General features: G+C 50.9%; 18 protein-coding genes across 18 annotated transcripts; 13 read left to right on the top strand and 5 right to left on the bottom strand.

Annotated features, from left to right (window-relative positions):
• Positions 1–8,166: 8,166 nt before the first annotated feature.
• On the top strand, positions 8,167–9,482 carry BDZ83DRAFT_757435 (uncharacterized protein; the record flags this gene model as incomplete). The annotated part of the gene is made up of 3 exons (XM_060514897.1): positions 8,167–8,385; positions 8,438–8,946; positions 8,999–9,482. 3 exons carry the CDS (start codon positions 8,167–8,169, stop codon positions 9,480–9,482), a joined length of 1,212 nt encoding a protein of 403 aa, XP_060358965.1.
• Positions 9,483–13,920: 4,438 nt separating this feature from the next.
• Positions 13,921–14,484, top strand: BDZ83DRAFT_656958 (uncharacterized protein; the record flags this gene model as incomplete). The annotated part of the gene is given in 2 exon segments (XM_060510921.1): positions 13,921–14,139; positions 14,155–14,484. 2 exon segments carry the CDS (start codon positions 13,921–13,923, stop codon positions 14,482–14,484), a joined length of 549 nt encoding a protein of 182 aa, XP_060358964.1.
• A 3,080-nt stretch (positions 14,485–17,564) lies between these two features.
• On the top strand, positions 17,565–18,257 carry BDZ83DRAFT_656957 (uncharacterized protein; the record flags this gene model as incomplete). The annotated part of the gene is made up of 1 exon (XM_060510920.1): positions 17,565–18,257. One exon carries the CDS (start codon positions 17,565–17,567, stop codon positions 18,255–18,257), a length of 693 nt encoding a protein of 230 aa, XP_060358963.1.
• A 1,380-nt stretch (positions 18,258–19,637) lies between these two features.
• On the top strand, positions 19,638–20,711 carry BDZ83DRAFT_656956 (uncharacterized protein; the record flags this gene model as incomplete). Its single annotated transcript, XM_060510919.1, has 2 exons — positions 19,638–20,150; positions 20,184–20,711. 2 exons carry the CDS (start codon positions 19,638–19,640, stop codon positions 20,709–20,711), a joined length of 1,041 nt encoding a protein of 346 aa, XP_060358962.1.
• Positions 20,712–24,349: 3,638 nt separating this feature from the next.
• BDZ83DRAFT_591095 (aquaporin-1) lies at positions 24,350–25,327 on the top strand (the record flags this gene model as incomplete). Its single annotated transcript, XM_060506399.1, has 2 exons — positions 24,350–24,682; positions 24,752–25,327. The coding sequence occupies 2 exons, from the start codon at positions 24,350–24,352 to the stop codon at positions 25,325–25,327; spliced, it is 909 nt and encodes a 302-aa protein (XP_060358961.1).
• Positions 25,328–25,713: 386 nt separating this feature from the next.
• Positions 25,714–27,554, top strand: BDZ83DRAFT_591087 (P-loop containing nucleoside triphosphate hydrolase protein; the record flags this gene model as incomplete). The annotated part of the gene is made up of 4 exons (XM_060506398.1): positions 25,714–25,892; positions 25,958–26,773; positions 26,876–27,253; positions 27,329–27,554. Coding segments are annotated over 4 exons (1,599 nt in total), but the record flags the coding sequence as incomplete, so codon positions are not given.
• Positions 27,555–28,843: 1,289 nt separating this feature from the next.
• On the bottom strand, positions 28,844–30,027 carry BDZ83DRAFT_640119 (uncharacterized protein). The gene has a single exon (XM_060509470.1). It carries the CDS (start codon positions 29,610–29,612, stop codon positions 29,085–29,087), a length of 528 nt encoding a protein of 175 aa, XP_060358959.1. The 5' UTR covers positions 29,613–30,027; the 3' UTR covers positions 28,844–29,084.
• Positions 30,028–31,136: 1,109 nt separating this feature from the next.
• On the top strand, positions 31,137–33,679 carry BDZ83DRAFT_640114 (uncharacterized protein). The gene has a single exon (XM_060509469.1). The coding sequence runs from the start codon at positions 31,478–31,480 to the stop codon at positions 33,533–33,535; it is 2,058 nt and encodes a 685-aa protein (XP_060358958.1). The 5' UTR covers positions 31,137–31,477; the 3' UTR covers positions 33,536–33,679.
• Positions 33,680–34,087: 408 nt separating this feature from the next.
• BDZ83DRAFT_735262 (uncharacterized protein) lies at positions 34,088–36,724 on the top strand. The gene is made up of 2 exons (XM_060512964.1): positions 34,088–34,379; positions 34,463–36,724. Exons 1-2 carry the CDS (start codon positions 34,293–34,295, stop codon positions 36,503–36,505), a joined length of 2,130 nt encoding a protein of 709 aa, XP_060358957.1. The 5' UTR covers positions 34,088–34,292; the 3' UTR covers positions 36,506–36,724.
• Positions 36,725–37,491: 767 nt separating this feature from the next.
• On the top strand, positions 37,492–38,424 carry BDZ83DRAFT_757426 (uncharacterized protein; the record flags this gene model as incomplete). The annotated part of the gene is made up of 2 exons (XM_060514896.1): positions 37,492–38,146; positions 38,210–38,424. 2 exons carry the CDS (start codon positions 37,492–37,494, stop codon positions 38,422–38,424), a joined length of 870 nt encoding a protein of 289 aa, XP_060358956.1.
• A 1,138-nt stretch (positions 38,425–39,562) lies between these two features.
• Positions 39,563–40,347, top strand: BDZ83DRAFT_656949 (uncharacterized protein; the record flags this gene model as incomplete). The annotated part of the gene is made up of 2 exons (XM_060510918.1): positions 39,563–39,949; positions 40,015–40,347. 2 exons carry the CDS (start codon positions 39,563–39,565, stop codon positions 40,345–40,347), a joined length of 720 nt encoding a protein of 239 aa, XP_060358955.1.
• Positions 40,348–44,979: 4,632 nt separating this feature from the next.
• On the bottom strand, positions 44,980–45,677 carry BDZ83DRAFT_711080 (uncharacterized protein). Its single transcript, XM_060511596.1, has 3 exons — positions 45,547–45,677; positions 45,403–45,468; positions 44,980–45,308 (listed from the first exon to the last, which is right to left on the bottom strand). Exons 1-3 carry the CDS (start codon positions 45,617–45,619, stop codon positions 45,214–45,216), a joined length of 234 nt encoding a protein of 77 aa, XP_060358954.1. The 5' UTR covers positions 45,620–45,677; the 3' UTR covers positions 44,980–45,213.
• A 904-nt stretch (positions 45,678–46,581) lies between these two features.
• BDZ83DRAFT_591084 (aminotransferase class I and II) lies at positions 46,582–48,377 on the bottom strand (the record flags this gene model as incomplete). Its single annotated transcript, XM_060506397.1, has 5 exons — positions 46,582–46,773; positions 46,872–47,172; positions 47,272–47,351; positions 47,484–48,109; positions 48,152–48,377. 5 exons carry the CDS (start codon positions 48,375–48,377, stop codon positions 46,582–46,584), a joined length of 1,425 nt encoding a protein of 474 aa, XP_060358953.1.
• A 431-nt stretch (positions 48,378–48,808) lies between these two features.
• BDZ83DRAFT_640103 (uncharacterized protein) lies at positions 48,809–49,540 on the top strand. Its single transcript, XM_060509468.1, has one exon. The coding sequence runs from the start codon at positions 49,098–49,100 to the stop codon at positions 49,305–49,307; it is 210 nt and encodes a 69-aa protein (XP_060358952.1). The 5' UTR covers positions 48,809–49,097; the 3' UTR covers positions 49,308–49,540.
• Positions 49,541–52,361: 2,821 nt separating this feature from the next.
• BDZ83DRAFT_640096 (cytochrome P450) lies at positions 52,362–54,680 on the top strand. Its single transcript, XM_060509467.1, has 5 exons — positions 52,362–53,051; positions 53,122–53,212; positions 53,272–53,340; positions 53,418–54,017; positions 54,094–54,680. Exons 1-5 carry the CDS (start codon positions 52,689–52,691, stop codon positions 54,525–54,527), a joined length of 1,557 nt encoding a protein of 518 aa, XP_060358951.1. The 5' UTR covers positions 52,362–52,688; the 3' UTR covers positions 54,528–54,680.
• A 1,046-nt stretch (positions 54,681–55,726) lies between these two features.
• BDZ83DRAFT_757422 (uncharacterized protein) lies at positions 55,727–57,089 on the bottom strand (the record flags this gene model as incomplete). Its single annotated transcript, XM_060514895.1, has 4 exons — positions 55,727–55,859; positions 55,915–56,155; positions 56,221–56,858; positions 57,031–57,089. 4 exons carry the CDS (start codon positions 57,087–57,089, stop codon positions 55,727–55,729), a joined length of 1,071 nt encoding a protein of 356 aa, XP_060358950.1.
• A 1,994-nt stretch (positions 57,090–59,083) lies between these two features.
• On the top strand, positions 59,084–60,989 carry BDZ83DRAFT_123178 (uncharacterized protein). The gene has a single exon (XM_060501167.1). It carries the CDS (start codon positions 59,280–59,282, stop codon positions 60,825–60,827), a length of 1,548 nt encoding a protein of 515 aa, XP_060358949.1. The 5' UTR covers positions 59,084–59,279; the 3' UTR covers positions 60,828–60,989.
• An 875-nt stretch (positions 60,990–61,864) lies between these two features.
• On the bottom strand, positions 61,865–63,936 carry BDZ83DRAFT_757419 (amino acid permease; the record flags this gene model as incomplete). The annotated part of the gene is made up of 6 exons (XM_060514894.1): positions 61,865–62,125; positions 62,194–63,008; positions 63,059–63,251; positions 63,325–63,501; positions 63,555–63,610; positions 63,669–63,936. The coding sequence occupies 6 exons, from the start codon at positions 63,934–63,936 to the stop codon at positions 61,865–61,867; spliced, it is 1,770 nt and encodes a 589-aa protein (XP_060358948.1).
• Between the last annotated feature and the right edge of the window lie 2,601 nt (positions 63,937–66,537).

The raw sequence follows: 66,537 nt of genomic DNA, 5'->3' as shown, positions 1-66,537 counted from the left end.
TAAGCGCAAGGGATACGCGTCTTTTAGAACGCGTTTGTTGTTAATATCCCCTTTATCTGAAGTGAATGGAATCCTAACCAGGAATAGTGCGTAGTTTGCTGCTTCTGGTGTGTGAATTAGTGAGGGCGAGGCTGCTTGCTTACCTTGCGTATATCTAAAATCTCGCGGCCTCGCCTCGCTGTTATTTTTCTTCCTCCTTTCAACCTTCCATAGTCGTCGTATGTGCCCTTGCCTGCTGCGCGCGCACGCCAGCGCCGTCGAATCCTTTGCTGATTTTATTCCAGATACAAATATTCGATATGTCCGCGGTTACCAATAAGTTTTGCGTAATTTTTATGATATGTCCCATATACGCATTGTGCGGTTTACTAAAAGTTTAGTTAAATAACGATAGCGACGAGGCCCTCGTGGTCGAGTCCCCTCCCTACCCCCGCCGACCTGTCCCTTCTACGCACCAGGGCCCTGCTACCGAGCTCTCCCTCCCTGGCTAGGAGGACGTTGAGGCTGCTACTGGAGATGCCGAGAACTCTAAGGAGTTCGAGGCTCTCCTCGGCGGTGAGGACGTGGGCCATAATAAGGATGTGGGCGGTTATGAGAGCTCTGGTGATAAGCTTTTACCTCCCCCTGCCTCGGAGTCCGAGAGCGAGGAGGAGTCTGAGGAGGAGGAGGACGACGATGAGGATAAGGATGCGGACGACCTGCTCTCTAAGAAGGGTATGTCGTGTGCTGTTTTTTTAGGTATTCGTATTTGATATTGTTTAGACTCTAAGAAGCGTAAGCTCGCGGCCGCCTCTACTAATAAGAAGGGCGCCAAGAAGTAGAAGAAGGATAAAAAGAAGAGAACGCCGAGAGGTAAAGGCACCCCCCGCGGTAAGTGTAGTTCTTTTTGCTTATAAGGACCTGTCTGACGTGTGCTTAGTCCCTAAGAAGCTCAAGGGCGAGGCTCCCGAGGAGCGGGATATCTAGTGTATGCCCTGCCTTCGGGTAGCCCTCCGGTATACCGACCGTGAGGATAGTAGTCGTTATCTTATAGGAAGTAGTGGCCGGTGTGCGCGCTACTTTAACGGCCGTTCAGCTAAAGCTTATGTCGATGTACCGATTATCCTGCGGCCGATGGCCTGGGCTCTTACCGAGGCGATCGTGGGTGGCGCTCCCCCCTTCGTAAATATATTGTCGTTTTCTGTTGTTAAGAAGCGCACTCCTAACTATGATTTTAGTAAGAAATCGCTAAGCTTCGCGGTGTCGTCTACTAGATGGACGATAATACTAAGAAGTACGAGGACCATATCCGCTTCTAGGTGGACGACTTCCTCCCCCCGCGCCCCCCGACCCCTCCCCCGAGTGCGCCGGTGTTATCTATTACGTCTATCGTGGTCGTTTACGACTAACCTCCTGTCGCCCCCCCGCTCCTGCACCCTAGGTCGTTGATCTAACGGTCGTTCCGCCCCCGGCTCCCCCCGCTACCCCCGCTGCTACTGGCTTTGCGGACTTCGAGGCGCGCAAGGTGTGGTTCCTAGTGCGCGTGACCGGTCTCTTCGCCGCCGACGCCATGGTTCCGGCGGTTTCGTTCTTTTTAGACTAGGAGTTTAACTAGTGGGCGCAAGCCCGAGTCCTATTTCTATATGTGTGTGCCCTGCGGGGCAAGGTTGTTTTGGGAGTTTGGGCCTTCGGGCCAGGAAAAGTTTTATTTGTTTTATTTTGGGCCTCCGGGCCGCAATCTAGGTTCTGTCTGTGGTTTACCTTCGGGTACTAAGTTTTTCTGGGCGTGGCCTAAATTGATTACTTCTAACTACTCTGGTTATTTATGATGATTTCTTGCGCATCGTAGAGGTTAAGGAGTATGCGGAAGTGTTTAAACTTAGCTCGTGAAAGGTTTTTGGTAAGTCTATCTACTGGCATATCTTCTGTTAATATATATATAACCTCGAAGCTACCTTTGGCGTGCTCTTGTCTAAGCTATATGTTCTATATATCGATATAACGAAGCCGTGTAGCTATTCTCTCCCTTTCCCCTACGACGAGTCGAATCGTTTGCTAATTATTATACTTGACTAACTATACTTCTCCTAGGTCAAGGGTAATATCTTTAAAAAGGCGCTTCAGAGCTATAGTTTCCTTTGCGGTTTCTTTAAAGTAGAGAAGCTTAGCTTCGGTAGTTAACGTTATGACCGTCGCTTAGCGTACGGATTTCTATTGAATTGGGCTACTAAAAAGGAATATTATATACCCCTAGGATGATCTTCGTGTTGCCTCGTCATTTACAAAGCTAGTATCCCTAGCTAGAAGTAATGATTGCGCACTTAGTACGCTGCTGTATAAGAGCGCGAGATATCTTGTTATATATAGATATCGAATATACTGATTAATAGCCTTGGTGTAGATTGCGCTTGGGTTAGTTAGGAACCGTGATAATTATAAGTAAGTAAAAGCGACGTCTAGTCTGATTATAATGGCCGTATAGAGCACATTTCCGACCTTCTTTTAGAAGCTCTTTATCTCTTCTTTTATGGCCTGCCCCTCGTTTAGTTTAAACTCTTACTATGGCAGAGGGGTGGCTAGATTTATTATATTCATAAGGTCGAAGCGCTTAGTAATGCGTTTAATATATGCGTCGTGAGCCAGGTAAACCTTATAGGTAGTGCGGTTTTGTAAAATCCGTACTCTGAGGAAGTAGTTAATCGGTCTATTCTCCTTGAGGTTAATATATTCTTTAATCCCGTCTACGACTTCCTGAGCGGCCTTTCGGTCGTCTCTATAGTAGAGGATTATAAAGTCGTCGACGTAGAATACTAGCATTACCTTCTGGTCTGCTATTTAGTAGATATAGATCTCTTCGTAGCTATATATTATATCTATATTGCGAAGTATAGATATGAAGGTCTGGAACCATAAAATTAGCGAGTCTCGGAGCCTATATAGAGCGCGTTGGAGTCTTCTTACTTTCCCAGTGACTTTGTATCCCTCAGGTAGTTTTACGATTACTAGCTTGTCGCTCTTGATAGGTGCGTTGAGGAATGCGTTAATGGCGTTATATTGATTAGCCTCGAGGTCGAATTGAGTAGCTATTGCCATTATAAGCCTAAAGGCCTTTGCGGCGAGCGTTAAGGCGTACGTATTTTATAAGGGGTTAAGCGGTTGTATATCTCCCCTTACACATATACGTGCTTTTACTTCGTAGACCTCGTTGTTAGCATTATGCTTATAAATGTATACCTACTTTAATGGAAGTGGGATCCCTTGTTTGGGATCACGGTTAACCTCCTCCTATGTGCTAATATCCTTTAGCTTTTTCATTTCCGTATCTATGGCTTCCCTGAGTAGCTTTTGTAGTTGCTGCGGGAGATGTTTGATATTGCTGAACTTCTTCAGTGGGCTCGCGAAGTTAACTTTGTTGGGTTGTGGTTTATGTGCTACACTGGGGCGCTCTAGGTAGGTCCTGTGAACTGCTCCTTTTAATACTTGATGAAGTGTTATATGTCCTGTACTGCTTTCCTCTATTGCTTTCTGCTGATCAGGTATAAAAGTAAAGAAAAAGCAGTCCTAATGGCGCTTGTGGTAATCGCCGTTTTCTGTATTCGAATGTAAGAGCGTTGTAAAGATGCTGCCGTTAAAGCGTTGTGGAGGTCTACGGGCTCTGTTTGAGCGTCTGGGACCTGTATGAACCTTACTTGGCTCTCGCTGAGGCTGTTCATGTGAGCTCTGTTCTTGTGTAGTAATGGAGGTTTGTTGTGAGGGTTCCCTGCTGACGTCGACTTTAGCGTTAGGAATCGTATCCTCGCGATCGGCACTTTGTCTGCCGCGTGCTTTAGCTTCCTGCTGAGAGCTGTTAGGAATTAAGGGCTTAAGAACCTCCGCGGTATGTGTAAGCGCTCGTGGGGAGGACTGTGGACTGCGTAGAGCCGTCTGTGACCCGGTTGCTGCACCCCCTTCCTCACCTCTACCCCCGAGCTTGCGCAAGGGGGTCATTTCAGGGGTTGGTAGTGCCGGTAAGACTAGGTTAGCCTCGCTAGCATCATTATCCGCACCCTGGAGTACGTCTGTCGGTTGCTTAGCGTCCTGAATAGTTGAAAATCTAACAGTAATACTATCCTCGACTACAGAGTCGTCCTGAGTTTTGGTATTTCCGAAGTCTAGATCTACCTCCCCGAGTACTCGAATTATCTCGTCGTTAACGTCGAAGAGTTTTTGTATCTCTGAGATTACTAGATTTGCTTATTCGCCCACGATAGCTTGCTCTTCGTGTGCGGGATTATAAAAGACTTCTTCGTTAAACCTAACATTCCTCGTAACGAACACCTGCTCGAGCGCGGGCACCTAGATCCTGTATAAGTTGTGCGTTTCCGGCACATATCTAACTAGGTATTTAATGTGCCCGCGGGGAAGCACCTTATATTCCTTTCGTTGTATACCCCTCTTACGATCCTTGTAAAGAGGATATGCCCGGTAGCTATATACGTATAGACTACTAAGATGCGGGGTTACTAGTTTAGAATCCCGTACTTGGTAACCCGTCTACCACCAGCGCTAATATCGCTTCTGCTAATTGATTTCCATTATGATGGGCGAGTCTCTATCGTTGGCCTCCCGTGGGGTAATATTATAGATAAATATCGCTGCTAATACCGCTTCGTCCTAGAGCTTTTCAGGGAGGTTTACAGAAAGGCGTATCTTACGAGCTTTGGTAATTGCGAGTTGACCTGCTCTCTCTGCATTGCCCACGGGTTCTTTTGTATATGGAGGTAGAAGTTCTATTCTAATTCCTAGCTCATTATACTACGTTTTGTAAGCGCGTCTAACGTTTGCTATGAGGACCGCGGTTTCGTTGTCGCTCCGGAAGAAGCAGATTGGAGTTCCCTTTTAACGACGGATCGCTGCCTCGAGGCTCTGGAGTACGTAAAGCACTTCTTCTTCGGTCTTGTTCTTTAAAGGGAACCCCCTGAGCTGTCCACTATATTCGTCGGAGGCTATAAGCATATATTGTCGTCTACTTAGAGAGGGCTCGAAGTAGAAGAGATCCTAGTGCACTCGGTACCATGGCCGTAAGGCGCGTCTTGAGGGCGGCCCTTTTGAGATTACTGATTTAGCTTTGGATATTATATAAGCTTCGTATTTAACTTATGTTGGAGGCTTAATACGTACTCTACGAGTCTTATATAGAAGTTAACGAAGGGCATTAGGTCCTAGATAACCGGTTCTGAGGTGCTATAGAAGCGCACTATTAGATCTCTTACGAGTGCGTTAGTATAAGCGGCGGAACTTTCTATAGCTGACTAGTAGTATAATACCAGCTGGGCTCTTGAGGACACGGTTAAGGGCTGCGGCAGAAGGGTAGGATTAAAGGAGCTTGTATTTGAGGAAGACTAGGTTATTCTTTTGGATTAATTGCTTCTTGACGGTGTTCTTGCGAAGCGTTCCTTACCGTAAAGTGCAATCTAGACTATAGTACTAGAGTGCGCTTCTATTTAGAAAAGTCTCTGAGACTATGTTTATATAGAAGCCCTCGACGTAAGCGACGTTCTAAAGCCTTAGATCGTATGTTCCCTCCCCTTTAGGTCTATCTAAGACGCCCTTCATAATCCGAGTCCTACGTACAGTAACGGGTAATATAGTAGTTCCTGATTTAACGTAGTTATCGTCGCCTGATAGTACGTAGTTCTTAGGTTCTAGTAGGCTCTTATCGTTAACTAGGTACATCGCCCCGTAGCTGTCCATTACCGTGCTCCGGGATAAAAGATAAGCGCTACCTATAGGGGTACTAAAGATTACGTTCGATTCTGTTTTTTAACCCTTAATGAGTACGGCGACTACGTGGCCCTCGTCTTGGTCTGCTAATAAGCTCGTTATAGGCTGGTTGGAGGATCCCTTCGGAAGCCGAGGCTTCTTAGGGGTTCTATCGTCCTTTAGCTAACTAACTTTCTTAAGCTTACTATGGAGTGATTTCTATTTGCTTAATTTGATTGCGGCAAGGACCTCCTCTACATGGCTGTTGGACATTTGTATTGGGGACCTACTGGTGTTACGATTTGTAAGTGCCTACTCCAGTCTTCGGCACGCCGAAGGCCGCTAGCGGTGTGCGTGATTATACGGGTATGTAACGTCCCCCTTGTTATTTGCGTCTTTATATAAGTTAGAACGCCCTGAGAAAGTGGAGTAAGCCCCTCTTTGGCCTAAAGGCCGTTTCGTGTATACTTCCTGGGTTACTAGGCTAAACGTATACGCAATCTCCCCGAGGGTTCTGGTGTGCGTCCTAAAAGCGATTGATTTACGGAAAGCGTCGTAAGTTCGTTAGCCCTATATAAGGTTAAGCCTAGATTTAACCGCTTCTAGGAAATCGATTGTGGCGATCTCTCTTTAAATTTCCGGGATATTGTATGTCTTTGCTTAGAGGTAAGTAGACTACTACTCCTCGTACTAGCGTTAGGCGTTAACTCCGTTCTTTGCTTTGTTAAGGACTTGTCTATATTCTTGCCGAACCGTACTCCTAACCATAGCCTCGGAGGGCGCTAAATCCTGTTTTAGTTACCGGACGATCCGTTGGATACTGAACTTGATGCTTTCCTAGGTCACTTTCTGGAATGCGTGTTCGTAAAGAGTAGCGGTAATAGACTTTCCTAACTACTGGGCAAGGAGTTTGATGTGCGTGTTAATACTGTTACGTTCAGGAGCTATGATTTGGTGGTACTTAGCGGAGAGCTCCTATTCCTTTTGAATATTCTCGAGCATATGGATCTTTTTTACGGGTGCGGTATAGGGATATATTTGGTTGCGTGAAGTTGGTGGTATAGCTGGTCTTGTAAAAGGAACTCCAGCTGGATCTTGTGGATTGCTCGTGTTTGAGGATATCGAAGGGGTCGTGCTGGGAGTTGGGGCTGGAAGTTGCTGGCGAAGGATCTCCTATTCTCGTTAGTCGTTTTTGAACGCCTTACGGCGAGTCTTATAGGCTCGTCGCTCTTCTTCATTGCGGGTTAAGAGTAATAGTTCGAAGTCTGATGGTGAAGAGAATGCCGTGAGGGGAGCGAGGAGTGCGTCGGAGTCTAGAGCGTCTAGATCGATATACTTCTAGACTTCGAGGCCCTCGCTTATAAAGCGGAAAGCTTAGAACTATTTGATCTAACTGTCGCGGCTAGTTAACTTGGCTTGACCAAAGGTTGACGTAAAGATGTCTGTTATCTTAAAGAGACGGTAGGAATTGTGTTGATGAGTGCGTTATTGTGTTTTGGGGTCTTAACTAAGAGCTGGGCTCATAACTGTCACGAGTTATGGTATATAGCAATGGGTATACGGAGTGTGGTAAAGTGGCCTAACTTATTAAAGTAGAAATAGATAAAAGAGAAAGGTCTATATGCAGGATGTAAGTGAGATACACGTGATATAGCACGTGATAGGCACTTTGTGGATTGCGGTCCCTATCCTTGTTACGTGACAGGATTTGACTACTTCAAAGGTCACCCCCAGTCGTCGGAAAGTCCGAGGAGATCGCGTACGTGATCTCCCGATTGGCTTCAACCTTTCACTTCCGAAATGCAACCATTTAGATGATGTGCAACGGCTAACGGGAGTTTCCTACAGTGGCGTGCAACACCTTTAATCTCTGTCATGTCGCAGTAGCCTTCTCCCCTTACCCACATGTTATCAACCGCGATACCACCGTATTAATTCGTCTAAGAAAGAGTCAACAAAAGAACAAGAGAATCCGACGCATCAACCATTTTTATTCTAGAAACATGACATCACGCAACGCCGTTACGCTCAATCGATCGTAGCAAAAACCCGCCAACTGCCGATGGCACGGACATTGGTTACAAACGCTCTACTTAAGCTTTCTTAAGCTTTTCTTCAGTCCAGACACAAGCGCCAACCTTCTTGGCAGCCTCACTCTCCAGGTCAGGCACACTACACCAACTTCCACACCGTTGCCTATCCTTGCTGTATTTAGAGTTGGGGAATCTGTGTCATCCGATCAGATCCCAACTCAAGATGCAAGGTTGCATTGTTCCGCTGCAAGAGGCGAAGAGAGAATTGCAATAACATAAAGCTTTTGGGTGGGACGCATTCTATCGTCCGAGGCCTTGTGCGTTCCTGTTTCTGTCTGTTGAGGATGCACATCTCTCCTTCCCGCATGACACCTTCAACCCGATTGTCAACATCTCACCGGTCACCATCAAGATGATGGGCGACTCAGAGGCCGCCGCGGCCGTCGCGGCCGGTCGTGTACCACCTGAAATCAGCCTCGCCTACTTGGAGGAAGACAGAGACGGGCCTTCAATGGATGCGTCAATCTTCATGTTCGTCATCACGTTGGTGATTGTCAACGGTCGCGCTTTTTCGCGGTTCTTCCTACGAAAAAGCTTTGGAATAGACGACACGCTAGCAGTGATATCTATGGTGAGCTAGCTTTCAGTGATTCTGAGAAGGCTGAAGCTGACAACGGCGCTAGGCAATGTTCATAGCCTTCGTTCCATTGTGCATCATCCTCATCAACATTGGCTCTGGTCGACACTTTGAATTCATCCAGTTCGTCATGACCCAAGATATCCTGGAAGAGACGGAGATTCTCGACTTCACCGCCCACCTCATCTACACAAGCGCGCTCTTTGTTTGCCGGTTCTCGGGTCTAGCGTTTTACTACCGAGTGTGCGGCGTCCACAGCCGATTTCTCCTCGCCATTAAGGGAGCCGGACTATTCTTGATTGCTGGCTACATCACACAGATGCTTCTCATCATCTTCCACTGTCTTCCCGTGACAGCGATATGGCCTTACGAATGGCAGTCACAATTCAGCCAGTACAAATGCCTCCCATGGGGCTTTGTCTATGGAATCAACTCGGCGGTGTCTTTGCTTTGCGACTTTGTTCTCTTCGGAATACCCGTAGCGATGTTATGGATGTTGGAAATGACAAGAAAGAGGAAGATTCAGCTTGCTTGCATTCTACTACCCGGAATTTTGTGAGTAGCGCTTAGCCTGCTCATTGATAATTCACTTACTAACTGTTCACAGTGTTGTCGCAATCTCAATTGCCCGCCTCATTTTAGTCATCAACGGTCAATGGCAACCAGACCAGTCATGGATCTACAGCCCGCTTCTCGCAATTGAAGTGTCTGAAATCGGTGCGACGCTCATCGCACTCTCTATCCCGGGATTCAGGCCATTAGCCGACGAGCTTTTCAACAGAGTAGCCGCAAAGCTGAGACAGTGGTTCCCCAAATTATTCAACAAGCGCCGGCGAAATTCCACAGTGCACCCCGACCTGTGGTACGAAACACCACCATGGCAACAAGACGGGACACCAATGACCGGAGACTTCAAAGCAAAGGACCTCGAGAGAGTCGTTGGTTTGGAACTGAAGGAAATTCGGAGCCCCGACAAGTCCCACCCGAGTCCTATCGACAAATACGCGCAATCCAGTAAAGGCAAGGCAAGACCTGAGAGCACGAATATTTGGATGTTTGAAGACCCGGTCAAGGACAAGGATCGGATGTGATCTTGGTCACAAAAGCGAACACATTTAATGCCTATTTGGCTCATCTCATATCGAGCGGACAATGGGGTGGGGATACGATAATAGGCTCTGGGAGTCAAACACGACAACACGCTCACAACACCAGCACACGAAGAGGCATGGGAAAGTAGACAGACAATCAGGCGCAAGCATACTTCTGCGCCATGTATACGATGAATTATGAAATACCAATATCATTCTTGACAACCTTTCCTGTTCCTGCCAAGCTGTATTACGATGCTGTGATCGACGAACCGCTTGGGGTAGCCAAGAATCGCCCAGCAAGTGGCAATTTTGCGCGACTTGGCAGCTCGTCAGGATAACAAAACAAAACCAAAACAAAACAACCTCGGCCAATCGCTTGCTATGCCGACAGTCAGCATTCCAAGAAAACCAGACACCTCAGAGCAAACAAAAAGACACTTTCGATGGTGTAAGCTGAAAACCAACTCTCGAAATCGACGCGCCAAATGTCGACGGGTTTGAAGAGCCAAGATGAGCAGAGTTCCGTTTCTCTTACACGCGTCAACCCAGCTTCCTTCAGCTTCGGAAGAAGGCACCACAGGAGAACGGAATCATCGTATTGGAAAGGTGCTGTAGCCGCGGATAGGGGGAAAGAAGGAAGATCAGACTTTTGGTCTAATTCGCCAAAGTGTGTTACGGATACTTGAGTAGAAGCTTGCTGGGCCACCCGTCCCTGGGGGATTTTACAGGGTAAACCCAAGCGCGAAGAGACCACAAATTTGACTAGCGGGGCCTCACGAAAGCTTGATTCGACGATTGTGGTTGTGCGCGGGTCTCTCCGCGTTTTCCTCGCTGGGCTGCATATTTCGAGCTGGGACACTCCCTTCTATTCGGTTTACATATGTTTCCCTAATCGAACATTTCTCCGTCCATCTGTCACGTCCACTCCTACTTCCGTCCCCTTTGACCGTCCACCCCGTCCACCCATCCCATCCAAGGATTGATTGTCCGGCGTCATCCATCTACCCGCCATACGCCAAGTCGCCAACGGCGTTGCAGGACTGGAAGGCTGATGTGGTTTACTCATCAGTCAATACGCGCATCCCATCTTGATGGATTTGCTTGACGGACAAGAGTGCGTGCGGTGTCTCGCCTGGAGTCGTGGGAGATGCGGCGCAAAGACGCACGCGCGGCAGAGCTTGGACTTGATCATGCGGAAGGGAAATGGAATGTCTTTGCACAATTTTGCACAGTTTCATTCATAAGCGAGTTATCCTGTAGATATGCCCGTGGCAACCTACCCAGATGGATGATTCAACCTTCGATGGGCAGAAGATGTTCAAGCGGATACACTAAGTTCGAGAGTCTCTAAACCACAAAACGTTGCCAACTAGAATATCGCCTTAGTCGCGCCTGACACACCCTATTCCACCATCAGAAGACCCGATCTGTGGCATTCTGTTGGCCAGCATATTGAATTTCTATCAAATTAGAGATAGCCTCTGGGACGGATTTTCGGGTTTTTACCCCGCCTCACCTCTACGTTCAGGTAGAGTGAAAAGAGGAACAATCGTGCCCCAGATTTCTCGATAGCTTGACTCGTTTGGTGCATCTCGAGGAGAATTCCCCCTTGTTTCATGTTTCAAAATTCTCTCCTGGGCAAAAGAAGTCGACACCCCCACACCTTCTTGCGTGATAAACGAGGTGCTCCCTGGAAGCGCATCTCAGGAACCATCCACTCGGCAACCCATGATCAACAATTTGGCATTGGCGCCGTGAATCGCGCAGTGGTAGTGTGTCCATGGAAGTGGTCTCGACTTGTTCTCGCCTGACTACTGCCTTCCTTGCACCCTCTTACTCTTCTCTCTTCCGCCTTTCGTCCGAATTTTCAAGAAACTTTGCAAGAGCAAACCCGCCAAGCAAAGGCCAAGCCGGTATCACATCCTCCCTTGGCCATCCCCCCCATGCCTCCCTCATATTGCAACCTTTCTGTGCCTTTCTACGGGGGGAACAAGCTTTGGGCGTTTCTCGGCGCTAAATAAGCTTGCAACGCATCCGCCCTCTTCCCGTTGTGGGGTTCCTGCGAGCCTGCCATTTCCCCCCTTTCGATCCCTGTCCAGCCTTTTTACCGCTATCGTGTACGAGGATTCTCTTTTGTAAGAGTGGAACTGACGCCAGGCACATCCCTCAATAAAATGTAGGCTAGCTGGATAATTTATCCCGTTTCGGTTCGTTCCTTCGGGTATGACGGTTCAGAGACTGAATCTTGTTCACGTTGTTTCGTTTCGTGTAGGGATTGATACTAGAATGGGTTAGGACCGCATTGAGGCCCCGTCGTTTCGGCGAAATGTTTCCTGGGTTATGGGAGTTTGCATGTGGGCTTTGCGTGGCTGGGTCTTGGCGAGCCTGGAAGACGGCCCAGGAAGAGTTGATTATGAGAATTCTATACCACGAAGGAAATTCTCATGGGTGGAGTTCGCGAGAGACGTATGGCAGGTCTGTCTGAGTTTGGGGTCCGCTGGTAGTCAGGCGCGGTCTTCCAACTGACTTTGCCACACCAGCCACGAGACTGCATAAGCTTTGAAGCTGCGATATGATGGCTTCGGCATCCCACAGCCTGCAGATGATGAGATGTAAATGAAGTAATGCCCGTTGGTAGCTGAATCTTTGCCGCCTTGGCAGTTAGATCTTCGCCGTTTGAGAACCGACGTCGCCGAATCTGCATCCCAGACGAGAACTCACGCGACAGGTCGCCGGCGATGATGATCTGAATGTGATCTTTGTTTGCGTATATAATCGGTCCGCCCCACCTTCATTGACCTCGTTCTCGTTATTCTATGACAGAGTCGCCAAGGCTTGACAACTACGGCATATCGAAGAGGCCGTCCACGCTGTGTAGGGAAATCTACATGACGCAGTATTTCGACAACAACTCTAACTACAACTTCTAGCATACCCCAAAGCAGATGTATAGGGCCGTTTGTTGCGAGTACCCAATTCGAGGTTGTCTACGAATTGGGTGATTTTTTGCCTTGACATCAGCAATGAGTTTCATTGCTGGGTTTCATTGTTGAGAACTTTGCTAGCCTTTGTCTATTCATGACGTGTAAATGTGTTGTACTGTTGGATGCTCACTACCAACACGGCTATAGCTTTGCTTCGGCCGTTTCAGTACTGCTGGTCTTCTCAGTAAATGAAGGTGGCAGTTGTGTATCTGAACCTCATACTGAGCATCAGGATGTCTTCCGTGTTTCATTTGCTGTCAGAAAATATGGGAACTACGGTCTTTAGCACTGCTGTCATGATATGACATATTCAGTCACATTGGTGAGTTCAGACAAACCACTGCGAGCCTCAGATTCCATTGCCTCAGCCTTTACATGGGATTTCAGAGTGGCGTCGCTGTTCCACGAGGGTTAGTATCAATCCAACTCCTAGCTTCATGAATTAGTTGAAGCACGAGTATCTTACATGCGGAGGACTTTTCAGATGCTCTACAGAGAGACTCCCGTAGATGATTAGGTTTAATGGGGCTTTTGGTTCGATCTACCGGCATCATCCAGATCTACATGTGTAGTCGTTTGGGTAACGGAAGAATGGAAGACGTTCAGTCGACCAGATACTTTGTGGTCGTTTCAAACACGTATGCTACATCATCAGGGGATGGAAAACTAATTTTTCAGCATAATGTAACAAATTTCCCACAAGATCTTCCCCCTACTGTCGTTAGTAATATGCAGAGGGGAAGAGGTGAGTATAACCTCATCTACCCAAATCACGTGATCATACAGCCAGAAGGACCTCAGTCCGCTACCAGCCAGCTCGGGCTAACTCGTGATTAGGGGGACAAAAAATGAACGTGAGATTTCTTCTGTTTACCTCTTTCTCCCAACTCCTCCGGAGGGACTTCGCGTCTCACACACTACGCACCTCACGCCGCGAATCCTTCGACACTTGGTGTCAACTATCTCTCTACTCGTCTCACTAGCAGTCATCCGGCTGTTAGCATCGCGAATCATCTCAGCGAGTAAGACTAGTTCAGATCAATTCATACCTCGTATCACACGTTCCATGGTTGGTGATGGCCTCCATTCAGTACTCTGATTCTTCCACATCTAATGTGTCCTCTTGCAGCGATTCCTCCCATCTGATTAAACCACGATGCCTCCGGTAACCCTTCTCACAACTCTATGCGCGAAGACCCTCAATCGTGAGGTTCTTGCAAAGATCCCTGGTCTCCTCTTTGCAGGCCGCGCAGACTTTCTTTTGGGAGAAGAGCCAAGCTGCACGATGTTGCTCGGTGAATCAATGACCCAAAAGCTCACTCTCCCCAAGCATCCCAACGCTGTCGAATTCTACATCTATAAGATGTCGAAGCGGCTCCACGAACTCATTCTCGAGGCCCATTAACACCTCACCGAGCTCCAGAACGGCATCAAGAGCCTCCGCCGCAATAATGAACGAGCACTGTCAGTACCACTTCTGGACTCTCGTCCTTGGCCGGATCCGCACTGACCGAAAGTGGGAAGTCTTTACGCCCCACGGCCCGCTGGTCGAAGCCCTCCTTGATCGCTTCTGCGTCGCTCGGCAGGAGTACCTGATTTCTCGTGGCTGCGCCACTGACGAGGCCGAGGAAGACAGAGCCAAGAATCCCATCTTCGGCCCCATGCTCGACGTCCTTGATGTTTAGATCGCATCCAAGGCCCAACTGGTCAGCTTGTTCTACGCCATCCCCGACGACTGCGATCTCCTCTTCGCTCCGTCTCCTCCTGGCCGGGCCGCCTCACCTGTCGACGACGCCGTCGCCGGTGCTGCCACTGTCGGCGCTGATGAATCTTCTGGCAATACTACCGAGGAGCAGGAAGATCAGGAGGACGACAGTCCCGCTGACAACTCTCTTGTGGTGCTGCAGCTTTGGCCTATCGTCCGACCTCTCGCCCATAGAGAGCAAGAGCGCCTCGGCCTCCGCACCTACCGTCGCAACGACTTGGCCAAATATCTGCGCAACAACACCCAGTAGTGGTGCTTGAGGTGGACCTGCTTTATATGGAAGTAAGCATGGATACGGCTGTGGCAGAATGGAGAAGGGTCGGTGGGATATTCAAGTTTTGCTGTGAAGTATCGGATTGTGTCATTGACCAGTAACTCAGTGCACTTGGTAAATTACTTTTATCCATAGAGCCACTGATTTTATCCGAAATCCAGCTCCTTCTGTGAGAGCCCACTAGCCGTGACACCCCATCGTGTACTCCTACATGGCTTTTCTTCTTGCTGGACGAAGTGGAATGCTTACATGATATATCATCCAAAAGGAGTGGCAGAGATATCGCCAAAACAAAGCAAAATATCCCGTTTTAGTTGGGATCACCAGTGGACCCAGGCGGAAATCTATTTGCCTTCACCAAGAAACCATCGACTTGAATATATCACAAGTGGTGCAAGGCATTGCTCATCTAAAAATCGAAAATGCCTGCATTCCAAATGGCATAAGAAACGTGTTGCCTAGGTAGAAGCTTCGTAGGCGGTGAGTACCTCAGGCTGTAAAGACCTGTGCGAAGGGAGGTTGGGGTACTCATATCCAATTGATCGAGAAATTGGCACAACCCACAGGAAAGGGGGCAGGTTAGAGTCGGATGGTGTAGATGTAGGGCCCCGCTGCATGAATCGCCGGCGCTGGTAGCCCTCTAGTACCAATTTCTGCCTCTCAAGAGGTCGGGTTCGAGGGTCCCTTGGAGCACATCCTTTTTTCCTTTTTTTTTTGTTAGCAATGACACTGTTCATGATTCTGGTTTTCAGCGACCGCGACCGTCGTGACAGAGACATGCTAGCTGATACAGTAACCCGATTAATCGTTATCTTCTCCCTTGAAGGCGAGATGATGTGTTCTAGCAGTACGACCTTGGAGAAGCTATATGCTCTCACTTGACGTGCAACAACGACGCCTTCTTCTCCCGGCTGCATGCGGCATTTCAATTGAGCAGGGGGCGCATGAAAGCTACGAGCCGCAGAAGCAGGACTCCTCTTTGATCTGGCTGTTGCTCGACACAACTTGGAACTGTGCTGCCAATGGCATATTGTTGACAAAAGCTTGGCCTGAAAACTTCTTGCAGCATCGCTGATGAATTCATTGTCCAGACCCAAGCAAAGCAAGGCCCCGACCTCCATTCCTCATTATGCTGGCCATCCAAGGCCATCAGGGGGCGGCCGCGTGTCTCACAAACTACAAAAAACAGCCAAAAGTCACGCTGCTGAAGGATCCGGACAAAGGTAAAGGTGGACTGGAACAGCCTTGTCGGGGTGCATCCTTCCGTCGTTGAATCAAAGTGGTGGAGCGAGAAATATGACAGTTCAACTAAAGTTTGTGGATGCAGCGCCACGCCATGGCCTGTCCCAATGGTTGGACGCGACATGTCCCAAAAGAGTATTCGCCCCACTCTTGGTGTGTCGCCCCGGACCCACTGGTGAGGGCTGCCCCTCCTCCCCACGCAACCTGGAATGCTGTTGCAAAACTCCCCGCCGACCACGAGACGAACTAGGTGCGCAATATGCTGTAGGAAACGAGCCTTGGGAAAACTCGATGGGTATAATCCGGTTGAATCTGAGACCAAGATGCCGCCATAAGGTAGATATATCAACTCACTCAAGCCTACCACAAGTCCACTTGTCTAGCAGTAAGTGACCAAGGTAGTCTGACTGTCTGCGGATGTGGAACACCGTAGTCATCTCACGGCTCTTCTGTCAATCGTCGATGACATCGCCCCAGCCTTCGAAGCGCAAGTATCTAACAAGGCGGTAGCATCGACGTAGATCTCTTCCATGGCGAGGGATACCCACATCAGCACACGAGCAAGGCATGTTCAGAGCTCTATGGGCCACCTACGCATTGCAATTTCTCACTGCCACGTACCTGATGAGTATTTCAGTTCTAGATAGTAGGGTACAGAGAACTTACGTAACGCAACCGTAGATTAGGTGGTGTGGATCAGGTACGGCAGAAGTTGATAAGGTAAGGTAGCCAGGCTGCCTGCTCCAACTTTCCTGAGGATTTCTCAGCCGATTGCGAAATAATCCCAAGGCAATTTCGCGTCTCGGGGGTCTGAGACAGGGTGAAAAATGATGAGGAATTTCTAACTTAGTCAGACTACAATCCCAGATCCGTCAGTGTTCTCTGAGTACGTTTACCTATAAGGAGAAAATTGCCATTTCTGAGCTTTTTGTTTTGTCATATCAAGTGCAAAGGGAAACATATCACAACGTTCTCTCGAACTTACCGTTCTCTACTCAATGCTGAAACTCGAGATTACACAATGTTCTTTGACTGACAAAAGCTACCGGAATCCAACTTCATGTCGTCACTGCCAATTTTGTAGACAATAGGTACCCCAGTCACTCATGGTAGGTACCGACGCGAGGCGGATGAGAATTTCCTTTCTGAGGAAGGTACAGTGGTTCCGGCCTGGCTCCCAGGCAGGTAGGAACGTTATGTTACAAGGTCGTACCTTATGTAGTAAGTGTCCAGGTCGAGAAGGCTCCGCATGTCAGGTGACTTCGCTGAATGGAAGGATGCGGCTCGGGACCCGGATTGGCTCTCCAAAATGTATGGCTATCCTCGCACCTTCCTTCAGAGGTTCTCTCATCATCAAAGACGTAGATCCACTCTTCATCCCACCCACAACAACGAGGGAAAGAACTGACCCGACACTTCCTTCTAATTCAACTTCCGATTCCAAACCTTTCTGTCGTTTCCATCCGTATGAAACTCTAGCGACGGCAGGAACATTTTGCTCGAACGCCGGCACACGATTTGAAATTTCGCCTCAAATTCTACATCACCTCCCAAGTTCACAACAACCACCGTCTTTCTCTTCTTCTCCAACTTCATTTTCGTCTTCATCCTCATTTCCATCACCCCCAAGCCAAGGACACCGCCCTCGCCGTCGTTGCCAGCAGTCCCGACTGGCTTGCAATCCCATCTTCAACGCATTCATCCATCCCTAATTCATCACAGTTTATTCATAATCAAACTCCATCTGGTTGTCGCCTCCGGAAATTCACCTGAGTTGTGCAAAAGCTAACGATCATCTGTTGCAGGCCGCAACGATGCAGTCTCAAGGCAACTCTGCCGCAGACCTTCCGGTCGCTCCATCCATGCACCGGTCAGGTTGTGCTGCAGAGCGCCACGGCCTTCCAGATGTCCAGCGTACTGGATACCTCATCCAGCACTATATCGCTGAGCTTGAGTCGTACGTTAAAGTACAGCAAATGGTCTCTGGGGAGACCAGCTTGATCATCAAGGCGCTTGCCGCCGTCATCACCAACCTCCACCATATCAAAAGAAAGGCCGCCATCACCCCGAAGGATATCGAACACGTCATTGCCGCAGTCAAAGACGCCATGTCTGCGGCGAATGCCAGAACAAAGACTGCCGGCGTGAAGGAGGCTGAGGCCAAGGCGAAAATCCGAGCGGAGACCGAGGATGAGGAACGTCGCTGCAAGAATGCAAGCACCAATATCCCCGTCGCCGCTGCCTTCCTCCACATCGTCGACACCCTCGATATTGCCTACCATGAGTTGGGAAAGGCTCTTCAGGCGTCTCAGTTCCAATCTTACCGCACTTTGGAGAGGGAGAACACCCGGCTCCAGTTGAATCTGGAAGCTCAGGAAGACACCATTGCTCGTTTGGAGCAGGAGATTGCAGAGCTCAAGGTATCATTCCTCGCTCAGCCTGTCAAGTTTAGGGCAATACTGACTCGACACAGCAATCCAAAGGCAGTTCGTCTGAGGGGACGTTGATCAATCTGCTCGACTGACTGCGAGAATATCCCTTCAGGTGGAATTGGTTGGAAGACAAGGTCGCCTTAGGTTCAGGTCCATGCCAGAGAATGGGGGCGTTCGAGAATTATGTGTCCAAGGTTTTTGTTGGTATCCCTATCACAGGGTAGTTGGTTCGAACTATCCGGTTCTGTGGGTGACGAAGGGTCAATTGGGGTCCAGTTGAGGGTCGAATTAATCCTTGCGCTGCCCTTGACTCGTAGTCGAGTTGGACTTCCAATCCGACAGTTTTCATGAGAGGAAGCTCACTGTATTTAATGCTGTGGTCTTCCAGTATTTCGTTCTTCCAAGATCAAGACTGTTTTAACTATGGCCCGGCCCTGAAGGAATCGCCTTCCCACCGGGTGGATCTGCGTGGGTTCTTATTTGAGGAAGTCCTAGTTGAGAGACTGATGCAATTTTGGTGTGGTAAGTTGTGCATGGTAAGTAGGAACGCGCAACATAGAGCTCTTTGTCTGGATTATGAAGAGGCGACCGGAGAAAGGTATCAGTTGCGAGTGTCTCGGCATCAAGGTCTTCCTCCACTTGTAAGTCCCCCTTGCTGCCTGTGACCACGATCGTCAAGGTAGGCAGCTATTATTTCAAGAGGGCTGCCGCCGTCTGGCAGTCTCAGATCTGTTCGCCGAGTGACATCTTTCACTTGGTCGAAATTGAGCGCGTGAAGTCGGAGAATACCAACACCCCGGGTACTAGATGGACGAAAGTGAAAGTCATGACTTTGAACAACGCCGGTCTTCTTGCGGCAGCATCCGCAGGTCAAACCCTGGGTAGGCTCTCGAATATTTAGACTGCCTTGAACATGGTCATCCACGGGTATTCGGGCCCAGCACTCGCATCTCTAGAATTCGAACTTTTCAGACTCATACCTCACTGCAATGTGTTGAAGTCGCGCTTTCTCTTGTCGAGACCTTCCTCAGCCATAATTAGGCATTCAAGGAGCCCGTAGCCCAGCGGAAGGAGCGACCGCCTCGCGGACTAACTCGTCGATAACCTCACTGGCCTCACTTCTTCCCTCTCATTACTTCTCCCCCAGGTCAACCTCGACACAGTTTTTGCTTCTCCCTATCACTTTGCTTTAGCAATATCAATAGCAGAGACGGGAAGAGCACCGAGAGCCTCACATTTACACCCATATATGAGACTATCTATACTCGTCCTTCAAGGTGAGTAATTCTTTAACAGCGTCTTTTTTATCTCTTGGTCCGTATCCCAGAGCTTTACTGCCAGGGGCCTCTCTATGCATCATTTCCTGTTCATAAACGCTGGGGCCAGAGGTTCCATATATAGCTGTCCTCGTGATCGAGAAGGCAGCGAGTGTCGCACATCACTAACGAGACCCAGATGCCGCCCACGCAGAAGGGAAGAAAAGCCAATTCGGGCCCGATCGCGCCTGCCACTGCTTCGCCGTCTGCTGAGCGCTTCTCGGCTCACCAGCTGAAAGTCATCGACGTTTGCCTTCGCCAGACCGGATTCGACTTTCGAGGCTTTGCTTGCGGCCCCGTTACTGAAGGTGAATGGGATGTCCTCAAACTCCTTCACCTCGATTTCGCACTTCCAACAGCCGACCCTAGCTTGACCATGACCGCGTCTCGTCTTGCTGCCATTATCCATGCCGCCGCTCAGTGTCTCGAAAGCTCTGACTGCACCGCTCGTAATGCGGCATTCTGGAAGGAAGTGAAGAAGCTTCTATCCGACGATAGTAACTTCAAGGCAGCTCCCATCTCTGACTTTGTCAAGTTTGACAATATCCTCTACCGATTTTACTCAGCGTGGGTGTCTTTCAGGGACAAGAACCCCGGCATGTCACGTACACTTATCCAGGAGCCTTACACCACCAGTGCCGAGAGCAAAGCGGTTCACCAGCTGCATCTAGCCATGTGTGCATAGGAAGATATCATGGAACTCAATGGCACCGCCGTCAAAGCCAAGGCCTCCTCCAAGGACGAACTCCTCGCAGCAACAGATGAATACATTCGGCAGACAGTACGTGGCAAAAAGAACAGCATCTCACTCGCCAGACGCCATTTCAAGGCCGGATACCGGGCTCATTACAAGCCTGAGCTGGAGGAGACCTACTCGGAGGCATATAACAAGGGAAAGCGCGAGGGCGAGAGTGAATACAAGATCAAGCTCAAAGAGATGAAGGCACAGATACGCAAGGAAGAGGCAGACTTGTTCGCACTGAACAGGGTGACAATGGATCGGAACCGCCAAGTGGGACAGGAGAACAAGTCTATCACAAAGGAAGTTGAGGATTTGCAAGCTGAGAACTCTAAGCTTCGCAGACTAAACAAAGAGCTCAATGACCTACGCGAGGCATCGCAGAAGCAGATTGCAACCAACAGATCGGAAGAAAGCACTGAGGGGAGATGGAATGCATTTGCTCCCGGTGAAGTGGTCGACCTGCTGGGTTAGGTGTTGAGGGGTGGTTTCTGGGTGATATTGGGTGGTTGGATCTCAGTGAGGGACAAGCGAAGTCGAAGATTCTGGCCATGGAACTTTCTGTAGGATAGGATGTGAGAGCTACCAGCTTTGAGCTCATTTGTCTGCTTGCTCATGTTGGCTTCGAGGCTATAGGAATTGAACGTGCTGCTTTTTGATACCTTTCACTTTCATAATGCCAGTCGTGCTATGTATCGGAGTCCAAGTCTGCTCTGACATTGATCACTCTCTGCCTCATGCATTAGAGAACGGGTGTCAATCACCAGCTTTTGAGAACCAATGTTACCTGATAATGGAGGCCAATGTAGACCGGCGGACCTCTTTATGACGGCCGGAATGTTGCGGCTAGCCATTACGGGTATTCCGTTGCTCAGGCTCTTGAGTCCAGCCTTATTGTCTCGAAACGATCGACCTCGATGGCCAGCGCCACCCCGCCTCAGACCAGGACATCCCGTCCGTCCTGCATCGGACCACGGTTCCCACCACTGTCTGTTTCGTCATTGTCCAACCTCTTGACCAATAATCGACCATAAACACTGCGTCTGCGACCCAAATCCTACCACATGGTTGAAGCCTGCTTAACACAGGAGTGTAAATCATCAAGTTGCCACGGTGGAATGAGGGATTTCCAAGACTCGAAGGAAGTGGCATTGCAGCTCCGGCTTCTGAACGCGTGAGCAAACGGACACATTGCATAGTAGTGACCCACTGTCTTGCCTGCAATTGCAAGAGCCGAGAGACGCGGCTTCATGAGCTCTTGTCATCACGTTGTGATTTTCTGGCCCCCAACACGTTGGGCATCTCGCCCGAGTCTTCGGTCAAGCCTGCGACGTTCTGCGACTTGACGCCTCGGGCTCCGCTTCATGTCTCACTTGGTGTCTTACCGTCCCCGCCTCCCTCGTTCGTGGCGCAAGACTTTCCCGTTGAGAAAATGATCAGTCAAGGACTGTTCTGTTGGCTCTCAAAATACAGCAATGTGGGGTTTAGCTTGCGGACTCCATTTAGATCTAGTCACTCGCCTGGTTCATAGAGCCATGGAGCCTTGCAGCTGACACTCCGACACCGTGGGTAAGTCGTGAGTAGTATCTCTGGCTTCCAAGGTGAAGTTCAACGCCTGAAAGGTTTGTCTCCTGCTCTCCCTGCCTACGACCTACATGCTTCTTTTAGTCAAAGAATTCGCGCAATGCCGGTCCTCAGAATTGCAGATGAGACGGTCAAAACACCATGCTCGATCAATCCGTCAGGCAAAATATAAGGTGGTATCCAGGAGGCTGGCCCCCAGCCCGCAGATCACTCATGTTTCCACTGCGGATCATGTCCCAACTGTCCTTAGCGCTTAGGACCGGCCCGCATGGCGATCAATCCAGACTTTGACCTGCCATCCCAAACTCCACCGTTGTTGCGCGACCACCATCATTCGTCCGCCCCGCGTGGCACTTCACGGTCGGTCGACCATGGCCCATACTTGAAACCCCCGCACATGCAGGAGGTAAAGAGCGGGAGGGAGTTCCGGCCAATAATGGAAGAGCAGTATGACTTCGTTCTCTTAGAATAAAGAATGTTGCAGCGGAGGAATTTTGGGGAGAGGTGGGCCGTTTTTGTGGTTCTTCTTTTGTGCTTTTTCCCGCCCGTTCTGCATTCTACATTTGGTGATGGCAACGAGCCCGTGACATCAGCAGCTAATCATTCATCAAGGTCGCGAAAAGAGCTTGTCTGTGCTACACAGCTCACGTGGATATCATAAGTAACAGAAACCGTGCAAGATTGCAGGATGCGCAAGCGTCTAGATTCTGTGGGACAAACAACGAAGAGTTTGCGGCACGACATGCGCGAAAACCTGCCGCGATTGCCCCAAACATGATTTGTCTCCCCAGAGCAGAATCAGGCCACCAGTTCAGACGAAAGACTACAGTTCAGAGGAACCCTAATGCTGCGTTCTGTTTGTCAACCTTAGATGGCAATACAACTGTGCATTAATGCTGGCGAATCACGTCCGCATCGACGTGCGCTAGCGGGAGATGCAAACTGAAGCATGACATCGGAGGGATCTGCCAATCAGGACGCGAGGATGCCAGCCGGGCAACATACGATGGCAAGACACTCTGAGCCAAGCATGCCGGTAATGACAACTACTTTGTTCCCATCATCATCAACATCATCATGGCACATCTTCTTGAGGCTGTCACAGAGTGCGGCGGAAAGTGGGGGGCAAGAACGCCAGTTTAGCCTTTAGCATCGGCTTTGAGGGAGAGAGCTTCGGCCCCAGCGAAATTGGAAGTCTTAAAGTAGATTGACTTACTTCATGTTGACTCTTCGTTTCTTTTGAGGAACTCGGCTCTACAGCCCGAGACTTCATGGGGAAGAGAGCTTGGTGAGACTGGCCGTTTTTCTCCTGTACCCCCAGTTTGGGCGGCAAGACGCATAGTACTGGTCTGACATCGGAGCACCTTTTCCGTCGGACGGGTGAAGTCCTCTGTAGAGATCATCACTGTAAGAGCAAGACATACAGATTCGAGCCCAATACCGGAGGAGCTTTACATGGTCAGGGTCCCGAAAGCTTAGGCCTAGACAAACGGTGCACATTGCCTGTGCCCGCACGGACTTGGCACCAGAGACAGAGATAGATCGGACATCAGAGAAAGCGATCGCGGAGAAACGTCATCTGTAGCTCCTGACTCTATGTGCGCGCGTCCGGGGAGAGGAATACAGTATGATGCCTCAGCGCAATAGACTGTTGTCTGAACATACTTCAGAAGCATGATGGTACCTGGCGTTCCATAGACATAGTAGACCAATGAGAAGTATCGGACATCTCACATCTCCTTCCGCTTTCGTGGTCGACTGCTTCCATCCTGGACCATGTTGGTGATATACGATTGACAGAGGACTCATTCGATCTCAAGAGTCAATTCAACATCGTGAGGCGAGACACACAGCGTCGAGCCCAACATCATGGCAACGGATCCATCAGAACAGGGAGAGGCTGGGTAAAGATCACGACCAAACCAGCGAAACACACAGATTGAGGCCCAACACGGTGAGCAACCAAACCTTGGGATGGTTGAAGTCGTTCGAGAAGATGAGCACAGCAGCACGTAATAGTACAGCATGGCGATTGGCGCCCAGGCAAGAGTGACACGGCAATTCGCGTGGCTCATCGCTAGATTCGCAAGTACATGCCTATCCGTTAGAAGCTTGTGGTCGTCGATGTGAGGGTACAGATCCTCGTCTCCGCGTGATACAACATCCCTCGTGCCGAGCTCAGTATTGCACTCGTGTACTCCAACCTCCTCATCGTTGTACTGACGCTGTCCCTACCACTTGGTGCCCAACTGGTAGAATTCGGCCCACGGCGATGTATCTGATCGTGGAAAATCTCGCCCCTGCCGAAGGCCACAGTAGAAGCCTGGGTGACGAGCAACCTCGACGACCGCCTCACTTCTCGAGACCAGCCATTCGGTTCTAATCACGATACGTATTTATAGATGGCTTCGGCTCTCACAAGGGACTTCCATTATCCAAGCCATCAAACAACGCAGTCTCACCATCATCTCACAGTCCTTCATCCTCATCCTCACTCTTGACGACCACCGTCGACCTTCATTTACAAGATGTCAACCTCCAACGCCCACCACACGCCTGTAAAGCAGGCCATCGACGCGGTGCACGCCACCCATCCTCCCGCGGGACAGCGAGGCTACCCCTTCTCTCTGCCCCAGCGCAACCTCCTAGTCATCGTGCTGGGCGAGTTCTGCGGAACATTCATGTTCCTCCTCCTCTCCTTCCTCGGAGCCCAGACCGCCATAGTTACCAACAACCCCGACGACCCAGCGGCTACACTATCCCCCGATAGCTTGCTCTATATCGCTGCTGCCTTCGGCACAGCCATCACCGCCAATGTCTGGATCTTCTATCGCGTTAGCGGCGGCATGTTCAACCCTGCGGTATGTTCCAACCCAGCTCATCTCCCATCTCTTTCTCACTTCAAACGCTGACTAACATCACAATGACAGGTCACCCTTGGTCTCGTTCTCGTCGGAGCAGTCAAGCCGCTTCGAGGTCTCTGCATCGTACCCGCCCAGCTACTCGCTAGTATCGCTGCCGCTGCCGTGGTATACGGAGTCCTCCCCGGCCCTCTCCGCGTCGCCAACACTCTGGGCGGCGGCGCCACTGTGCCCCAGGGCTTCTTCATTGAGATGCTCCTGACCGCGCAGCTCGTCTTGACGGTCTACTTCCTCGCCGTTGAGAAGCATCGCGCGACATTCCTTGCACCCATTGGCGTTGGTATCTCCGTCTTCATCGCCCACATCACGGCTACGAACTGGACCGGCACTTCAATCAACCCTGCTCGGTCCTTTGGTCCGGCTGTTATCATTGGTTTCGTGAACTACCACTGGATCTACTGGATTGGCCCCTTTGCAGGCGCCCTCCTGTCCTTCTTGGTGTATGCTTTGTTCAAGTGGCTTGAATACCAGACTGCCAACCCTGGACAGGATGACGATATGGAGAAGGCTATTCACCCTTCTCTGCCTGTTGACTCGGCGCACAGCGGTGGAACTGAACTTGCCCCTGAGCACGCCAAGGTTTAAACTTCGATGAACAGCGTAATACTAATGGTCTTCTATACGCCCTGACACACGGATATCGTCGGTAGGGTAAAGACTTCGCTGGTACATGTAACTTGTATGCTGGATCATACTCGACAGAATTGGCTAAGGGCCACGGAATGAGAATGGCAAGAATTTGCAGATTGTAGATACATGTAGTCCTAGATTACCTGTTTTATATAGTCCTTCAGTATTCCGCCCAGCTCCAAGAAGTGCAAAATGGAATGCATAGTTGATAAAATTTACTTCTGCACCAATATAAAAACTGTAGATAGGTATGCAGTCATAGTCATAGTCGGGCCATGTGAGTTGAACATCGGCTAACGAAGAATGACTTCCTCCCTTCGTCAGGTGTGTGGATTCAGTGGTGGACGAGTGAGACCATCACACGAGGAAACGAGCGTCTCGCGTTCTACCTTGCCATATATGCGTCCATGAGGCTGGTGGCCGTGCTGGCTTTTCTCTGTGCCAGCTCGTACTTCATGTTGAAGATTGTACCTAGGTCGGCTCGGAAGTTCCACTCCACATTGTTGGAGACGGTCCTCAAGTAAGTGCAGGTAACACACGGCAGTCGGTAAGCGACAAATGCTGATAAATAACCGCAATTGACAGCGCACCCGTGTCGTTTTTCGATGTGGTCGACATAGGTGAGACCTGCAACAGGTTCAGTCAAGATCTACAGCTTATTGACACGGAGCTACCACTGGCCCTGATCAGCACCACCTTATCCCTCATCTCGTGCATCGTCCAGTTCGTCGTCATCATCATCGGGTCGCAATACACAGGCATCACCATGCCATTCATCTTCGTCGCCATCCTGCTCGTGCAGCGCTTCTACCTGCGCACCTCCCGGCGACTCCGGATCCTGGACATCGAGTCGCGCGGACCCGTCCTCTCCCATTTCCTTGACTTCATCAGCGGCGGGCCCACGATCCGGGCTTTCGCGTGGGCGGAGCAGTACATCTCGCGGGCCACCCAGGCGCTGGAGGAATGTCAGAAGCCCTTTTACGGCCTTGCGTTTGCGCAGCAATGGCTGAACCTCGTGTTGGATCTGCTCAATGCCGGCGTGGCCATCATCGTGGTCTCCATCGCCGTCAACACAAACATGTATAGCAGCGGCCTTACAGGCCTGGCGCTGCTTGGCATCGTGGGCTTCGGGCAGAATGTGAAGAGCTTTATATCGACGTGGACCGCGCTGGAGTTGGCGATGGGTGCCGTCGCCAGGATTCAATACCTCGAGACCACGACAGCCTCGGAGCAGTTGCCGGCTGAGAAGGAAACTCCACCGCCATATTGGCCGAGTGCAGGCCACATTGTCTTCGAAGCCGTGGAAGCCTCGTATAGGTCTGATTTGCCACCGGCGTTGAAGGGCATATCATTTCAGGTCTTCCCTGGACAGCGCCTGGGCATTTATGGTAGAACAGGAAGGTTCGTCGCCTAAAACCCCTACTTGAGATTGGAGGGGGTCACTTGCGGGAGAGCATATCATGATCAATAAGGAGATGAATGACTGACACGGGCTCTTTATAGCGGAAAAAGCTCCATCGTGTCAGCGCTCCTTCGCCTGATTAACACGAGCGCAGGAACGATATGGATAGACGGCGTCGACATCAGCACAATCCCTCGCAACGAGCTACGACGGCGGCTCATCACTCTGCCGCAGGAGCCATTCCTCGCGCACGGCACGGTGCGGTCGAACCTGGATCCCAGCGGCGCGCATACTGACAAGGAGCTCGTCACGATACTGATCAAGTTCCGACTTTGGAACGCCTCCAGGTTGCCAGATGGACTGGGCACGGAATTGACGGATGCGTCTTTCTCTCATGGACAGCAACAACTGTTCTGTCTCGCGCAAGCCACGCTTCGCACAGACGGCAGGATTCTCATCATGGACGAGTCGACCAGCTAGTGAGCGATGCCCCTCCGATTAATTGTACAAGCATTCGTACGCATGACTGGCTGACAAACCACTTTACTTCCTAGTGTGGATCAGGAGACGGATGAACTGATGCAGCATCTGCTGCGCGAGGCTCTCCCGCACTGCAAGACCATTTTTATCGCCCATAAGATCCAGACGATACTCGACCACGACTTGGTCGCCGTGATCGATAATGGTAGTGTGGTTGAGCTGGATAGCCCTGCGGCGCTGCTGAGTCGGGAGGACTCTATCTTTTCTGAGCTTTGTAGACTGTCGCCTGCACCAAGATAGGGTGCTTGTTACCTAGGTATACGTTTGTTAGCGTAAGAAAACAGCGATCGTATGGCATGCTCTCCCCTTTGCCGGTTATATATTCTGAATATGTGATAATGGCTCTTCTATGTGTGTGGTCTGACTTGTAAGCTTTTGGTATTAAGGCGTCACAGCAATCAAGGTAAATAAGGTTTGTACAATTCTTATCGACTCAGGCATTCGGATACAGTGCGACTTTTGTATATTGTTGCTTCCATCGTTCAAGATGGCTTTCCTGTTTTAGGTATCAAAATGCCACTTGCTTTTACTAGATGAAGTGTCACTCTACCAAAACCTCCATGCTCACCGGTCTTCTCTTGCTAACAGGGTTTCCTTTGACAACTAACCGTGGAAAGTCGCATTACTGAACGAGCAACTTTTTTGACTTCACAAAGGCGCTTTAGGTGAGAAAATGACTCTAAGGGAGAATCTTGTTGGTTGACCTTGCCGTCGTTCGTTCGGGTCACGTGATGGAGGTCCTTAAGCAGGTGAAGGATGCCATCACGACAACGACTTGTTTCTGTTATGGGTACCTGGATAGCATAAGCGCTGCTTTCTGGTTGACTCTTTGACCAACTAAAGGTCGCATGGTAATTCTGGTAAGATCCTCTTCATTTAGAAATTGTGCTTCCGGTTCGTACCTGACTGATTGAGAATAAGTTCGTGGTGACCTTTTTGGACATCCGTATTCATTTTGAACCTTCGTTTTGACAGGTCCCACTAATATCGACTTGCTCCATCGCCCACATATTTCACCTATATCGATGATGAGAGACGAAGACTTCTTACTCTCTCCTCTTTTTTCCTCCCTGCCACGCCGGTCACAGCCTCTTTGTTCACTGCGGCTTAGCAACAAACTTCGGCAAATCTGACAAGATGGTGCTAACCAACATAGTCGAGGATCTTGGCAAATCAGCACACCCAGTCATATCAGAAGTATTGGAAGACATAATACAAGCAACTGTACAGCAGAACAACGAGAGAATCCCGACCCCGTCTGCCACACCCCCAAGCGACAATGCTTCATCTGTCTCACCACAACCCAAAGATGGGAAAGACATCACAGCCGACATCAACAAGCTCCAAATCCAGTACGATTTACTGAGTCAAAGAATTTCGTTGTTCGAAAAAACGCTCAGCAATGCCGAAAAGAAGCGCAAGAAGTTGGTCAAGGCCCGGAAGGGCTTAGAGCGGAAACTTGACGCCAGCAAGTCAGACGTTCAATCATTGGAGCACAAGATTTCGTGCACAGAAATCGAGAGCCATGAATTGGAGGTTCTGCTTGAAGTAGAGACTTCGGAGTCTTGGGGAGCAAAAACTAGGAGGGATATCCACATGAAGAAGATGAAGAAACGTCTGGACGAAATTGATTGCTTCATTGAGAAACATGAAGAAAGGTAAGATGACTCGCTGTTCATTCCCGAACCCCATCTCGCTGACCATACATCACAGACAGCGCAATCTCGAGGACAAAGCCAAGAACTCGGACAACTGACTGCGCTCTTAACCTTACATCGCGACCATAACCCCAGCAGCCACACCAGCAGCAACACCAGCCATAGCCATCCCAGTACACCTCGCCACACCAGCACCGCCCTTTGAAGTCTTCGTCGCCGCCGTATTATCCTGCCACGCCTTCTGCCAATCCGAAACATACGACGAAACCCACTTGTCGTCCTTGTCCGGCACGTTATCCTTCCACCACTTGGCTTCCTGCTGAGTGTCCAGGCTATACCCGTTGACTGCCATCGAGGCAACGACATCGGGCGCGTCGGTGGCCTTGGCGGCGGCGGACCACATGTGGGAGTAGACGGTCGTCCACTCCTTGTCGTTGAAGTACTTTTGGTCAACGCTGTACAGGGCGGTCGCGAGGGAGGTTGCTACGGCGCCTGTGATGGTGCTCGGGACGGATTTCACGTGTTGGGAGAGGTATTCGTCTGCGGCGGTTGACGTCGGGAGGTTGGTGCCGAACCAGAGTTGGGCGAAGGCTGTTGGCGCAATAGCCGTTGTGAGGGAGATGAGTTTAAGCAGACGCATGGTTGAGGTCAAATAGAAAGAGTGGTGTTGTATTCAATGTTGTTCTCCTCTGCTTGTGATAGTGACCTCTTCGTGGCAGTGAAATGTGACTTTGACGTTGTCGAATTCTGAGAGAACTCGCCAAGAAAATTGGGATAAAGAGGGATATCGTTTCGTTTTAAATAGTTCAAGTTTGTGATTTTTTACCCTGCGGCAAAGCCAACGCCAAGCGAAATTTCCTTCTTCCTTCCTTCAAGTTCCACGACTTCAATTGCTGGCGGACCGTTCGTTTGCTGTGCCGTGGTGCCTTGCGGCACAGCAACATGCTTGCTGCCTAAATTCGCGATGCATTTTTCTTCGAGTAACGAAGCTAAACCTAGGAGGATTAGCCGATTATAGATGGGATGTTACATCGAGGACACGCGGGGGAAAGTACCTTGCACTAGCACTCGGCCATCGGGCTCCTTCGACTCCTTCCTGTGTTCGGGCAGGTTAGCTTTCCTGACGTGTTTTTTCGCGATGCTACCATCGGAGGACCGGTGTGACACTCCACTTCGGCCGGCGAGCTGGAACGGGGAAGTGGGGCATGTTCGGGTAGTAGGCCTCGGCATGGGGCCGATGGGGTATGGGTTTTACTAGCATTTTCGTTCAGTCACATGGTTCTCAATGCACCGCATCTTTAATACATCATATGTTCAGCGTGACCCATCACTTTCTCGAGTTTCTGATCGATGCTTGAGGAAATCTGTCAGCTCCTAAAGGCATTTTGGCCTCAAATGGGTATGCTGGCCAATAACCTGAGCGTTCAAGCCTCTTGCAATGTACCAGAACCGTACTGAATGCTGCCCACAGAGCGATTTCAGGATCTAGGAGACGCGATCTGGGTCTAGCGTTGCCGCGGAGGAACCTCTGCAGTCTCTGTAATCCAGATCGAAGCAGCTGAGCAATTTTCCCTGTTCATGGCCGATGCACGTGTGGTCGAAGTAGATGAACGATTGTGGATCATTGATCATTGATCTCCCTGATTGATAGTCGGGGTCGACTCCGGCGGCCAGCTGATGCGACACGATGAAAACTGCCTTGCAACGCTTTTTCTCTTGTTACCCACTCGCGGAATTTGTGGGAGATCTTCTTCCATCATAACCTGATGTCGGAATTGACTTGGCGGAGAACTGGACCAACCAATCAGTGAAAATCATAAGCGAAGATCGGCGGCCAAGGTTCTTGGGTCCTGGTTATGGGACAGAGTGGATTCCCAGATCTAAAGCATTCCTATTCAAATGCATCGTGAGAACGAAAAACAAAAAGGAAAGGAGAAATGAAAAAGGGGGGCTTGTAAGTTTTCATCGGATTCATCGTCTTAAACAGCTCCTGTTATCGCTGTTCCAAACTCTTGAGTTGGATGCAGCCGGTGGGATGCAAGTCTAAAAAGCACGTGGAGCAGTGCGGAGCGGAGCGGTTCCGCGGTGCAAAAAACCCCTCCAAACCCTGAGTTGAATTGATTCGACGTTACAATCTCCTGATCCGGGCTCCCATAGCCCCCATGGGGTATGTGGCCAAGCTGTCAAGTCTGCCCAGTCTGCCTTGTGACTTGACATTATTACCCAACTTGCATTTCAGCTGCCAAGGCGACTCTCTTCTTTGTTTTATTCCCTTGCTGTCAGGCTCTTTGCTGCATTCCTTGGGTATGCCGGCATCCGAGCTGTCCGCCCTGCCAGGGCTTTCTCGATTAAAAGTAATGTTCCAGTCGTGGATAGTATTGTCCTCTTTATATTTCTTCAACCTGAAGGAACTATCTCTCAAACAGATTTGCACTTCTTTACATCTCTTTATCGCTGTTAGTTGAGACAGAGGAGCCAAATGCTCCCTCAAGTCGATCGTGCATCATGGCCTCACTATCCACTCTCGCGGAAGACATCATGCACGGCATATGCGAATACCTCACGTTCCGCGACATCTTTCAACTCACCCTCACTCAAAAACGCTTCGCAACGTCATTTGAGCGGAGTCTCCTGCTGCACCGCGACTTAGCATCGCAAACATACAACGCGATGCTAGCAGCCATTGTCAGGAATGAAGTAGACCGGGTCGAGGAACTCTTGAAACTCGGCTACGAAGCTAAATTTGCCAGTTCAATGTCTGCGGTTGCCTGCCCGGCCGACTTTGACTTCCCAGTCGACAATCTGATGCTCCAAGCGCCGTCAAACGTCGCCATCAGAAGGCAGGGTCAGGCTGCGCTCGTGACTGAGCGACTGTATCGTCCCGCGTGCGATACGCACAAGATCTGGATGAACTACTCCGTCCTGGCCCACGCTATCTTGGAAGACCAGGTTGAAACTGTCAAACTCCTTCATAAGTACGGCGCAGATTTGGAAAAGCCGTTGCTGCAGGTCTTTGCGTTCCGTGGCATGCCGGTGAATGTTGATCACCAAATCAGTGTGTTGCACCTGGCGAGCAGCGGCGCCATGATCGAGACACTCTTAGAGCTTGCTCCGAACATCCCTATCGACAAGGACAGATTCTTAAACACAGAACCGCTGCTTCTCTGGCACGTTGAAAGAGGGACGGATATCAGAGGTCTCCGTCGACTGTTGAAATCTGGCGCTCACGTGGACGGGGCACGTCCGGCGACACAGCGAATCGGGTTTTGCCAGTGCGAACAGGAGGACACCATACACGTCTTTCTAGACCACAAATCACCGCTCGAGGCCGCCATATGGAACCTGGACCGGGATGCCGTTGAGCTTTTGCTAGAACACGGGGCATCAACGGTGTACCCGCCCAACGACGAAGGCGAAGTGAATTGTCTACACGAAGCGGTGAGGATTTTCCTCATGGAGCACAAGCCGGAGGATCTAGAGGTCAGCTTGCAGATATTTCGCCTCCTTGTTGACCATGGATTCGACGTCAACCGCGAATACACCGAGTGGGCGGGGTGGACACCTGAGGGTACGCGCCTCTGTGAGCCAACAGGAATCAGAATCAACCTGTTGGTAGACAGCCTCATCTACTACGTATCCACCGAGATGTTCCAGCTTCTCCTGGGCGCCGGAGCAGATCCGTTCAACGCGTCGGGTCTGAGGGCAGGAAACAAAGACTACGTCGTCATTCTCGGCATGTCATCTTCGGTAGCGAGATTGTATCCCACCAATATGACCGAGACCGAAAGGGTGTCCCTACAGAGCGCAAAGCTGAAAGCACTAATCGCCAAGAGAGCAGAGTCAGACACCAGCGGCCGCGACCGTATATTGTTATTCATGTTTGCCTTGGAAATTTCTCGACCGGCGGAACTCCATCAGATGTTCAAAGTTCTTCATCAAGTCTTTGGATCGTTCGAAAAGGAGCTCAGTCTCCTCGCAGACGTCATGGGCCGAGTGAAAAGCATCCCAGGAGTCCTTCACGAGAGCCGACAGATCATTGAGTTTCTCATCCGCTGCGGAGCCCCCGTCAATCACCCCAATTCCGATGGGGAGACGCCTTTGCACGTCGCCTATACGCTCTCAATAGCAAGCCCCTTGCCCATCGGGGAAACGGACGACCTCCTGGCGTGGGATGTTGACGAGGAGCAGGGATTTACGGTAGGCTGGGCTATTGGAACCAACAACTTCTTTGGCCAAGAAACTATCAATGGCTTCCTCAACACGATAATTAGTGGTCCGGCGGAGGCAGAGAAGCGGGTACGAAACGCCAACGCAATTTTTGACGCATTGATCCAGGCCGGGGCGGCTCAGGATTTGCTGAATGAGAAGGGGGAGACGGCAGCGATGGTGATGGCTCAGCATGGTTGGATCCAGCTACCGCCTTCACCTGGTTCCGATTCAGAGCGTCTCGCTGGGGCCGAGATCAAGTCGGATTCGGCGCAGACGGATGACGTTGTAGCCAATGCCTTTGCGATCTGGAAGCAGTTTCAGCAACTTGCATTGAGGGAGGCGGGTTCCAGTTAGCCGCTAAAAGATGAAGTTACAACACTACCGCAAAGCAATAAAAAGGCTAAGCTTCATCTCTATGACTTCTTACTTTGTGCCCTTATCAGACTAATCGGAGTTTTCCTACATTCTTTCATGTCCAAAAGAGCAGACCAGACCAAGCGTGAGTATTTGCGTAACTTCAACGCAACCTTTGTATTTATGGAGACGCACATGTTGCACACCAGCTTTGTGAAAGGAGTGCCTCCTCTTTACGTATCCCTAGGTACTGACACTCCATTGATTCACTTTGAGAAGTTGAGGTAGACATCATATACCAATGACCTGGAAGCAGTGATTTCTGGCGTACAGGTATTACTTCTTAAACTGGGAAAGGTAGGTGCGCTTCATCTCCTGACTTTATCGCCGAACGCCGGTGCGGAACTAGTGGAGACTCGTCCGTTGCGCCGTTCCGCGTAGCCATAACAGGCTTAGCGGCGCACCCGCTGACCAAAATAGGGAAAGCTCCTTTCGCTGGCTTATCCGCTCGATCTGGGCCCGTGTCTGCTACTGCTCTTCACCTTTACTTCCCCTGCCCTCTGGCGGCCATCACTGGATATTCCTGGCATTTCTTGTGGCCCTTGATCAGATCTGCATGTTTCGCAGAACTCAAGGACGTAGCAGTGCATCTCCTGTCTCTTGATGAGCACCTAAGCGACTTGAACAGCCATCAGTCCCGTCTACCCGCCGCTGAAAGCTTGGCTTCAACGGTGTCTTTCCCGGCTCGACGCCACCCATGGAATCCCACTCTTCCCGCCCCAAAAAGACTGACATTGTTCGCAAGCGAACTGGCTGTCAAAATTGCAAAAAGAAAAGAAGAAAGGTCGTACTTCCCATGGTGGCGTCCTACTTTCTTCGCCATGTTCCCCATCTTATAAAAGTACCTTGCAACTGACTCGTAAGCAGTGTGACGAGACACGCCCGGAATGCCTCGCTTGCGTGAAGAAAGGAGTAAAGTGCAGTGGCTACGAGCGCCCCGTGACCTTCAGAGATGTCACCACTCGGGCAGCCGAGTCTTCAAGGAAGTTTGAGGAGGCTAGATGGGCGGCCCTACGTCTTGAGGATGAGCGAAGGAAACGACGCCGCATTGGGTTAACCGGGGAGCCGTCTCCTACTCCTCAGCAGTCACCAACGCCAGGAGATGTCGTAGAATTGCCGGCGAGAGATGCTGCGTTGACAGTTCCGGCCCCGGCACCTATGCCTCCATGGCACTCGGCGAACGCTGAGGGCTGGCTCGCTGGGTCCTTCACTCTACCGTGGCCACTTTACGACACATCTGTGAGCTCTTCCGCGGTTCAAGATTTACCTCAGCAACAACAAGACGTAGCAAAGTCAAGCAACAACTTGAGGGAGCTAGAGCAAGCTACAACGTTCGAGAACTCTACCAACCGGTTGATGCTGACAAGTGGAGTACCAAACATCTCGGCACCAGTAGGGGAAGCCCAGAGCCCAGCCTTGACGACTGGCTGGGACGAGTTCCTCGTCACCGACGGTTCGTCTCCAGGGTCATCCACGTCCACTTCATCTCCCCTGGGCGGACCGACGGTCGACTGCCAGCTATCGATACCTCTAGAAGAGGTCCTTATCCAGCACTTCGACAGGAACGTCCTTCCCCTGATACCAGTCGCCCTCTCCTTTCCGAACCTTTTCCGACAGAGCAGCTGTTTCCGATCAGCGGTACTAGCTCTGTCCGCTAGTAACATTAAGCTGACGCAGCCTCTCCCCATCGATCCGCTCGTGCTCCGCCGGGTATGCGACGACAGCAGCGTCTGGATCTACTACGACACAGCAGTCAAGGGGCTCCAAGCCCAGCTTCAGAACGTTGAAAACTACCGAGGCGAGGAGCTTGCGGGCGCCGCATTGCTGCTTGCATACCACGAGCTGGAAGCCGGTACGGCTCTGGGTATCCGAAATCATGCCACTGGTCTCGATGCCATAGCCTCCAAGCTCGACTTTGCCGCGTCGTCTATCCCCGACCTCTTCAAAGCCTGGCGAATGCTTCGCTACGATGTTCGTTTCATGATGTTGCCGACGCGAGCGACCTGCAATGTGGTAGACAATTACGATGTCTCGAGTTTACTAGACCCACAACTAGCCATTCGGGATATTCTCTTCAGGTTACATGGTCTTCATGCACGCTATGCGATGGAGGCTACGTTCAGCCAAGACACCACCGCAGAAGGGAATAGCGCTTCAGAGAAAGTCGCACTGTGGCTCATGTCCGTTCTCGGCCGGGAATCGGATCGCCGTAATGTGCGTCTCAAGGATTTTCACAAAGTAAACCTCACGCCGGACATGATATTGCGGCAGTGCAATGTGTTTTCTCATCGGCTGGATAATTGGCACAAGGGGCTTTGCACCCATGACATGCCGGTCGTTAACCTTGGTACGGATTCGGATCTGATCAGTGGCGCTACGTTTGAGACTTTTGTCACCTACCGTTTCGGCGACACGCGTAAGGCTCTTGAGTACGTGATTTATCTCGTGTGCAGGATGACGTGCAGCTACCTGCGGTCTCTATTCGACCCGTCTGTGCAGTCTTCGGGCACGGATGCCCTTGCCAAGGTAATTCTTGGTATTGTTTGTGGCATGAACATGCAACAGCGGCAGCAATTCACTATTCTTCGGGTGGATGTCCTGCTCAGGATGGCTGCAGGCTTGTCTGAGGGCACAAACTTCATCACCACGGTTCTTGACTATCTGCTTCCAAGACTGATTTCTTCGGGTCTCACTGGTCCTGACATTGTTGCGTGGGTTTACTTGAAGTCAGCGTTGGAGCTTGAGCTTAGGGAAAGACGGAAGGGCCGGGCAATCAGGATGACCATCGATGGAGTCGAGGAGGACTGTGAGATGTGGCAGTTGGTGAACAGGCATCCCGTGGCTGCTTTTGGGGACTACAATGGAAAGGGGTACTTCAGGGATTGCTATGTCATTGAGTGTCTAGGCTGAAAGGCATGAGGTGGAAATGATCGACAATATCTTTGTTCGAAGCGCCCTGCAGGTCTTTCCTATGATTCAAGCCTTAGTACGCATAAAACAGAACGTTTTCGTTCTCGGATTGCCGAATCTTCTTGTTCTCACTCTTGAGCCAGAACCGCATCGCCCACGCACCCATGGCAGTCGTCAGTACGTCTAATAACAGAAGAGCACGAGATTCATGCCTGCATCTGGATTTTCGGTTAAAGCAAAACATCCACGTGATGTCTGTTTGCATGCGCAAGGAGCGAGTCCCCAGTTATGAGTCTTTGTGGGAATATTGTGACGTCGCAAGGCCATGTATACACCTTTTTCTCTCAATCTGTCACCATCGGACGAGGAGACCGCCTTGGCGCAATAGTTGGGACTGCTCACTCCCGACCTCCGCGCCACCAGCTTGACCCCCTGTGGCTTTGTATTTTGCAGGTCGTTGGTTCGAATCCCTTTCTAGAATCTTTTTTTTTTCTTCTTTTTGGCGAGGCTCACGTTGTGATTGATGTTTATGAGACCACGACATGCGTATCTGTGGCAGATTGCGTTTTATTATACTTTGTTCCAGTAAACCCTACCTTATCCGATGTCATCATTTATCCGTGTCTCAATATGGCCGATCTTGGTGCCTCATCACAAACAAGCCTACCTGTATCTGTGTTTACTTTAGGTGTATTCCTTGATATCTGGAATCGCCGTAGTATTCATATGACCCACTCGCCTCTTGTATGAGCTATTCTCTAGCCCTAACTTAAGGTGAACCTCGAGCTGCCTACGCGACAGAGGTTTTCATCACAATCTTGATTATCGCTAACAGGGGAGGAAGAGACGAATTTTTACCCAGTGCCTAGACCTTCCACTCTTCTTCTCAAATTGACCTATTTATTTTTCTCATTCTACTCTCCTTCAACCAAGGCAATTGGCAGTAACGAAAACAACATCATCAGCTGCTAGAACAAAGAAGCACAATGGCCCCCAACAATCGTTCTTGGGTCAAGGCAATCCTGGAATTTCCAGGCCTCGACTTCTACATTGAAGGCGATGCCCCCCTTTTCAATCGTCGCGTCAATGCCGTCTACCTCAAGCTGTTTGGCAACAATGAGTCTTTCCTCGGAAGGGAGCACGTCACTCTTCGCCAGTACTGCATTGCCAACCGCGCCAATGTCCTCTTCCGCGCCATCATCAATCTGCACATCTCCGGAAAACATGCAAACTTTAGCACATTGTACGGCGCTGCCCTCACCCGCCTTGCTGAGGAGTCTGGCCCTTCCCGTGAGTGGGGGGATTCCAATGAGCTCGGAATTGATTCGGTCATTTTCGTCGTTAATCGAATCATTCGGGCCCGCATCCAGAATCTGAGAGGCAACAATACCAACATTGACGAGCTCAACCCCGTCGTTGAGGTCTTTCTCGCGAGTCTCGATGAGTGGATCGCAGTTCTCGACGAACGCAAGATGGGAGCTTCCACTTCTTTCGAGTCCAACGCGCCTGGCGGCAGCCAAATCTCTTTGCCGTATCGCCCTCATCCCGACAACGCCGCTACTGCCTCCGCATCCGATGCGCCTACTGCCAATCAGATCAATCTGCCGTACCGTTCTCGTCCTCATCCTGAGATTGAGTCGGGTGAGTCACCTTCCGTCATTGATTCTAAGCTATGTTTTGAGACTTTTCACTAACGTACAGCAGGCAATCCGAAGCAGGCTAAGCCCAGCACCCAGGACGGCCGTGATCAGGCGATCCAGGACTTGCAATCCCAGATCAAAGCAGAGCAGGCTAAGTCCCAGGAGCTCGAGAACAGGAACATCGCTCATCGCGAAGAGCAGGAAACTCTTGAACTCGTCAACGAAGCACTCCGCGCTGAGCTCGATGAGGCGAAGAATGCTCGCCGCCGAATCTGGTGATTGTGGTCTACAGAGAGCCAATACCAACGCAGAGGATGGAGTGGGTGAAGAGTGAGGCTGGACGATTGAATTTGGAGGCAGTCTCATGTTTTTAGTAAATTGATCCGCCAAATGAGATTATCCTTCTGCACCTAATAATGCTTCGTCCTGGAGAGATCCGTTTTAGTGATGATTCTAGGTCTAGTAGTGACACTCAGTCGCTCGAGGCCATCGTAGTCTGCTGTTCGAATGTCTCGGCCCATCCCTTCTACTTCGTCTATGGTAACGAGGATGAATCCAGCTAGCAAGTGTCTGGCTGCCTCTTTACATAATAACTGTGTGGGAAAAGGTAAAGAATGCTCGCTTACTTACTTACTGAGATACCAAGCCAGCTGTTCCGGAGGTGTCTCTGGCCCTCCATCGACGCGTACATAACAACACAGCGAGACGAGTAGGTGAGAAAAGAAAGGGTGAAAAAAGAAAAATTACTCTCCATGACTCGGAATCGGAACCTTCAAAAATAAAAGCCACCGGGGTCAATTACCTAGCGCTGAGGTCGGGAGTGGGCAGTCCCAACTGTTACGCCAGAGGCATCTCCTCATCCGATGGGTGACAGTTTTAGCAATCTTCTGACTTATTGACCATACTCGGTGACTGTACGGCTCCTTCCCACTAGGTCATGTTCCCCATCGCGTATATTCACATTCACCGTCGCGTCGCGTCGAGCGACATTCACCAACCCTCACCCTCTACCTTCCCCCCCTCTTTGTTTACATTGCAAATCCTCCATCCCTACCGCCTTTCTTGTGCTCTACTTTCCTCTTCCTTCTTCATACCAATTCCTTCCTTTCCTCCTTCATTCCTTTTCCGCAATCCGGGCCAGGGAAAGGCGCATCCACTCACAACTTCGCCTCGCACCTTTTTATTGTACCTTACATCGTACGCCATCCATCTCTGGCACCTCTGTTGCGCCCTGCTCTCCAATTTATTTCTCATTCCAATTTTTGAGCACACCTCAGATCGAAAAGAGAGCGCGTCACTTAACGCCTGACCTATCATCCAGTAGCGTTGCTTAACATCGAGGTAACAACTACTCAAGAAGCTTCGAGGTTCAGTAAATCGCCGGACTAACTCGTTCTTGGAAGAAGCAATACCCAAGATGGCCGACAAATCCACCATCACCAAGACTCCTCAGTCTGAAGCCAAGCCTCAATGGTACGAATCGCTCAAGACCTTCCCGGGCCTAAAATTCAACATGGGCTTTGGTGATCAAGTCATGCCGGACAAAGTCGACACGGCATTCATTGATATTCTCTGCGGCCGCTACGAGAAGAAAAACGAGCCAGTGCAGTGCAACATTGATCGCAAGATCGTCATTGCTAATCGCGGCCTTGATCTCATCACTCTAGTCCTGTGGGTTGCCGAAAACCCGGAGGCCATCTTTGACGGTGTGGGTGTCAACTGGGATCGGCCTGGGGTCTTCCTATGGAGAAGCTCATCCGCCTGGGTTCATTCCGCTGCGCCCCTTTTTGCGGTAGGGACATTGGTAATGTCATGAGTACCATTCTGAACGCTCGTTGGTCCCATCTTGAAAGTACTTACTCTTGCAAGCCGACTACTGTCACAGAGCTCAAGCGCTTTCTTCGTAGCCTTGACAGATTGAGCGAGTTCGTTCGAGAGAGCGACTTCGCCCGCGCGTACAAGCAGAACTCAGCCATCCCCTACAATGGTTCCTCCGCCACTGTTGTTCAGAGGACTCCGATCGCCAAAAACCCGGTTCTTAGAGCTCGATACGATAATGTTCCGGTCGCTAGAACTCAGCAAAGCCCCAACGCTTCTGGTGCAACTCCCAAAAACAACGGCAGCGCTACCATCGAGAAGATGCGCCTTGAGGTCAACAAGCTGCGCGCTGAGAACGAAAGCCCTTCACTCTCTGCTTGCTAAATCTCAGGACGATAAGGTGGCTCTGCAGTGGGATTTTATCAAGACTAGGTCTCGTGAGGCGGAGCTCATGACGGAGCTATGTCGCATGTGAGCTGCCGGCTTGCAAGAAATGGCTCCTGATGAATCAATCATAGGAATGGTGCGGAGGAATGCTTCCATATTCATTCGGTTTGGTCTTTGTTATTCAGTGTTTGGGTGGTATCAGTTGGGGCTTGGTTTGCTGGCTTTGCTGGGTAGAGGTGCATTGCGCACAATCTGGCAATCACAAGAGCACATAAGCTGAATTCGACAAAGAAGAAGAATGATTCGAGACAAACTCATAGATAGGTTAGAGTCATAAAGAGACAAGAAGAAGCAATTGAGAAATTTCGTCAAGTATTCATATCCCCTTGTGACAGACCAGCAGCTTTCGTTGATGCTCGGTCAAGGAAAAGCCCAAGGCTGATATTCACCCACATCATGGATCCCAGACACCCGGTGGTCTTGAGGTTCTTTCAATCATGACCCTCCTCTCTTCAATCGGAGGTTCAATTGATGAACTTTCAGTTCAATTCCCCCCTTAGTTCTGGCCTGAGAGCTTCTTTCACTTCCTCACACTCCGGAAAGTCTCCTCATTGCGGCCAAATTGCTCCATTCACATATAAAACCATGTATCCGGGACCAAGTGTCACGCAATTAAAACTGGCCTCGCCCCTATTCAGTGTCTGAATCTCCTATACGTCCAACCTATACGCAACCTACGACTATCTTGCACCTGCCAAAAGTTTCCTTTGGGTCCCCGGGCTACTTAATGTACGGTCGCTCTTTAGTACCCTATCGCCTACGGCATGTACTTGTCTTTCAGCAATACGCCATAGGAACTACCTTAGCGGCACTCTTGAAGCCGACCCAAAGCCCATCTAGCGCCCGTTCGACGGCAATCTGCTTACAAAGCTGCTTTCCTCGACTTGGCAGAGAACTCGGAGGGCTCCTGTTCTTGGAATGACGATACTTATCAAGACTCAGGCAATATAGCCTTAGATATCACTGACTCAGCCTATTCGCGAGCGCCGCATTAGGCAACAACTCACACCTCGGGCCATAGAAAACACATTGTGGTGTGACTCTGGCATAAGATCCGCCAGCTAGGATATACGAATCTTTCTGCGTCCCATCGAGGTCATCGAGGCCGGGAGTCCCGTCACCAGCACCGCTTGTATTGCCAATATCAGAAGAATGGTTGTTGCCGAGGGGCCTCCCTCGCGAGGATCGCAAGGAACTCTGCCTCGACTCTCTTTTCTTATTCACCCGACCCTAGCCTCTCTTAGACTTTGCGGCTGAAGGAGGACACCACTGCGATAGCGGTCGAGGTTTGGTCTCTTGGCAGGTGAAACCCCGAAGCATACGGCATAGCCAGTCTAGGCAATACTGATCGCATCGAGATGTGGCTGGTGGTCCTCGTCAATTCTGGCCAGGGGTATATACATCCTCTACGCCCCATTATTACTGACGGTCTTTCTTACCAGCCAGTCTTTTGCTACCGACTAGGGTCTGGCTCCACAAGGTCAATACAGAATGCTGCGCGGGATGAATCTGTTCAAACCGGTTTCCGTCTCTTCTTCTTCCGAGACTCGTGCAAAGGTCCAGTGGGAATAGCTACGATCACTCAAGGCCTTCCCCGGTCCTAATTTCGATCCTGGTGATGGCAACTATATCTTGCCGACTGATGAGGTCTCACAGGACCACGTACGCATATTTCAGTGCCATGGTAAGCCGGGTTTCCTGGCATCTGGCTTCGTTCCTTGGGCCCTCATACAGATATCTGTGGCTCTACATACAGATATTGTGTACTACCAGGAAAGGAAGGGCAAGAAGGTTGTCGCTGCCGGTGCTATTCGAGGCCCCACCTGCCACCCGCTCCCGCCTCCGAGTACTCGGACAACACGCAGAACCCTCCTCTTCTGAGCGACCTTATTTGGGGTATGAGCATCATTCAAAACTATGCGGATTTCAGCGGCGCAGCGGTGATCAGACTTAACCTCACACGCAGTGAGATTTACGGCAGTTACCAGCGCTTGCTCGGCATCCTGGAATCCAACAAAGAATCCATTTTCGAACGGATCCTCACCCGACGCCGACGCCGACGCTGAGTGTCATGACAAGCTTGGTAAGTGCCCGATAGCCGCTCGTTCGCCTCTCGTGCTGACGGAATTTCAGGAAAGGGTTTGTGCTGCGTTGACTGTGCGAATCATTCACTCGTGCAAGGAGGAAGATGTATAACGCCACGATAGTATCGAAGCATGCACGGACGAGGTATATCTCGGTGCACAAAAGCCATAGAGGATGCCGAAGGAGTAAATCTTTACTTATCCCAAGTGCTCACTTGAGATATGTTGTCAGTGTCAGTCTGACTATGGACGGACAAACAGAACGGCCAAGTAAGTACATTGACATCTTTACGTCATACCCATTCTAATATGTTGTAGGAAATGGCGCCGTCAACGTGCCCGTAAACATTGGCTGAGATAGTGATGTCAACGTCTCAGTTCGATTGACCTCTTGGCCCTACACCCCTGGGGTCGCAATCTGGCGGAACGTATTGCACCACATTCCCATAAAACGACGTCTAAAATCTCAATGTCGCCATACCTGCAAGCAAAGCTACCGATATTACCCCTTAACTTCACCAAACTCGCGAGAAGATCATGATTCCATTCATAATGCGGGGTTTCCTCCAGCGTTTTTCCGACTACCCCGAGCTTTCGATTGTCTTGTTATTAAATGAGACTCTAGAGCTGTGGATGGGTCAAGTGTTGTGTTTACCTACAACCCGAGACAAATCCACTGCGTGACCTCCCCGCCCTGTGTTATAATACGGTTGCCTCTTTCTTCCTCGTCAGACCGGTTTATTTATTGTGAGGTAGCATCTTTTCCCCCTCACAAAACGAGATTATTCGAGCCTTTCTGTCGCTGTGGCAGCACTGTCTCTATCTTCAAATATGTGGAGCAAGGCAAGGAGACCTTGAGAGCAACAAAAAGAGCCCATGAGTTCAATGGCTAGAAGCATGCCTGACTTGTCACACTATAGCTCCGCTTCGAGCGAACCAAAGAAGGGGCCAAAAGAGAACCCTGAAGCATCATATTCTTCCCGGGAAGAACGAAGATCAACTTCTGACTCTTCCGGCCCAGATCCACCATGCTAAGTCTTCTCAGCTTGAGGAGAGGATAATACACTACGGGGCCTATCCTTAGAGAGGACTTGTGCGTTGTTGGCAACTTGCACCCGAGAAAGAGCTGCGTCGCCGTACTATTATGGCCCAAATACAACTTGGGCATATTTACGACATTGCCGACTTCCAGATGAGTACTCCTTAGATCAAAATCAGGAGCATAATCGTCAATCAGGATGAAGTGGAGAAGGCTGTGCACCTCATTTCAACCTACTCCAATTCTCAACGTTGGAGTCAATGTAACAATCGTTCGTTCTCTTCCCTTCATAACGCTGGGAGTACTGGAGACTCTTATCACAGACTATTGCCAATTTCTTTGCTTTAATCACAAGTGTTACTCACAAACAGCCTTACGACGACTATGAGGAAAGCTTGCTGCTAGCTCTAGATGTACCAGGGCCCTGCGATTTACAATCCCGCCTGGAATAATGTTGGGCCCAAACTCTACTACGCTAGAAACTCTCTAGAAGACGTCGCCAGCCAGCACTGCCTGAACACACGTCTTTACCAACCAATTTGTATGCATTGAATATACAAATTCGGAATACTCCCTAATCTAATTTATCATTGTTTTTAGGTCTTCTGAAGCCGCGACCGCAGCCATACATGAAGAATACTTTTTAAGACATTTCGAAGATTATCAAGGGCAACCTTGAAGCCCCGACGGAGAAGAATATCGACACATACCCCAGCATTTTCAATATGAAAACGCCCAACTTCACCGTGCGGAAGAAGAGGGTCCCCGGGACCAGGAAAACCAGCAGCTGTGGGCCAATAAGTTTGATGTTGCAGCCACCTCTGTGGTCGCTATCTTAACTGTTATAATAATCAGAGCTATAATTGATACCGTAATCGATACCGAGATGCCCAAAGAGCATAGTTCAAGGCACCGCCGAACACGGACCCCGCTCTCTTTTATTTCACGGTGAGAAACTCGCGCGAGTTTGGTTGATTGGTTGATAATATTTTCAACCAGAGGCTCCTATTCGGCTATATCATCAACGACCTCAACGAGCTTGAGGCCCTTCGAGGCGAGGATGTAGAGTGGGCTGTTAACGACCTCGAGGAGTACAAGGAGAAGCTGAACATACCCGACTCCCGATACATACGCCCAGTTGACCATGACAAGGTTGACGATGAGCTCAGCTTTCAATGCTGTTATTGAGTGGGAGAGAATGAGAACGGGCTCGCGCTGCCAAAGCCATGCCTGCATGTGATAAGATGGCTGAGGATGTCCTTCGAGTACTGTAGGCGCTTATATACTGCCCACAAAAGGGTTTGATCCCCCGTCGGACAGAGCTTTTCAAGACACTTCCGTCGGTAAAACATTTACTGCGGTGAAGAAGAAGAGTTCTCAATTCGCATAGACGATATCTCTATTACTTCTATCCATACCCCGGGAAAGCTGTACTCTTGCTTGGGAGGGAGATGAAGAAAGGCCACTAACGACCGGAGAATTTGGGCTTCAGCCTTCATCTTATCATGGTCGCAAAACTCATTCGCCACGACAGTTGCCTCCTTCCATGCCAATAGGCTAGTTGAACAGGTGTTGCTCCTGTTGAAGAGGAAGGCAAGCTAGACAAGCGGCATACTGGCTCCGCCTTTCTATGGATGGATGTAAACAACAACGCCTTTGGGTGCCGTAAATCAATTTTTTTCAAATCATACGCTCCTGCCACCTCCTCTTGTTAATAGGACGACAAGGCCCGCCCGTAACACCGCACCGCTTTCCAGTTGTTGAGGTAGCATCGGCTAGATTGAGAAAACATTAGCAAGATCATTCACCCATCAGCAACTCAAGACCAGCTGGTCAGACTGGCGGGAAGGGGGCAGTATTAGTGCCTACTTTTGCAGATGAGTGGCGTGACGCCGTTTACGCATCGGATACAGTCAGCGTCATTGCGACATTCGCCTAGACACGTGCGTCAGTACAAGTTTCCCGGCCTTTTTTCAGTCAATGTGATTAGGAGTCGGTGGATATTGCGTGTACCTTTATCACCCTTTTGTTGGGCAATGACAGCTGTGGCTAAGAATGGAAGGAGGGCCAGGACTGAGAAACGCATGATGACGGTCTCAAGTTTTGAAGTAGGATTGATATGTTCAAATGCCAGCAATTGATAGATAATAACGAAGAGTAGATTTTAATTATTCCATCTTTTGAAGGAGCTGTTGTCTTTGTATTTATGGATCTTCCTGCCATTGTGTGTGGACTTACAGACCGATATGGTGGTGATGACTGCTGACTCGCCGTCTTTGACTGAAACTAAGCGTATTGACTCAAGGCATTCAACTACAGGGAGCCATCTCAAAGCAGAGCGAACTCTAATTGCGTTACGTATTGCCAATAGACCAACGTCTTCGTTTATAACTTAGCTAAGGTAAAGAGAACATGCAACCAAGAGGTACCTAGTCCATCAATTGAGAGACTGATGGCACCCCTCGTAATCTCAAAAGCACTGGAATCAATCGAAACAAGTCACTTCACATCGCGGTCTCCCAAGAGCTGATATCATCCACGATATTCATTGTCTACCTTATGTCACTGGCTCCTTCCATGCATTCCAAAGCTGAAACCTGGCCCAGAATACCAAAGAAGACGGTTCAGACGTCGATCACGCAACCGGCCTCAAGTCCGAGATCGACATCAAACAAGACGAACGGGAAGGAAATATGGGACAAAAATCTCAGACGATCCACAACACTCCCCCAGAGAAACCCGACACTTCGGTCAACGCCGTCGATCCAAAGACCTCGCTTCCCACCAATCAATGTTCCCAAAAATAAGAAAGAGCAATGCACAATCTCTCAGAGCAACGTGTGTCGTAGTACACATCAGCTGACAGAAGTCTGATGCAATTGTAGCGTTGACTCGCCGCAACTTGTCAAGCTCCGGCTCATCTCACCGTGCCGTTTCCGAAGGGATCAGACTCTCGGGAAGGGTATCCTCAGCTTTTCCCCGACGTCCGTCCTCCGGCGACTTTTTGTTGTAACCAAAACATGCTCAATACTCTGAGAGTCATTTCGTTCATACCGCGACAATGTGACTGCCTTTCGGCGGTGGGTGATAGATCCCAGGAAGGCCGATCGTGGGGTCAAAGTGGTCCTTGCCATCAAGCAACCTCAGACACTGGAACAGCCTCTGCAGACCAAGCTTAAACGTTTCCTTTTCCCCGCCAAAATTGAGTCGGAACCATCCCGATCGGTTGGAGAAGAATGCCTGCAGCGCATCACCTATCATTAGCAAACTGTACATCATTGTGTCCGCTCCCCCCCACTGCAGCATCTTTGGCACACGACAGACACCACAAAACTCACCTGTCCGGGTTCAAGATAGACGCGGTACTTCATCAAGTACTCCAAAAACTTCAAGTCCCCTTGCTTGCCGTGCTTCTCGAGCAGGAGATCCACCCACTCGGACAAGTTGACAAACACAAAGAAGCCCGCCTCGGCTTTGACGTGCGGGATGTCGTACTTTTCCAGCTCCTCCTCGACAAACGTGCGCCTTTTGATCAGGCGGCGCCGGAACTGGGGGAGGTATTGGTTGTGGAGGTACTTTGCGTCCGACAGGAGTTTCGCGGCTGTTGATGCGCTGAGTGCAGAGACCCACCCGAATGTGCTAATTGTAGATATGGAATCGTTAGCCTGATATGCTTGGTATGGCGTACGGAGTACACCGTGTGTTGGTGTTGGTAAGCCGAAAAGGCTGGTGACTCACCTCGACGCCCGCATGGTATCGTATATCTCCTTGTTGTACGTCGCCAGGAAGCCAATCCTGAGCCCACCGAGGCCGAAATCCTGCAGGGGGGAAAAGAACAAAAAGAGTTAGTCGGTTGTGTTCCTGCTTCATTCTCCGAAGCCGAGGCCGAAGGCGACGGGCAAGGGTCCCACACTCCCGGCAGCACGGCTCCGTGCAGGGATGCAACTCACCTTACTCAACCCCCACAACACATGAACATTCCTAAAGTTGACATCCAGCCCCAGACTCAGTATACTCGAGAAACGGTCCCCCGCACTCATGGCGTACACCTCATCCACAATCAAATGGATCTTATGCCTCGCGCACAGCTGCGAAATCTGTAATAGCACATGCGCAGCATAACACCTCCCCATCGGGTTATCAGGGTTCGCCAACAACACACCCCCAACTTTACGCTTCTGGCTCAGCTCGACCTGGATCGCATTCTCGAGCCGGACGACCAGCTCGGGGATCGGCACGGGCCCGTTCTCGCGCGGCGGCTCGCCCCAGAAGCGCTCTTCGGGGATGTCGTCGCAGGGCACCTCGACGACGCGGACGCCGTTGCGCGTCCAGACGTCGTTGGCGAACATACCGTAGGAAGGCGTCGCGAGGAGCACGGCGTCGCCAGCGTCGGTGATGTTGTAGGTCAGGGCGTCGAGAAGGGTCGTGACGCCGTTTGCGGCGAGGATGTTGTCGGCTGTTAGGGGGAGGCGGACTCTGAAGTGTTCGTTCATGAAGGCTGCTGCTGCTTTTGGGAGGTCTTGGGAGATTTGGGCGTCGCCGTAGCCAAGGGCTGGAAATAGCATCAGCAACTTAGCTACCTGAACGTGGTGAACAGCGTTGGGGCGGAATCATTTACACTCCTTGAGCTGGCTCTTCTTGACATTACGCTTTGTCCAGCAAGCCAAGTCTTCCAACATAATCTCATTGACTGCGGACCCAAGATCAATGATGCCCTTCGGGTTACTTGTCGCATCATACGGGTTGCTCTCGAGTCGTTGGCTGAGGTCAGCCATCAGATCTGACCGGGCTCCAGCTATCTTTTGGCCCCGCTGGGACGGAGGTAGAGCGGCGTCGACAGACATGATGCGTTGGTACGGATAAGGTTGGAATTGTTGCCTGCTTTTTTCGGCCATTATTGTGGCAAATCGAGGTCCTTATATGTTAGATTGTCCCAAAAGAATAACATTGCAGGCTGACGTGCATTCGTAGTCATTGGAAATCAAAGTAGGAGGAAAATGTTTCCCCGGACTCGCGGCAGTGTGGATACCGGACCAGGTACGCGGGCCCGGCTTGACTGGGTTCCACACCTCACCTTCCATGAGAGAAAAAACGAGTAAGGTGCGACCCACACAAAAGGTGACTCCTTCACCGTTGCCTAATCGGGGAAGCAGATACGACTGCGCTAGCAGTGTCGTCATCTTTTTTCGGTGCCTGTGAAAAAAGGACTGCGCGTTGCGAGGGGGAAACACTTGATCAGGCAATCAAGACTCACACGCACACACCTACGGATGAAGTGCGTTGCCGTGGATTGTAATTTCCGACGTTTACTCCGTCATTCGGCTCGGCTGTACATGCCTCCTTGCGCGTCGTCTCAGCCATCTTGGAGGACAAATGCACAAACCTTCACTTGGCACAAGTTCTGAAGTCCCTCTGCTTACGTTTCACAGACAGCTCACTTACACCTCACCCAAGCACCACCCGGCGCCACGAAACCCTCCTTGCATAGACCAACTGTAAGCACACACCAAATCTTCACAGCAGTCGTCCATCGAACATGGCGCAATTCATACCCTGGATGTCAGATGGCTGTCAGAAAGCTTGTTGGGTGCCTGGAAAGTTCCTCCGATCTCACTAGGCATCGGCTTGGCTCGTGTGACGCAGGATTCTCAGTGCTGACGGTCCCCACTTCCTCGCATGCGCGGTATTGGTCCAGCACTCAAAAGAAGGGCGCGGCCACCCCAACAACATCGACTGGGAGTATGCAAGGCTTACGATGCAGGATAGCGTTGTAGGAGGCGCGTCAAGTAACTGCTTGACGCGTTTTAAAAATGAGATGATCACTGAAAGCAGGTGGTGGACCTGTAAAGTCTTGAAAAGTTGAAAGGATTAAGGTTTCCGGGCTCAGGGAGGGGACTTAGGAAGTGATAGCGTCAAATTTTAGCATTTAGACTCCCGCCATGTAAGGTAAGGTAAGGTAGATACAGATAACGCTGTACTGCCCGGGCAGTGCCTTAGGTGACTTTGCTCATCACAAACACTGATCCAGCATCCTAACGAGTCATCAATCTTATAGGTACGCATATGACTGGTTTCAAGCCACCGAACATCGTGCATCAAGCTAGTACGACGCATCAGTTGCCTCACTGAATCACTGTGGAGTTTGTCAGTTCGGTCCGAACTTTACCAGCTTGAGCCGAGATTCTGGAGCATGATTTCCACACCATGTATCCTATCTTGAGTTTCCAGTGGCTTAGATTCTCTTTTTGTCATAGCTGTACAGAGGATGGATTCCAGTCAATTGTGCCATCGACACCCACTTCAGCATCACTGTGGCGCGATTCGGCTTAGAAATCAAGTAGGAAACAGCTCCTTATTCCGAGCACAGTTTGTCGCGATGTAAAACTCGAAAGGATCCTTTGCTTTGTACCTTCGAATTCCGCACGGTTCAGCTCCAATCCGCAGACGTTTGACTTGATATCATATTGTCCTCTCGGAGACAGTCACTGCGATGACCTGTCGGCCGAGATGCATCATTCACAAAAGCTACCAGCCATGCAGGTAGATGGGGCGGACAAACCGAAAGCCTTGGCTAAGCGCTTGATGGGCGCTATCATGTTGACTAAGAGCCCCCTTTCAATTTCGCCAGGACCGTTACACGGGTTCCTAGAAACAAGCCCTGCGATGATGGTGTGTGTTGACTCTACTCTTGTCATCCGTATTCAATAGCTCCCTATCTACAGTCGGGTGCTGCTACAGGCTAGACGTCCTCACCATATCGCCATAGGTAGTTGGGCCCTGATCATACATTCAAAGTGCTTCAGTGTCACCAAGCTTCAAGTCGGGGTCTTGTAGTCACGTTCCTCTCGTGAAAAGCCAAGGTCTGGCACGTAACCCATTCGGCAAGTATAATGGGCCCAAGTCGAGCCCGCTCGGTGGGCTAGCTTTTCACCAGTGCATCTCGTGTGAGATTCTCAACCGGCGAGCACTTGCGTCGAAGAAGAACTTGCTCCAAGAGCTTGCAAGTTGAGTGGCAGAGGACCTTGGCATCCACATAGCTGTAAGAGTGGCGCGCTCATAGAGTCGGACTTAGAAATCACTCGGTTACTGCACCTTTGACAACTGCACAAGGGCTAGTCCAACAAAGCTGTTTAAGGGGCGTCATATTGCTATGTATGAGGTAGCTGAGATCAAAAGTCAGGCAAATTCCCAAGCCTACGCCAGGGTTGACATCTTCAGCCAACAATCTTTGTTGTTCCAATACCACATTATTTTGAATCTCCTTCATAGCTAGAAACTGCTGTAATTTGGAAGAATACGTGCATATGTAAGTTTTTCTCAACAATAAAAGGGGGCATCTCAAGTCCTTCGTGTCATTCATTGTCCTGAATGATCCAGAAACAAAGCCCGCGACACTCATGACTAGCGTAGCATTACCCAAGACCAAACGCCGTCCTTTTGAATCCCGGGCGTATATGCCGCCCCCGATCCCGACGTATTCGCAAACTTGCGAATACTCCACGCTATCAGAAACCAATCTCCTCATCGCTCCGGGTGATATTACTACCCGGGCGGCGTCACAATCCGGGTGGTGGCTGAGGCAAGGTGGTATGCGCCGCCCCATGGCCAAAGTCCACGATTGCATAACGAGCTCCGATACAGTTTTGGCGCAATCGCCTCTTTTCCGCTCAAGTGCCGGAAGGATGCTTTGAAGGGACGTGTATCACGGGCCGATCCGCCAACGGCGTCCTTCTGAAATCCGAGGGGAGTTGCCTCATTCAGTCATCCTTCTCTATGAGGCAAGTGACGCTGAAAGTTCCACATATGCCTGGTTGTAACACCTTCCCGTACTGTTACTGCAGAAAATTTGTCACGAGATATGGGTGTGGTTAATGCTGCCCACATTGAGTGGGCCCGCTTTTTGTGACAAAATTTCCCGTATCGAGGGAACAGTGTCGAGCGATTCTCGCATTTCAAGTCATTGACGATGTTACTCTTTCGGCCTTTCTAGCGAAGTCCAACCATCGAGGGCGGGATTGGAATGCCTTGGCTGCTGAATCCCGGGCCCCGAATTCCCAACATTAATTCCAGAAGCGTGCACACATGAAGTCATTTCTCATTTGGCAGCTTCCCTTGGATTATTGTATCCCAAAATGCAAGAATGCCGTTTTACCATCTGTAGTCACTCGGCTGAGCGGCATTGACTGTGTGTAAAAGACCGCAAGCATCTCATAACGAGAATCTTGATCCTAGCGTCTTCATGATCTCGACTCATGACAAGCAGGTTTGGTTGCTGTTATCGACTCGTCAAACCAATATAACCTTCCAGGCCAAGGCAGAATATCCACAGATTCACACGACGCCTGCATCGAACGTCTATAAATCAGAGCCCGCTGATTGGGCAATACAACAATAAAGCGTCGTAAATCGCAAGTCAAAGCATGAACCGGCGGCAGATCGACACTAATACCCCACAATCGGGCAGTTGCGGCCACCGCTTCAACCACCCCGAGATACGAATACGACTGCCGATTGAAAGTCCACGCTGCACAGCGGCCAAGGCCCGACCACCGCGGATGGACAGTGGACTAGGAGTCCCGGAAAGTCCACTTCACGAACGCGAGGCGGAATGCGTGGGAAGCGCGGATACAGCACTAACTCCCCCGTCGAGCAGAAAAAGTGACATGGCAATCTTTCAGAGTTCAGTGTGATTTGCAGCTATGCAGCTTAATCCTCCGAGTACCTTTCGGGTGGCGGGTGGAACAACGGGACGCCCTAGCGTACCCGCTCTGTGGCGCGAAAGCTTAGCTCTGCGACGTCACGACGTATTATTACACAGGTCAGCCTATACACAGTATGTAAGGTCTTTTGACGGTTTCTATGATGGGTCCCTGAGAAAGCCCCAGGGCAACCAGAATACTCATCCACTTCGCACTCGCGTCCGTCGTTCATCTCGCACAATGGCGGACTCGCCAAGGTCCGTTGCGATGACGACGATCACTGCAAAAAAGATGGGATATATACCAAGAATGGTTCGTCCGGCTTTGGATGATCGATCCAGACAACACCTCCATCAACAGCACCGACAAACACATCAGATCAACGAACGCAACCGTGCCCCTATCGAAGCCAAAAGGCCAAAATCATAAGATAAACACTTTACCCTCGGCGTACACATGTCATCCAATTTCTCCTTCGAGCTGGGCGGGGCCCCATACACCATCCCCTCGCCCTCAGAGAAGCCCATCGCCTATATCGCCACCATCATCCTCTTCGTTATCCTGGCATACGCCCTCGGCGATCATGGCGCCAAGCTGCCCGAGATCAACCCGCTCAAGCCGTTCGAGTTTTCCAACACGCGCCGCATCCTCGAGTTCTACCAGACGAGCAAGGAGCTCATGCTCAAGGGCAGAGCAAAGTTTGGCGACAACCCGTTCAACCTCATGACGGAATGGGGCAATGTCATGGTTCTGCCCCCTGACTTTATCCACGAGCTTCGCAGTAATCCCTCTCTGGCTTTCGAGGAGCCTGCTAAAGATGTGAGGCAAAAGATTCCGTCTCTTTTTCTTGTCTCTCTGGTGATGAGTTGCAGTGCTGACTTGTTGAAAGGATTCCCACGGCTATATCCCTGGTTTCGAAACCTTTGATGGCGACGAAGCCCTTCCGAGAGTCGTCACAAAGTACTTGACAAAGGCCTTGAGTAAGTTGAAATCTTGCAGTCAATGCTGAAAGGACTCCACTAACCGTGTGTTCCAACAGCCAAACTTACAAAGCCCCTTTCCGAAGAGTCCACACTCGTCCTCCGCCATGTCCTCACCGACTCGACTGGTGAGTCTATCCTCCCAACTTCCCACCCAGAGACCGTACCTCCGAGCTCCCAATAACCTCTCACCTCCGTAACACAGAATGGCACAAAATAAGCCCCCAGCATGACATAATGCGCATCGTCTCCCGCCTCTCCTCCCGCGTCTTCGCAGGCGAAGACCTCTGCCGCGACGAAGAATGGGTCCGCGTCTCCTCAGAGTACACCGCCGCCGCCTTCGGCGTAGGCTACGAAGTCGGCCAGTGGCCTCGCTGGTCCCGCCCCATCGTCCACTGGTTCCTCCCCTCGTGCTGGCGCGTCCGCGCCCTCCTCGCCGAGTGCCGCAAGACCCTCCAGCCGCACGTGGAGCGCCGCGAGCGCCGCAAAGCCGAGGCCCTGGCCGCCGGCAAGACGGGCGCCGTTTTTGACGATGCCATTGAGTGGTTCGAGAAGGAGTCCTCGCGCAAGCCTGACCCGGCCACGCAGCAGATTTCCCTCTCGCTCGTCGCGATCCATACCACGACTGATTTGCTGACGCAGACGATGATTGACTTGGCGGAGCACCCTGAGCTGGTCCAGCCTTTGCGTGATGAGCTCGTTCGCGTACTCAGCGCGGAAGGGTTGAAGAAGACGGCCCTGTATAACCTCAAACTCATGGACAGCGTCATCAAGGAGTCGCAGCGCATGAAGCCCGTCCTACTCTGTAAGTTCGCCCCCTTACTCCATCACCCCAACACAAGCTATCCAGAATCATTCCTAACAGACTTTCTTTCTACCAGCAACCTGGCGCCGCCTCGTCAAGAAGGACGTAACCCTCTCCAACGGCTTCGTCCTCCGCAAGGGCCAAAAGATCATCGCCACAAACACCCACATGTGGGACACAAAGTACTACGAGAACCCGGCCACCTACGACGGCTACCGCTTCCTCAACATGCGCGGCACCGATGAGGAGAAGAACGCGCACCTAGTCAGCACCAGCGCCAAGCACCCCGGCTTCGGCCACGGGCAACACGCGTGCCCCGGTCGCTTCTTCGCCGCCAACGAGGTCAAGATTGCGTTGGCGCATTTGCTGCTCAAGTATGACTGGAAGTTTCCCGATGGCTTCAAGCCGCAGATGATGCCGCATGGTATGGTTTTGTTGCCGGATCCTTCTGCGACGCTGTTGATTCGTAGGAGGAAGGAGGAGCTTGACCTGGACTCGTTGGAGTGTTGATTTGATTTGAGTTAGATTCTGACATGATTTTGAACTCTTCACTCTGCTGTAGATGGAACTGATACACACCATCTTGAGCGCCTTGTTTATATCTTAGATTGAAAGAGTAGTAGTTAGATGACCAGGTGTCTTTTGAAGTTGTAGCAATTCACCTCTCTGCTTGTACTGATACGATGCGCAAAACTCGACAAATGTCGTGTTCCACGTGCAAACAAAGTCATGGTGCCGGTACAATGTTACTTGCAAGAAAGCGTTTGCAGATGGGAGAGGGCCGGCGAAATAGCTGCACTCTTCGTGATAACTACATTTTATCCCAACGGGAGAGGATACTTGGGTCCATTATCCTCTGCTCCTGTCATCAAGCAATGTGAGAAAGTGGCCGAGGGATTAAGGGGGCGCCGGTGGAACCCGTTCTTCCAGGGCCGAGTTGAATAATCACTTAATCTTTTGTTCAATTCTCCATAGAGGAAGAGAAGATCCTTTTTTCCTTTTTTTTGTTCTTCCAATCACCGCCCCTTCTTGTCGGGATGCCTAAGGTAACCGACCGATCACCTGACTCTTCTCGTATACCTTAGGTACCTACCTGCCTACCTCACACGGATATCGGGAAGGGTACTTAGATATCTTTTCCCCCCTGCATGTCATCAATACAAGTGAATCGTGACACTTGGCCGAGGGGCTAAGGGGGCGCCAGTGGAACCCATTCTTCTAAAGCCAAGCCGATCAATCACTTAACCTTTTGTTCGATCCCCTATCATGGAGTCTTCTTTTTTCGTCACTTCTTGTTTTTCTTTTTATACATTCACCACCCACGGCTCCAACTCTGTCAGGCAATATCCTAATGATGCAAATTCTTTCCACGAGGCCTTTCCTCGCCTTCCCAAGTCTCACGAAGGCCTAATTGGGCCACATCCACGAGTCAAGTCGCATGTCATGTATTGAAACGCAATGCCTCGTCCTCAGAGAACGAAAGTAAAAATGCAGGATGACAGATATCTCGTACGGTTTATTAACCATCCGGGGTAAAGGAATCACCAAGACTGTGCAAGACGCGCAACCCTATTCCATAAAACACGACAACACCAAAGCTTTCCGTAGAGACTGAGCCAAACTCTCTCAAAGTTCTTTGCTACTATTGTGAGAACCTCCAAGTCATGCTAGTCACGATTTCATTAAGTAGTCCCAAGCAACCCAAGCTATCACTGGGAGCCGGCCTCCCGCCGCTCAATCCCAAGCAGAGCATTAGCAGCATCATCTTGATGATGCCAGCGCAGGAATCCTTGCAAATGGCCCTCCTCCCATTCCTCCTCCTCGCCTTGGGTCTTCAGATCTCTGTTAATGGCAGGGCAGAGCTACCTCCCAAATGTGATTGACATGGGATATCCACTTCTTATCCGCTTGAGCGCGAGCATCTCTCTCATGACGGTAGTTGTACTCATACTCAAGGAGCTTGGTCTCGAGTTCCTTGTTCTTTGTTTTCAGGATCTTGACCTGTTCCTCGGGAGACATAGCCGCGAGCTCTTCCTCTTCCTTATTCTGGCGCGCCTTCTTGACGGATACCGCATTCTCTTCGGCATCGGAGTCGTCATCGCGGGAACGCTTGAGGCCGCGGTGCTGCTTCACATTCTCTGTTTGGAACCCTATCAATCACCAAAGTGCAAAGATTTTCGTTCCTTCTCATGTGATAACTTACTCTTGACCTCTGCATCCTGCTGTCGGTACTGCAAAACGGCATAGACCTTCTCGCGAAAGTTGTCAATCGCCTTCAAGAACGGGAAAAAGGAGTAGGCAGTCTCGGTGACACCATTGTTCTTATCGAGATGACGCTCGCGCGCCTCAATGATTTTGCGGACGATCTGTGTGATCTTTGGGAGGGAAAAGGAAAATCTCCACGACTGCTCAACCATGCGAAGGTTCCCAAAGGTCTGCTCACAGACCTCGTGCAAGGTGCAAATCTCGGAGTTTCCCTCAAAGGTTCGGACGCCGACATCCATCACCTCCTTGATACGAGCAGCAGCACTTATTTGTCCGCCTTGCGAGGGCTCGAAACGTTTCTCCTGAAAGGGGAAGATGATTTTGGCCATGAGGCCGGAGTAGCGGTAGGCGAGGATCGGGAGGTGGAAGTCAACGCCAAAGTCCAGACCGGGCAGACCCTTCAAGTTGGAGTGGGCGGTGTAGTTCTGTATGGGGAGAACCTTGTTCAGCGAGGATATGTTTATCACGCTTTTTCTGTTGTCGACTAGGTTCTGCGCGCCGGTGGCAGCACCAGGTTTCTGCTTCTCCTCGTCCTCATCCTCGCTTCCAACTGGACTCTTTGGAGTGTCACGCTCACTGCAGGATTGTGATTTAATAATACAGATAAGATAGTATCATGAAGGAAGTTCGATTTTCCAGTGGGAAACATCATGGAATAATCAAGTACTGGGTTCGGGCAAAGCGTTGAGAAACTGTCAAGAACTCAACGGATGGGAACTGAGCATTATCGTAAGAAGAAGATACTTACTCCACAAAGGTCGGTGCAGGCGGTAGAGGGCGTAAGGGAAGTGTCAGTCGCAGCGCCATCTTGTTGGTTTTTTGATGAAACTTGTTTGCACGAATGAAAGTATATGTATGTCGCGGTAGACGCGATGTCGGGGTGCTTGTAGGAAAAGACGATTCGCAGTGTTGCCTTGCCTGAATGAAAAGAGTTTAGGGGAAAAGTGTTTTCACTCCCTGTCAAGTGAAAACTTCTTTTCCTACGGAATACTGCTCTTAGCCATGAGGGTATTCGGAAATCCACAGAGGGTCTGAAGGTCACATGGCTGGGCCTGGAGGGATTTGAAGGTGAAGCCAGACAAGGTGAAGTTTGGTAGCTGAATACCGTTCAAGTGAGTAACTACTTTTCAACTGTAGCGTCTGTCCTCTATCTACAATCACTTTACTTACTAGACCATCAGAAGACGGGGAAGAATGGCTAGCTTAGGAGCATTGGGAGGGACTATCGAGATAGACTCGAGACTTCTCAAGCCAGACTCAGGTGACGCCTTATGTTTGCTGAAATTCTCATGGATGTCCTTGCCGTTTCTTTGCTTGGTGATCTTTGTGTGCCTTTGCGTCGTTGGACGTCCTTGAGCCATAGAGTCTCCGTGTTGTGCTTTTCCTTTCAATCCCGGGCTTTGGTACGTTGAATGGGAAAACGAGGCTCACTTACGCAGGTGACCTTTGTATAGTATCATGCCAAGGGGTATTGCATTCTGAGACGACTTCCCTTCCACTGACGGACTTAGCGCGCCTCCCAATCATTGTCTAACAATTCGCCGACTTTCTAGCCTGATATAATTACATCCGGTCAGGGCCCATGAAATCGCCTTTGCCAAGCATTGCATCAGCGACAGAGTTCATTCCATTAGCCCGAAAATACTCCTGCAAAACCTGGGATTCACTCCACTCCGCCTTTCCCTGATCTCTCTGTTGACGATTGAGATCAGGGAGAGCAGCATCTCAAAGATGACGCAGGGAATAGTTCGTCTCCATGTTGGTCCGATTCCTGAAATTCGTCATCTCGTGAATGAGGTTATCTTGCCACTTGATCTTCTCCTCTTGACCCTTCAGCTTCTCATCCTTGGCCTCAAGCTCCTTTTCATGACCCAGTGACTTCCCTTTCAAAAACGAATCTGGTCTTCTGGGGTCTTCTTCTCAATATCTTCGTAAATATCCGCGATCCGGGTCTTCTTCATCGTGTGCTGGATTGCTTCCGTCTCATCATCCTCAAAGTGACGCTTCTTCTTCAACAGATCGCGTTCTATCCGAGATATTAGATGTGGGTGTTTTTTCGTTAATGGTGTGAAACTCACTGTTCTTTCGGACGCTAGGTTCCACGGTGGCAATGAAGGTATCGATGGTGTGAGGGAATTTATGGAACTCCGAAGGTATGGACGACTTGTCGGCGTTGCCGTTCAGGAAGCGAACACGGGATTCAGTGAACTTGAACATGATACCAGGAATTTTCTTGTGGGAGACTTCGAAATTCCAAGATTGATCGGTATCATGTTAACGGAGATTCTGGAGGGTCGAGATCCAGAGACCTTTCATCTGCGAAGTCCCATGGTTCATTCTTTTTGTCTTTTTCCATTTCCTCATTCGTCAGGTAATTCAATTGTCCATTCATGTAGGTAGCTGCCCTGAAAGCAGACGCAATAAAATGTCAATGATGGGCAGACACTTTCACGTCCAATTACCCGCATTCACAATAGAAGTTCCGCTTCATGATTCCTTTATTGAAGGCCAGAGAAAGAGTCCTCGGGAGAGATGGCCAGTCACGAGGACTGAAGTTGTCGTCGGGTGAACTCTGGAGAATTGTAGCCACTCATGGCCGTCGTTTGCGGGGGCGGGTCATGCTTTCCGCTGTGGCTAAACTCCGGGGCGTTGTGGACCAGTAGCGTGGTTGAGTGGATCAGGGGTCTGCGGGGGGCGTGTCCCGATCGGGCATCACAGCCAGCAACGGGGAGCTGTGTGACATCCCGACCGAAGACGCCCCACGTCCGGTCGAAAGTCTACCGCACTCTCGCGATAGTCCGATGGGTTTGGCCACCGGCTGCTGTCCCGACATCGCGGCTTTAACTCTAGCTGGCATGGGTACGTCAACGTATAAAAGCCACGATGTCCAGGAAGCTGACTGTGCCAGGTTCATAATCTAATTACCCCGCGATTGTCACTCATCAGCTGCTCATATCCGTTGTAAAGAATAAAAATCTGAAAGCCCTTCTGTGGGCCATGGCTACACCCTACCCCGAACTCGTCTGGACTCAGACGTCACCTGGAACATGGCAGCGCAGCATCGACGAGGTCGAGGAGTTCTACGCCTCCATGCCGGTCCTCTACGAGGGCAGCGGCCTCATGTTCTTCGCCATCACCGGCCACATCTCTCTGACCTTCGACACCACGGGTATCAACGATTCTTCCGATGCTGCTAAACGCGTCGACGAGGCCCTCAAGAGTGCCTGGCTGGCCCTGCGTCACGACCATCCTACCATCGCCTCCCAAGTCACTCGGGACCTCACCACGGGCAAATGGACAAAGACGTACCAGCAACTCAAAGACGAAGCGGACCATCAATCCTGGATAAGCAAGACTCTCGTCCCCATCTCTACCGGTCAAACTGGCGTAGAATGGGCCAACTCACAACCACCAGCCCCAAAGATCCCAACCCTCTTCATCCTCAGCCCACCATCCACCACCACCACCAACCTCATCCGCCGCGACCTCGTCCTCCGCTCCCCCCACGACATCATAGACGGCATCGGTACCCTCACCCTCCTAAACAACCTCATAACCCACGCCTCGAAAGCATTCTCCTCGCCCACCACCCCCAACCCCCAAACATTCACCGGCTCCGAGGCCGCAAACCTAAGCCCACCCTACCGCATCGCAGCAAACGTCCCTCCAACCCTCACCTCCGCTCAACCCGCGCGCCTAGCGACAATGGCCGCGCAAAAATTCGAAGCAATGAACCCTCCGCCCGGCACCCAACTCATCGACATGCCCTACCGCCGCGGCAAACTCCTCCCCGGCCGCCACCAACGCGTCGCAATCACCCTCACGGCAGACCAAACAGCCCGCCTCACCGCAGCCTGCAAATCCGCCGGCGCGACCGTAACGCACGCCTTCCACGCCGCCATTGCCCTCGTGGTCCGCGATATCCAGCCACCCTCCACCCGCGGACCCGAGACGAAACGCGTGCGGTACGTGAATTACATCCTCCGCAACGAGCGCGGCAGCTGCCAGCCGCCGTATAACTCCTCTCAACATCCCGCTGCGCTGTACCACTCCGTCCCTGGACAAAGTCTCGTCGTAGACATGGACCTCCCGGACTCGAGCGACGACGCCAAATCACCCTCAAATAAAGATGAATTTTTCCCCGTCGTCCAGATAATGAAGGATTTCTACCACAGCGTTAAAGACGACAAAGAACACTACGCCCTCGCCTCCACCATCTGGGCCGCAGGGAACCCCACGGTCCCAATTTCCTCCACCCCTCTCCCCGTGCCGCCGCCCAAGGAACATCCTTCCGTATCAATCTCCAGCATGGGTCGCGTCGACGGCATCATCGCCCCCAAGACGGGCGCCGTCGAGGCGTACGATCCGTGGGTGACTGGCGAGGAGCTGGGCAACGGGCTGGGTCTGTTCTTGGGTACTTTCAGGGGCGATCTGTGTCTTAGTGCTGCGTTTAATGATGCTTGGCATACGGAGACGGATGTCCTGGAATTCTTGAGACGTTGTGAGGATGTGGTTTTCCGTGGTTTCGGTCTCTCGCTTGAGTAAAGGGGATATCGGCTTGAACCTGCCAGTCGTCATTGGCCAGCTTATATGTTCCATTGCTTTGGGTAATGTCTTGGTCACTGAGCAGAAAATAACCCTTGGCTGTGTGTCTAGCTTTCCACTTCTACGACCGTTAGTACATACATGATCTGAGTCACATAGCACTATAATTCATAAGAGATGGGGAAACTTGTGTCAAGAAATCCAGTCACCAGCCCATCCACAGTTGCCTCCACAGAAGAATTATATATGTCAACCGGCTTTGGGTAATTACAAGTTAAATGGCAGCCTAGGTTGGGTGGTCTCCTTAGTCCTTAGCACTGACAAGACGCCCAGGCATGGCGCCGAGATCGCCCAGCTCAGCGTTCGCCGCATCGTCTGCAGGATACTCGTTGCTACCTCGGATACAGAAGAGCGGATACTCGAAACATTCTAGACGTCTTCTTTTGCATTTGAGCCAAGCCTACGTGCGACGCTGGATACTAGAAATGTTTTTCTAATGTACTATGTATACACCCTCCTAGCTGGATCCTATACGATGCGTATTGCAAAACAATACGAATAAAAATAAAGACCAGCCTGAGAGGCTCCTGGCAACCAGATTGGATGACTGTCTTACAACTTTGTCGCGATCTAGTGTTCATCATAATACTTGAAGTCTTGATCGGGCACGCTGTTAGGAGCATCGTTCACAACAGCAAGATCACGACAAGTCCGCAGCTACATCTGTTGCGGTTGGCGACAGAGTACGCTATTGGTGTTTCCAAGCCCATGGCAATTCAGGCGATGGGTCCTACCCAAGTTACAAGCCGTGGATAACGGGCAAGCAAGACTTTACGAATGAGACAAGAACATTTGACCTTTACGATGATGGAAATTCAAATTAGGAAAGGCGGTAAGCTGTCTGTGTTATCTAAGTGCACAATACTGAAATCAAACTTCGCCTAGCTTGCTCCTTGTATCTTGAGCCGCGAGATGTTGCTCTCCCTGCAGAATAAATAAAACACAGGCGTGTCTTTGAATGTGGCGTTCACAGAGGTCTAGAAGAATCTGTTGTACATGCGCTTCCACGTAGGCCAAGAAGCAACCTCGGCCTTGTAGCGGTTCATTTCCTCCCAGTCGAGCTCGCGGCGTCCAGTATCAACATCCATTTGGTGGGTCCGGAGCCAACCAGTGCGCTTCCAGGCGAATCCAATGATCCAGAAGACAAAAATAACAGGGACAGTGACCATGGCCTCAAAGAATCCAGCGGCATCGTTGAGTTCGTTGCCCTGTCCTGCGGGTGCGATGGCAACAAAGAGCTGCGTTCGAGGTCAGACAGGGTACAAAAAGGAAGCGGCGCGCGATATGCCGAAAGGATGAAGCTTACCTGGGCAATGAGTACAAGGATGCAAAGAATCAAACCGACCCAGGATCCGGCAACACCGAAGGCAGCCTTGAAAGGGATCTCGTCGACAGTGTGTCCGTGGTAGGCCCAAGCCTTGCGAAATCTAATGTGAGCCAGACAGATGGATCCCCATGTGAACAGGGCAGCAAGTGCCGACATAGCAAGGAGCCAGTTGAAGACCGTCTCGCCACTAGCGTCTAAGTTGATGTAGGCAAGGGCGCCGCACACAAGATGAACAGCAACCGATGGTAGGGGGCGGCCAGACTTATCGACATAGGTGAAGATCTTGGGAGCATAGCCCTGTTGCGCAAGAGCCGTCAAAGTGCGAGAGCCGCCATAGACGCAAGAAACTCCCAGGGAGAGGACTGACACCAAGATGATGGAATTCATGAAGTGATCGTAGCCGTTCAAGCCGGCGTACTTGGCGGCCAAGACAAACGGCGATGTACCTTCGGCATAAGGGTTGTCGGCTCCAAGGATATTCTCGTCGTTAGAGCTAATAAGGAGACCGACGAAGAAGAGGCCGAGGATGTAAAATAGAGTGATGCGCCAGAAGACCTGCTTGATGGCACCTGGCAATGACTTCAAGGGGTTGCTAGATTCGGCAGCGGCCAAGCCAACGAGCTCGGTACCCGCAAAAGAGAACGCAGCAGTCACGAATACGGCGCAGAATCCTTTGAAGCCGTTCTTGAATGCGCCAGGGTCGTGCCAGTATCGCGCACCCCAGTACTCGTCATAGCGGCCACCAGCAGGGCCACCGCCACAAACTAGTACTAGAGCCACGATCATGAAGATGACTGCAGAAGGGGTGAGTACGTTGTAAAGGTCACCAGAAGTGTAAGCTTACCGATGGCCGAAAGCTTAAGGAGGGACGACCAGAATTCTTCCTCAGCATATCCCAGAGTTCCGAAAACGTTGATGAAGGTAATTGCAGCCCAGAAAATTGTGATCCAAACAGCGAGACTGATATCTCTGGCCCCTTCCCAGTAGTTGATTGTCAGACCACAAACCGTCAACTCGAGAGGTAGGACGATGGCCCACTGTGATGTATAAGTTAGATACGTCTTGATCCTCGAAAGAGGCTTGTTTAGTCCGAGAATTAAAGCGCCTTACCTGGAAGACGTAGTTCCATCCCATAGCGAAGCCCCAAGAAGGATCGATGAACCGAGTCGAGTATACGTAGAAGCCACCAGACACAGGGTACATAACAGCGAGTTCACCAAGAGCGTAGACGACATTAAACATCATGATACCAATGATGGAGAAATCGAGAAGAATAGAGCCGGGACCCTACATTTGGTCAGCGCGATAATCGAGTATATGCAGGTTGTGGCAGAACGAACTCCGGTAGCCAGAGCACCTCCAGATCCGACGAAAAAGCCAGCACCAATAGAACCCCCTGAACGAACGACAAGGTCAGCAAAAACATCTGCAGAGACGGCATCTTGTTTACATACCAATAGCAATCATGTGCAAGTGGCGTGTCTTCATGGTACGGTCGAGCTCAACGATGCCGTGCCCATAGTCTCGGCGCTTGAAGGACTCAAAGTTGAGTCCATTACGAGTGTAGAAGTCCTCGTCGCGCTTCGCACCTCCATGGCTGAGATGGCCCTCGCTGATGGCGTTTCCAGGCTTACCCGAGACGCCTCCAGTATGACTTTCGGGTTGAACTTGGGTAGTCTCGGGCGTCGAGACACCATCGTGGACGTCCTTTTCGGTCGCCATGTCGGGCAGGTGTCTGCCTTGTTCTTCGGCGCAGTCCTCGAGTAGACAATGATACTGATATGGCTTGGGGCCTTTTGAGAAAATAAAAGGTTGAGGTGGATCGAACAACGGGATCGGAGGCCCAAAGGCACCAAGTGCAAGGGAGGGATCAGGCGGGCCTGAAGTAGTAGATTGTGGTGAAGCACAAGGAGAGAAGAAAGTCGATTGCGGTCGAGAGGCGGGCGCGGTGTGTTAAAAGGAAGACGTGGCCGATCAGGACCACCACCTCAACCTCGTCGTCCATCCTATCAGCGATTCAGCATGCTCGCATCTCATTCGGCATCGCCTTGTCGCGCCGAGAAGCTACTTCTGGACATAGCTATCTGCGGCGAAGGTATGCGGGCGGAATCAGGGCAACGTAGACGCAAATCGAGGGCGCTAATCGACGAGTGACAGTCCTTACAGGAAAAATTGACAATCCAGAGAGAGTAAGGCGGGTGCATGCCAAGGGCCAGAGGAAGGCCAAGTGTTGGGGAAGTGGAGTGAAGCAGACGGGGTGCTAGACGAGAAGAGAAGGTGAAAGTCGAGCTTCCAGGGAAGCTTATGATTGACAAATTGCGGGCTCATCGATTAGAGTCTTGGGTGCTGGCAAGCTGGGCTCGAGAGAGGGAGACTAGATCAACCATGGGATGGTGGTGGGCGTGGGCGTGGGCGTTGGAGGTTGACGTGGAAGAGAAGAGAGGAATACGCGATGATGTCGGGTGAACATGGTGTGTTGGTGCCATGGAAAGGAGACGTGAGGGAACATCATGAGAGGTACCTTTGCGTACCGGAGTCGTAGCTTGCCATTATCAGCGGAGCCCGCCCGGGCAGCTGCATGGAAGGTCGTTCCGCGCCTTCTAGGGGCGGCGGGGGGCGTCAATCTTGGCGGAGAGGCATGGGCCCTCGGAAGTACCTGAGTACGTGCTTAGGTAAGGCAGCTGGCGGACATGGAGGAAGGAGGAACCAGCGGGTGGTGGTGGCCTAGAGGGAGTGGGGGAAGGGAAGGGGCGAAAGGACCCAGACGCACCTGCCACACCTACCTTCTTTTCGCTCACGACTTCCATTGTGAACAATCGAGAATCGCGCATAAGGTATCTCGCGAAGACCAAGAAATTGTTTCTATTAGCTGTGCCGCTCTCATGCCTTGCATTACTCGGTCAAACTCAAGCCTAGGACAAATGCAGCCATCATCTTCCCTCCTGGCATAATTCCCGTCTGACAAGCGCATCTCTCGCCAAGTAACTGCCGGCCGTCCTTGCGCTCAATTGCCGCCCATGACAACAACAGTAACCGTCAATAGCATTTCACCATCAACAACTCTCTTTCTTCCATACTCAGTATCTAGGTACGCGCACACTATGAGAAGACGAGAAACATCAGTGCGATACTAGTAGCCACATCGATAGCTGGACACTCCAGATGCACTGTCATCTCCATTCTCCCACGCTTCTCTGCTCCACGAATTACTCTCATTTGCGGTTGCAGACTTGGGACGCCTGCCGAGCCCTTGGCCGACCCAAGAACATCTCCTCCAGGCCAGTCAGCGTTGAAGATGGCAGCACAGAATCACACACGCGATTACGTATTCGCAAATTGAAATGAACGAACAACTCTTCCGAGCGGGTACACGACCGATACTTCCTCGAGACTCCCACAGTTTTCCCCAAGCAGCGCCGCCTGCCCTCTCGTTTCCCCCGGCCGCCCAGAGACAAACGATGCGCAATCCACAAATATGCGCCATCTCACTCGCCAGCCGAGAAATGCCAACCATCGCCAACAGGTTGGCAATTTTTGGCAGCTTCTATCGACACTTCACGACTGGTACCAAGCACCCGCCAAGTTGTAATATCGGTGTTGGCACCCTCGCCACGGCCAGATAAGCCCCAACTCCATCCTTTGGGACGCCTTCCACTGGCCTTTGCACCTGCCAAAGACACGGACCCAAGAGTCCATTTCGGATTGCACCAAGAGCACCAGACAGCACCAAGATCTAGGTTGGGCCGACCATAACACCACACAAACTCCCAAAATCACTATCGCCGGTGGTTTGTGGGCCTCGTTCGCAGACTTGGGCCAGCAGCTCCTGTCGCCTATCTCTTAGCTTCAATCCGACATATTCCATCGGCCCTCTGGACCCTTCCGACCTTCTCGAATTGAGAGGCTGTGCCGCCTACTTGGTCTTGGTGGGCTGCTGATTGAGCCTTCTCCAGGAGGTGTCGTTGTCTCGGCACGCCAGCCACGTCGTCAGGGTACGAGAGAGGCTGATTCCCCCCGCACCCTGATCACCTGCTAGCACACCCGCAGGCCGTCCCAGGTAGCACCCGGCCTGCTGACTTTTGCCCATCGAACACGCCATGCCACACTGGTAACACCACCTCATTCACCTCATTCACCTCCCTTTTCCGTACTGGGCAGCCAGCATCGACCCGTCGCCCGAGGGGCGCCACGCATGCCTAAATTTCCCAATCAACTGAAACGAAACTTCGGCCGATACTTTCCGTGTTTGCAAGGGGATTCCTACAAGTCGAACGGGGTTGCCACCACTCACGGGCTGCGATACCGCAGCAACATCTCTCGAGG

The sequence above is a fragment of the Colletotrichum acutatum genome, assembly GCF_030867785.1.
Source record: "Colletotrichum acutatum strain CBS 112980 chromosome Unknown BDZ83scaffold_165, whole genome shotgun sequence".
Classification (NCBI taxonomy): Eukaryota; Fungi; Ascomycota; class Sordariomycetes; order Glomerellales; family Glomerellaceae; genus Colletotrichum; species Colletotrichum acutatum.
Note: the sequence above shows the minus strand (reverse complement) of the source record. Positions and strands in the feature narration are given on the sequence as shown.

Excerpts from the sequence above, each read along its gene's own strand:
- BDZ83DRAFT_640096 (XM_060509467.1), top strand. The coding sequence starts at position 52,689 with ATGTCATCCAATTTCTCCTTCGAGCTGGGCGGGGCCCCATACACCATC. Across the intron at positions 53,052-53,121 it reads TCGAGGAGCCTGCTAAAGAT|GATTCCCACGGCTATATCCC; the intron begins GTGAGGCAAAAG and ends ACTTGTTGAAAG. Across the intron at positions 54,018-54,093 it reads CATGAAGCCCGTCCTACTCT|CAACCTGGCGCCGCCTCGTC; the intron begins GTAAGTTCGCCC and ends TCTTTCTACCAG.
- BDZ83DRAFT_123178 (XM_060501167.1), top strand. The coding sequence starts at position 59,280 with ATGGCTACACCCTACCCCGAACTCGTCTGGACTCAGACGTCACCTGGA.
- BDZ83DRAFT_640103 (XM_060509468.1), top strand. The coding sequence starts at position 49,098 with ATGGCTGTCAGAAAGCTTGTTGGGTGCCTGGAAAGTTCCTCCGATCTC.
- BDZ83DRAFT_640114 (XM_060509469.1), top strand. The coding sequence starts at position 31,478 with ATGGCCTCACTATCCACTCTCGCGGAAGACATCATGCACGGCATATGC.
- BDZ83DRAFT_711080 (XM_060511596.1), bottom strand. The coding sequence starts at position 45,619 with ATGCGTTTCTCAGTCCTGGCCCTCCTTCCATTCTTAGCCACAGCTGTC. Across the intron at positions 45,469-45,546 it reads CCAACAAAAGGGTGATAAAG|GCGAATGTCGCAATGACGCT; the intron begins GTACACGCAATA and ends GCACGTGTCTAG. Across the intron at positions 45,309-45,402 it reads CACGCCACTCATCTGCAAAA|CCGATGCTACCTCAACAACT; the intron begins GTAGGCACTAAT and ends TTCTCAATCTAG.
- BDZ83DRAFT_735262 (XM_060512964.1), top strand. The coding sequence starts at position 34,293 with ATGGAATCCCACTCTTCCCGCCCCAAAAAGACTGACATTGTTCGCAAG. Across the intron at positions 34,380-34,462 it reads GCAAAAAGAAAAGAAGAAAG|TGTGACGAGACACGCCCGGA; the intron begins GTCGTACTTCCC and ends ACTCGTAAGCAG.
- BDZ83DRAFT_640119 (XM_060509470.1), bottom strand. The coding sequence starts at position 29,612 with ATGCGTCTGCTTAAACTCATCTCCCTCACAACGGCTATTGCGCCAACA.